This window comes from Lutjanus erythropterus, chromosome 8 (genome assembly GCF_056507025.1).
Source record: "Lutjanus erythropterus isolate fLutEry1 chromosome 8, fLutEry1.hap2, whole genome shotgun sequence".
NCBI classification, from domain to species: domain Eukaryota; kingdom Metazoa; phylum Chordata; class Actinopteri; order Lutjaniformes; family Lutjanidae; genus Lutjanus; species Lutjanus erythropterus.
Genome location: NC_139324.1, coordinates 24,134,027 through 24,206,115, shown reverse-complemented (window position 1 = coordinate 24,206,115; position 72,089 = coordinate 24,134,027). Strand labels below are relative to the sequence as shown.

Here is a 72,089-nt window from a genome sequence, read left to right as displayed (position 1 = left end):
GTAAGTTCTTTCTGTCAGAAGTGAGGCTAGGCACCCATGGTGAGGTCCCTTCACTTTTGCATGAGAGTAAATGCACTAGACTGCACCATTTTTGTTGTGAGGATTGCTGTGATGTTTGCCGTGTGCACCTGTGGTGTGGTTGCATCCCTGGATACTCAGTGTAGTCTGCCTCTCCACAGGTGACCCCTGCTTAGTTTCTTTAGTTTTGGGTTACTTTATGTTGGACTGAGTTTCATATTGTACTATTCACTGATTTTAGAATTTATATTGAGGCTTTTTTTCTTTTTTTTAGAGTGAATTGTAATAATAAATAATCTTAATTACCTTCATTTTCAGTTATTTTTGTCTATTAATCTTTTCTCCTTTGCAGCTGTTCCAGTCCCTGCTTGTTTGCTTTAATTGTTTTGCTCATTACAAATAAAATATTTGCTTTAATCGTGAAAACACATCTCTGCCTCCTCAGAAATGACCCTGTGTGCTTTACTATCTGCTTTCTAAATCGTATTCAAGGTTCTTTAAAGGATTTCCTGGTCCTGTGGGAAATTCCCCACATGGTGGTGTTCGACGTTTTCTATATTCTCCCCTTAATGACACAATCCTCTTGCCACACTAACATTAGCTGTTGTTTCATGGTACCTTATGAGCTATTACACATTTTAACCTGATATATGACCCAGTGTGCCTGCAGATTTTCATTATCCATTGTCTTTTCTGTCACTGACATTTAAGCTTCCCAGCCTGAGTGACATCAGAAGAAAATGGCTGCCATGTGAATGTGAAGTTTCCTGAACAAATACTTTGATATGGGGAAGGACATGTAACTTTATATGGTATTGTTGGTGTTAATTATGTTAGTTAAATCTTATGAATGTGGGCTGAAGTATACACAGCATTCATCACACCACACGTCAACTACATTATCTGTGCCTGTGTGTGAAGCAAAGTGGCTTTTCAGGCCTCCATCAGGTTAGTTCAATTCAACTTTAATTTGTATAGTGCCAAATTATAACAAAGTTATCTCGGGGCACTCTTCAAATAGAGCAGGTCTAGACTGTACAAAAAGTCAGTTGTTCCCATTAAGGGCAAGCACTATGGTGAGAAAAAAAATCCTTTTAACAGGCAGAAACCTCAAGTGGAGGTTCTTGAAGATATGCGTCAAGTAAGTATTTACTAAGCTGGCTTCCTGAAACTGTGTGGCATAATAAACTGACAATAAACATAAAAACTAATAAACCAGCAGCAGATGACTGTGGTGTTGTTAAAGGCAAGTAGTGAACAAGGGAATTAGCAAAGAAGCTTATTCTGAGCTCAGCAAGGGCTTGGTATAGAAGGAGGAAGACCTTAAAATAAATTTGACAGAAAGCCAGTGCAGACCAGCTAAAACTAGACATATGTGTTCTTTCCTCTTGTCTCTGGGTAGTAGCTGACTTGCAGAGTTTTGAATGAGTGGAGGTTGTTTTACAGTGAATAACTTTAACACTGGTCTAAACAGTGGGCCCAGAGGCAAACAGAAGTTTATGACAACACTGAGCAATGCTCGCCCTTTGCACATGAAGTGCGGTGGTGGCTTCCTGGGGGCGCCACCTTCACAGCGGTCAAACTGAAAAAGGGGCAGAGGCTGCTTAAAGAGGGGTTGAACATAGTAAAGAAGCAATGGTCAAATTAAAGTAATTAAACTACTTGGATCAATATGCAAATATGAATGAGGTTAAACTACTCCACAACACTGGACTTACACAATCCCACAATCTATATTCTCAAAGTGTGTAACCGTTTTGTTGAAATACCTGAAAGTCTGACAACAACAGTATAACTGTGGCATCCCCCTTTGACATTTTTATTCCGGGCTGTAATAACTGTTTTTGTTTGCCACTTTCACGTTAAGTCGACTTAATATTATGTATATATGATGCAGAACGTTCATTGAATGAGTAGGTGTCTGTTTATGAGTTGTAAGAGTGAGTGTGTATTTTCGGAGCAGTGGGCTTTTGTTTTCTTGATAACGGGCTTGGCTTTACATTGACAGACAACTGGCATTTATAAACCGCTGACCAACTTAGTGTAGGATGGATTTCATCTTTGTCTCATCTTTTATTCCTGCAGCCTGCATGAGCTTTCCAGAGTCTGGGGAGGAGGGGGGAAACAACTTGCTTTAACCATAGACACTAAACATAGACACTAAATAGGATTTCAATATATTTAATATACAGTGTATGGCTTGAACTCACTATCTGAATTGAAGTACTAATTTTTGCACATGCAATTGCTACGTATTGCTCCTTTGATTTAAAAACATACTTAAACTATGAGAATCACCAAAATGTAATTTAAAATAAGTTGTCTTTCCTGTGATATTTTTGTTTTGACGTCATCCTGCTTTGCACATACATCACTCTTTCCTTACTGTGTAGGCTGTGTGATTGTTACTGATAAAGGTGAACAAAAAATTATCTTCTTATTAGGAAAAACAGCCAAGTGTTACTTGGTGTAATAGAGACAAACATTCTACAACATCCTCTACAATGTCAAAGACACACACACACACACACACACACACACACACACACACACACACACACACACACACACACACACACACAGCACATACTGACGTGCGTACAGGCAACATTCAGTTCCTGTATGGAACCATACGTGGGTGTATGGGGTGTCTGACCAAGTTCAATCTTCATACTTCACATGCATGTCAGCAACAGGGTCATACACAGAAATGCAAGTTGTGATTATTGTGTTTATCATATAATTCGGCTGTAGTTAAGAAGTGAGGAGTTTAAATCAAGAGACAGCGACAAAACAGATGCATGATGATACTCACTACCGGTAAGTGTGGCTACTATATTGATCATACTGTATATAGGTCACCAATATTAATCAGACTGCGGGTTTACCAAAGGATGTGAGCTTTTTTTTTATGATGCTTATTACAACCGCATGTTTGTTTAATTTGGAGCTTGTGACATATTTTGAGTAACCTCATTTTGTTGGTCTGTGACTTATATTTATTGCTGCCCATCTTTGCCAGGAAAAAAAATATCTCAGTGAGGCTTTCCTAATAAGATAAAGTGTAAATTAATGGGGAAAAATACCAATTACAAATGCCGTACATTTACATTCTGAGCTAACCACATTATATACACACATAAACATGATGTTTACAATAAAATTATCTTTGATTCAAGGTGTAATGGATGTGCTTTCAAAGTATTTGGAAACCTTGAGGACCTTTTGTCTGATATGTTGCACGTTCTGCATTTTCTCACCAGCAGGTAAAATTAATCTACGCCTTCACTCTGACAATGACTGTGAAATACATTTGAAATTTTAGGAAATGTGTTTACTCACTTTCTTCTCAAGAGTTAGATGATGATGATGCTGATACTACTACTACTACTACTACCACTACTACTGCTACTACTACTACCACTACTGCTACTACTACTACTACTACTAATACTAATAATAATAATCTTTATTTATAGAAGAAGCTGTAAAAACATGTTGTAAAAGAAACAAAAAAACAATTTGGTGTATAAAAACCAATATAGTACAAAAAGCAAGAGGAAAATAAAAAAATAAAAAAATAAAAAAATAAAAAAAGTTCAAATACTCTGTCCCCCTTAGTTTTCGGCCGGCCCTGCGGAACAGACAACGAGGGAGCAAGGTCATGAAGACCCTAAAGGTCACCACTAAAATCTTGTTATTGTATTCAACATCAAAGTTTCTCAAAATGCCCTCCTCGGCTGATGTGTCAAACTGCGTCCTCCTAACAAGCATCTGTCAGGTTAGGAATGAAAACGTATAGAAAGCTGCTGGTTGCATGGCAGCTTGTGAGTGTCACGGGTTAAAGTTAGCAATATAAAACCGTTTAACTTTAAATTATGTTGCACTAAAATTTTAAACCAGCTTAAAATTTTAAAGGATTTCATTTAAACCTCTCTTTAAAAATCAGTTTAGTTTTCACTCTAAAGCTGGTTTAAATTTATTTCTGTTGCAGCAAAACTTTAAACTCCAATCTAAGATGTGATCCAGTATTATCTTACACTAACAGGTTTAACTTATAAAATAGCTGCCCTTTTGATATGGATCAATAAAAATAATTCTCTGCTGAGCCATCATGAGGAGGTTAACCACTGTAGGCTAATCATCTGTTAGGCTAACCATGCAACGCAATGTTGTTGTTTTTTTAATTTGTTTTTTTTTTTACCTTTTAGCTAGCTATCTAGCTAGCAAACAATATAACACTTTTTTTCTTTTTGAGATAGCTAACAAATGATATAACTTTTTAAACTTTTAAGTGAGTTGGCAAATATAATGTTTTTCTTTATAGGTAGTGAGCAAATAATGTAACTTTTTTCTGTTTTAGTTAGCTAGCTAATGGTATAACTTTTTAAACTTTTAAGTTAGTTAGCAAGCAATATAATGTTTTTGTTTTTTTATAGGTAGTGAGCAAATAATGTAAGTAAATAATTCCTTTTAGCTAACAAAGACAATGTAACATTATGTGAAGAAAAACAAATCAGCTTGAAGTATGCCCCCCCCCCCCTTATGCTTACAGTTGCCAACAGCACTCAGACTTAATATTTAAATATAAATATTTATTAATTAATTTAAATAACTAAACTTGGATTTACTAAATAGGGATTAGCTTCAAATTGTGCAACAGAGCTCTGCTTAACTTTAAATTTAGATCCACACATTTTAAACCCAGTTTTGTTCTTATTAGAACTAATTTTAGATAAAAATGAATCTCTGTGGGCGGCACGGTGGTGCAGTGGTTAGCACTGCCACCCCACAGCAATAAGGTCCTGAGTTCATGTTCTCCCCGTGTCTGCGTGGGTTCTCTACGGGTTCTCCGGCTTCCTCCCACAGTCCAAAGACATGCATGCTAGGTTAATTGGTGACTCTAAATTGCCCGTAGGTGTGAATGTGAGCATGAGTGGTTGTCTATGTGTCAGCCCTGCAATGAACTGGCGACTTGTCCAGGGTGAACTCCGCCTCTCGCCCAATGTCAGCTGGGATAGGCTCCAGCAGCCCGTGACCCTTACGGAATAAGCGGTTACAGAAAATGAATGAATAAATGAATGAATGAAAAATGGATCACCTCGTCAGACCTAGGGGAGCAGATAAGGTGATCTCACTTATCTGTGAATAGGTGAATTCAAGGAATTTAACCGCCGTTATAAGATAAAATATAAATCTTAATCAAGTTAATTTTCCTGATGATCATTTGCAGGCTGGCTCCATAAATTTGCACTCAGTCATCAAAACCTTTAGAAACCCTGTTCAAAATACATGACATGAGAGTGCCATAAAACTTCTCATCTAACGCTCACCAAGAAAATGCATCAACACATTTCCTGAATGTGTTTAGGAGCCTATGTTTAATTGTGGTGTTGTGTAATGGTGACAGCATGGTTACAGTGGAAATCTAATCAATTTAATCTGATATTTCTACCACAGAAGGAAACATTTCAGAGGCGGTGGGCAGCAGAGTGGTCCTGCCCTGTGTTAACAAGTCAGTCAGCAATCTCACTCAGCTGACATGGAAAAAGGACGGGGTCACGCAGCTCACTTTACTTGTGCCGACACTCTTATACATCAGTCTGGAAGCTCACCAGCTCAACATAAATATGTCGCTGTCAGAGAGCCAACAGTATGCACTGATCATAAAGAGAGCCCAGACAAATCATACAGGGAACTACACCTGTGAGATCAGCAGAACCAATGGAAATCTAGCACAGAAGTGGGAACTCATAATTACAGGTGAGCTTCTGAGTCCTAAATTATAAGATCAGACAGAACTTAACTAATCCCTGTGGCAAATGAAAAGGAAATAGGATGTTAAAAAAGAACAGAGTAAATGTAATTAAAGATAAGAACCAACAATTACTGTGCTATTGTTACCACTGTATATAATACTTGCATGACTAGTGCACACACTGGATTATCAACACAGGTGAAATTCAAACACACTCACTCATCCATAGACAGAAAAGAGCTCGACCACACAACTACAGCTGCACAGGCACTGATGTTACACTGTAAAAAAATCATACAGGACTGAGTGGAATCAACTAATCTTTTCTCATTAACTTAGCATAAATGTTTTAAAAAGTTAAAAGTTTTAAAGTTTTTAAAGTTTTAAAGGTGATATCTGTGATGTATTTTCTAGAATAAATCATAAAATGACCACGATACATCATCAGAGGTCAGGGAAACATGTTCAATTGAAATATTCACTTTTCTGACTTTTGACCTTTGAAATCTCTATTCTGGGCTGGAACAGCTTTTTGTTTGCCTGTTTCGAGTTAATTAAAGCTCAAATTAATGCTGAATGTTTACCAAATGAGTTAGTACAAAAAACAACAAGTGCAACATTGTAAACTAACAATAACAACAAATGCTGTCAGATTGGTTTAACAAAGCAGTTCTGAATTAAGTATCAACTCGCTGAGAATAAATAGCCTTAATGTTGATCTCAGGAAACAACGGGAAATTAATTGGTGTGTGGCATTATTTTTTTAAAGCTTCTACAAGGAACTTTTAGATTTTGTTGAATTTCCAGCGCTCCTGTGTACAAAAGCAGTAGTGTTTCCATCACCATAACCACAAAATATAAAGTTAAAAATAAAATTATCTAAATAAAAATCCCCTTTTGCTTTTTAAAGCCCCTTTCTTTTCTTTTCTTTTTAACTGGCTAACCTACCACTCAGTGTATCTTTGCCTGGGGAAATGTAAACACAGGCTAGTTTAATTTGATTTCAAGGAGAATGCGACCCAGTGGCAGCCAGGAAGAATAAGTGTAATGAAACAGACAGTGTTGTCACAGATGGCCTTGTTTGCTCACATAGGTCATATAAAAGCATCAGTATTAAACTGAGACTGTTTAAGGAAGGATTTATTACTCTCTTCACTAGAATTTCTAAAAAGTCTCAAAAATGTGGAACTTGCACAGTGTAACTACTCGTCATGATGGTTTGTGCTCAGACTTTTTTGAGAGACCACAGGCAACAACACCACAACTTCCTTTTTGAAACATGCAATCACACTTGGAGCTTAACTGCATGTTAGACTCATCATAAGTTTAATACTCTTTTTTTTTCTTTTTCCAGATCATGTGTCAGGTGAAAACTGGCATATGATAGCGATTGGTGTGGCAGTGCCTTGTGTATGTTTCCTGATCCTTATAATTGCTTTGGCCACGATGCACAGAGTCTGCAAAGGGTGTGCAGAGTAAGTTGCATTTGCCTCCAGTCATTCTTTAACACGATTGTATGCTCATGAAGATGTATGACTGTCATTAAACTGCTAGGAAATAATCAAAATTCCACTCTCTTTTACAGAAATAGGGGTCATTCTCCAACAGCAGAAATGGTAAATATAATTATCAACTCAATTCAGAACTTTTATGCGGGCTGTGGATTTAGAAGGACAGTAGTTCAGTGAATTCTGTTAACATGTTTTGCAAAGACGCTAAGATCAAACTAAGCTGCAGCAACTGTAAGCCAAAATCTTAACTTTTTTGATTTTTGTTCTATTTCTTTTTCTTTCCAACTGCAGGAGCAAACTGAACATATTTATGATAACTGCCTGGAAATAAATGCTCGTCAACAACATGGCTATACTCAACGTAACAAACCCACGGCTTCATAAGAAGTGCAGTCACAAAATTTAGGTCGGGAAAGGTGTGAAACTGCCAACAACACTTCCTAGGAACAAAATCCCCATGTTTTTTTCACATCCTCTGTTGAAATTTCTTTAACTGCTCTGTTCTTTATGTAATGCAGAGCATCTTTGCTCAAGGGTCCAGTGTGTAAGATTTATGGGGATCAATTGGCACAATATGACAGAAACGGAGTATAATATTCATACGTATATATATTCATTAGTGTATAATCACCTGAAAATACTTTTTTCATTAACTCAGAATGAGCTGCTTATGGATCTGAGCTTGCACTGAAACAACGACCTCCTGGCATTTGTGGTCTGTTGGCCTCCCACTCACTGTTCCTTCCTTCCTCCACTGTTCATCAACAAACAGTGACAGACAGAGTACATTGTGTAGACGCACAAACAGAGTAGCAAGTGGAGGCGTCTTCATTTTGAATGAAAGATAAAAGCAATGTGCACTCTCCATCTAATTTTAACTATTTATTTAAAAGTATTTGGCCTGATAGCGATTTATTTAAGAAAGATTTAAGAAATACAATTACAGTTTCAAGCACTTTCCAAGCACTTGTCAGACCTTGAAAATTTTTAATTAAAATTCTAATGTTTTCAAAAGACCTGTGTCAGGTCCTCAGGAGTGTTCAATGAAACCCCTTTCAATGCATGTGCCTGTGCTTTTCCACGCCAATGTTTCCATGTTTTCATTGTAAAGGAGTTGTTGCCACAGCTGGATTTTATAACAGAGGATATAAAGTGGGAAAATCAAACACAGGAAGCAGCAGTCTCGATCAGGGCAATACATGTGACCTGTCATAGATGTTCAAGATTAAAAACTGCTAACCTAAAAATGAACTAAAAATAACCATCACACAACTGCATTTTTTTTTCATTAAGTGAGAAACACCTTCTGAATAAATGGCAGTTACGCAGCTGGCAGTCATGAGTGTGGAATATGTTTATCATCATTTTACCTTCAGTTGAGTTTTTCACCATAGACCGATTTTGGATATAATCATATGTGAAATGACATTTGCTCGACCTCAGTCATTAAGATTTGGAATGAAATTCAACGATGAAATATCAAAACAGCAAAAAGTAAACTGCTGCTTTAAAAGTAACTCACTGTCAGTCAGGAAAGTGAATATCAACTGTGATAAAATTAACGACGAGGAGGCTTCAAAGGCAAAGAGAACAGACGACCAGTGAAGATTCAAGATTCAAAAGTGGTTATATCCAGCAGAGCTCAGAGGCAAGCAGTCAGAGCAGCTCCAGAGAGTGTATTTTCATAGGAGTGGAGTCAGTGAACTCCTACTTCCTATTTGGACCTCAGTACTCCTTTATGAACTCATCTGACCCTTCGCTAAGCCCTGCCCTCCTTAGTTACTGCTATGTCTGCAAAACTTTCCATTTTCACACTGCATAAATGCAGTACAGTGATAACGGTGGCAGATATAACATCGAAATTGGGGGTAATTATCGAAACACGAGGTCTTTGAATCCTTAGAGACGTAAACAAAAGCAGATTCTCATTTCTAGCATATATACATATGTGTATGTGTGTATGTATATATATATATATATATATATATATGTATATATATATATATATATATATATGTATGTATATCTGACAGTTAAGACACAAGTACAGATAGTGATTTAAAGTATCAAAGCCTTTATGGAGATCATAATGTTGATTAATGTTGAAATGGCAATCTTCGGTCTCAGTAATTATTAATACCAACAGATAATACACTGAAGTGTTTTTTGCCCCCCTCAGTTGTTAAAATCAAGTTAGCGCCCATGGTAACGGCCCTTGTAACGAGCAAACTGAACTTCATAGGTAAATGCCCCTTTAAAGGACAGGGTCAGATTGTTTATCTAAATACAGGAGCCAGATTCTTCCTGTTTCTTGTTTTCTTTGAGATGAGAGACTTTTTCCATTCCCATAACTCATAGAGCTGTCTTTAAAAACAGTGCATATTTCTGTTTCCATGTGACCAGGCTTGTGACCAGGCTTGTGACCAGGCTTGTGACAGCTGCTTCTAACATCCACTTGGTCATGAAGTCTGCTCTGCTACACACTTACTGTTGGTGCATATTTGTTGAGTCCATACAAAACATACTAGGCCTATATAAGTCCTGAATCCTTGGAATATTGTGTGTGAAACGAGGCAAAACTATATTAGCACTACTGTCAAAACAAAACTTCAGATAAAGTATCAAGGGTTATGTGTTTAGTATACAATCTGTTAATATATTTAAATACTTGAGGCATTTGTACTTTTTATCCAACTTTAATTAAAATCCAGTTGAAAAGGCAAACAAGAGGCTCAAGATTGGAGATATAAATAAAACAACTGAAATGTTTAACATCAAAAGGCACATAACAAACAAAAAGCAGTGTAGTAGTTTTCAAAACAAAAAATGACTTTTATGAAAAATTACAACAAATATGAAAACAACCGAGGCACTATAGGCAAAAGAGAAAAGAAGAGAAGAAGAAGAAACGTTGACTATAAACAGTTACAGTAATCACACAATAGAGTGTAATAATTATTTAAAATAAATTATTTAAATGTTGTGATGTAAAAGAGAAGCTGCCATATATATACTTTTTTTCTGATTGGCTGGCAGGTGTCTATTATTATTGTCAAAATTGAGCCTGATTATATTAATTTTATGCACATTTAGTTGCTCATTCTTGTATCTGTATAAATAAATTGGCATTGCCTTGCTTTATTTACAGTAGGTGAACAGAAACCAGCTGTAGACGTCATGTTACTGTTGAACCGACAAACTGACCATTTCATTAGAGAAGCACAGATTGTGTTGTGTTTTGTTATCAAAATAAACATCTTCTATAAGGATATGTTGTCAAATGAATGGAGATTTTAATTTTTACAACAACATTTGTGCTAATTGTGTGTGCACAAAGCAAGACAGTAAAACAGTGCGTGAGATAGACAGAGGACTGATGAGGCACTTTCCTCTTAATGATTTTGGGGAGATTATATTGTTTTTGTTTTGTTTCAAACAGGGCAGGGACATGCAACATGCAGGAAACAGCTATGGGCTGGAATGCAATGCAGTAAGGGCTGAAGCTTTAGCAAATAGTGCGCATGTTTTTCTTTCTTTTTTTTTTTTTTTAAGATTTTTTTTTTTTTGGCTTTATTTTTGATAGTGACAGGTGAAGATTTGACAGACAACCAGGCGGAGACAGAAGATAACACACAGCAGATGGGCTGCAGGCAGGAATCAAAAACAGTGGCCGCTGCAGAAGACTAACAGCCTCAGAACATGGGGCTCACGCTCTACTAACTGAGCTATAGGGACACCCCATATGGTGTGCACGTTCTACTAGGTAGCTACAAATCTGCTTAGATAAGGCAAATTTCTCAGTCTTTGCACCCTGAAGTTTATTTAGCACATTTGAACTGTGGGATTCAAGAGTCCCTGTGGGGATTTTGACCACAAATAGTGCTTGAATGAGTCAGACAGCACTGTGCTTAGCTGTGGTGAGAGTAGTGAGGAAAATGCCTTAAAAAATTCCTCAAGAAACCCATCGGGCCCTGGGGATTTTCCTGACTGTGGAAATAGCAACATCTATCTCCTCTTTTGTTATGGATGCATCTAATCTCATTTTACTGTCTGGGGAGAGTGTGGGAATAATTAGTTGGTTCAAAAAATTATCCATTAATTTAGTATTATTCGAGAATTCAGAGGTGTAGAGTTGAGAATAGTAATTCCTGAATGTTTCAAAGCATTAAGCACATACTAAATGTAGATTGTCAGTTTAAATGGCAGTATAAAATACATTGGCATGTATTTGTCATAAAATCTGGTTTTGTGTATACACAGCCAAAAAAATGGTTATCTCTTTGAGAATATACTACAGAAAGCTAACTGCTGAAAGCTATTACTTAAGTGCATGTAAACAAACTGATGGACAGGAAGAAAAAGAAACATATTTCACAACCTATATATATATATATATATTTTTTTTTTTTTTATATATATACATATGTATATATATATGTGTGTGTGTGTGTGTGTGTGTGTGTGTGTGTGTGTTTCCTCTACATGGTACAGGTTGTTAAATAGGTTTCTTCCTGTCCTGCTGTGCTGATGAAAGTATCATCAGCACAGCAGGTTTTTAAAAAAGGAAGGATCATTAATTTACATTCTCAAAATAAATCAAGTTAAAGTCTAACTAAAACTGAAGTTGACATCAAGTAATAAAGAAAAACTAAAATCCAAAACACAGTGAAGGGGCCAAATTTGATTACTGACATGCTGCAGGCTGACTTCAGTAGATTTACATGCTGTGACCACATCAATACAGCATGTGTAAACTTGTCTCCAATTTTTGCATTCCTGATTTCTCAGAGTAACTTGGTTTCTTGTGTGCATGTAAACATGCCTCATAATCCACTGCAGTTATCAGTACTTTGCACCGTTGACTGAAACGCGCTGACTGCTGCAGTCAAAACGGCTGTTGATATATCAGTCACAAACAGTTACAAGCCACATCCTACAAATAACTGACACCGGTTGAAATTCAGTCAGTGACTTCCTATTTGACCACAAATTCTTCCTTCTTGGCTTGAAATCACTTTTTAGAGTATCACTACTTTTCTGTTGTATTAGCATTTGATAGATTTGTTGACAAATGAACCAACTGTTATTGCTAAGAGCAGTAAACATGACCAATGTAATGACATTTGATGGTGGAAAAAAGTTGTTTAAAACCACTGAAACTAATATGAATTCGGTAATACAACACCTGTCCTGCTGCACCTTTTTGACTAACCAGTTGAGCCAGGAATGACACATGTTAGCAGCAGAGCTTGCAAATCACCAGTAGCTCAATGATTGGTTTTCTTCCATGGAAGTCAAAGAGATTCCTAAGGCAGAGAATAACAAACATATTAATCATTTCAAATAAAACCGAAAGGAGTTTCAAGGTATCTGCAGATTTCTGTGAGAACATTTAAAAAAGAAACAAAACTGACACCTAAAGCAAGAAAAAACATCATACTGTCCAGTTGTTTCCAGAAACGAGTATGAAATGGATTGTAGTCTACTGCTACAAAAATAAAACTACAGCTGAAATATGCAGCATACAGCTAATAACTAAGTCATTAATGCAAAGAAAACCCTTTGAGATTTAACTTTGAGAGAGGGATGGAAATTAAAAAGACCCAGAATGCATAGTAGGTTCTACCTCTCCATATAGTCAAGTCATTTCTTCTTCTTCCTGGTTCTGGTCTCCCTGAGCCGCTCTAGGTGAGGTAGGATTTGTTGAGACCGCCTGTCTCTGCATTATGAGACTTACTAACCTGGATAATGAAACAATACAAAATATATGCTTATACACTTAGTAGCAGTAGTAGTACTGTATTTTTTTCACTCAAGTATATGCACTACTACTGTACTCGGGACCTTTTAAATATCCCAGCTTTGTAAAGGTACCATCCTGCAGAAGCAACATTCAGGAGAAGCAGAAAGCAGAATAAAACCCAACAAGTGGTGCAGCTTCCTTTTGGGACACAGGACACAAGAAAGAAGAATACTGTGTTAGGAAATACTGATATAAACAGCCAGTTTATTAGAAGGGGTGTGAATCACAAGCTTCATGATACAATATTATGTCTTTACTCTGGACAACAATACAATATTTGCTGATATAACAAAGTCTGCCATGATGTGATTTTGATTGATGATGATACAGATTAATACTTTTATTTTTCAATGATAATATTGGATTGTTGACTCACCTCACTACTTTGTTACACACTGTACACTGATTCATTTTATTTGCAGTCAACCACATCCCAAACAATTCATACCCAAATTCAAGTCCACACTACACTTTACTGCCATGTCAGAGGGGAGCTTTGGGTCTACTTAGTTTTTCCTTTGTATTAGTTTTAGTTGACGTCCATTTTGTTTTCCCCTCTTGTGTTATTTGGTTTGGCCAGTATATATGTTCCCTCTTGTTTAATTATCTTAGGTCAGTTTGGTCAGTTAACACCCTGTTTTGTTGCTGTTATTTTGAGTATAGTTCTATTTTGTTGACCTCTCTCCTGTTCTCCTCATTGCCTCACTGCTTGGTCCTTGACATATACACTTATTCTGAATTTGATGCCTGTAACATGCTTCAAAAAAGTTGGGACAGGAGCAACAAAAGACTGAGGAAGTTGTGGAATGATCAAAAAACACCTGTTTGGAACATTCGAGGGGTTAACAGGTTACATGGTATCAGGCGACAGCATAATTACATATTAAAAGGACTCTTTGACAGGTTTGTTCAAGCATCAGGCAACAGTTGAACAGTTTTCTGCTGCAATCTTTCCTTTTTTTTTAAATTAAGACACAAAAAAATGACAAAAGAATCAAACAGCATCCACAACAGACTGAAATTTTTTTGACAGAAAATGGACCTCACCTGCAGCCACATGCACATAGAGGTAACCAGTTTTATTTCCATGTTTGTTAGATGCTTCACACTGGTAGAGGCCATTCAGGTCAGCGGTCATGCTCAGAAAATGCAGCGTTGCACCATCCAGTCTGACAGCAGACTGAGGCCATGTGTTGTAAGATCTGAAACAGGCGAACAAAGACAAGCATTGAACTGTACAGCTAAATAAAGACTTACAGCAACAGGCCAGAAAATCTTTCAGAGCCTAATGGATTCATTGAGCCAAATTGCCACAGGGGTCTATCCTTTGGTCCATTGTTGTTTATTTTGCATGTAAATAACATAATTCATCCAAATCAGTCTTTTTATGTCCATTTCATTGGTGATGATGCAATTTTATATGCTCTAGGTGCAACCCCAGTCCCTGACCCGTCTTCAGTCTGCTTTTGATTTCTTCCAGTTATCACTCATTAATTATAGATTAGTTTTATTTGCTATCGGTCCCACATACTCACCTGGAGACCCGCGGTGATTGAGACTTTGAGGTCGTAGCACCTAAACTATGGAACTCTTTTCCTGCACTTACAGTCGGCTGATTCTGTGGACTCATTTAAAAGTTCAGACAGGCGTTTGGGTGACCTGTATTCACCAGATCTTATGTTTTTAGTGTGCAGTCACATTGTATATTGTGTCTTTTTCATTGTGATTCAGTTTTAATCTTTACTCCTTGTAGATTTCTCTTTTGTATTTGTTTTTAAATGTTGTGTAAAGCACTTTGTGACTCATGTCTGTGAAAAGCGCTATATATAGTTTTGAGTAGTTGCTTCTTAAATGCAGAAACAACAAAGTACATGCTATTCTCCACCACCACCCATGAGTCTGACTATCCTGCTATTAAAACTTCAAACAGCACCCATATTGCTCTGGTTGAGTTTTACAAATAGCTCATGCTTTGTCTTCTGGCTTAATCAATAGATTATGCTTTAATTTTACTGGTTTGACCCACTTGAGATCAAATTGGGCTGTATGTGGCCCCTGAACCAAAATGAGTCTGACACCCCTGATAGATGTTGATACAACTACTACACTACTTCAGTATATATCACTCTCATAACACAAGTTAGACATTATGATGTTCCGGACGTTTGCTTTAGGAAATTTTCTCCTACTGGACCTCTTTGAATTTTAGTTGAATACCCCTGGTTTACACAGAGAGAGGTTTGTTCAACGTACTGCACCTGGTCCATGTGAAGTCTGCAGTTGGATTGGCTTCAGTCACACATTCAAATGAGTCTTTGGCTTGTTCTCGTATTTTCACTTCCAATGGTGGAACTGCAAGGAACAGGCAGAAAGAAAAGGTTGTGTTATTGTTGAGAAAATACTATTCACAGTAAATCAGAATAACACTGATCACCCAAGTTTGGATCCCCTCTATACTGATCATTGACATATATAAAGATGGAGGGGCGCCCCTATAGCTCAGTTGGTAGGGCGTGCGCACCATGTACTGAGGCTGTTAGTCCTCTGCAGCGGCCGCCGGTTCGAATCCCGCCTGCGGCCCATTTGCTGCATGTCATCCCCTGTCTCTTCACCCCCCTTTCCTGTCATACCTTCAGCTGTCACTATCATTAAAAGGCAAAAAAAAATGCCCCCCCCCAAAAAAATATATAAAGATGGACAACATGAGAGCTTCCCAAAAGTGAAGCCAAAACATTTTGATCGGCCCACTGGCGGCTGGCGAAAGTACAGGCCATAAATCCACGTCAGCAAACGTAACATGAGCCAAAGGAAAAATAGTGCATGTAAAATAAGTTTTTGCCCATGGTTTCTGTCACTTAAAGTAGTTCTTTTCACACTGATGTTTGTTCAAGTGCTCATTGTTCTAGTATGTTTGTTTTTAATTAGCTATTGGATGCTATACACAGCGCACATCATGATTGACAGCTCAATCCTGCTCACAAGGCGGTCGAGTCCTCAACACTGCAGCTCCAACCCTGATTACTACACGGGCTCCAAATGGTGTCACTAGCACAAAATGGCAGCACTTTCCTGAATATTTTGGCTTCATTTTTGTTTAAAGTGAGAAAGAGGATCTGCATTATTCATCTGTATTTTATAGCCAGTCGGGTACCTACACTTGGTTTCAAGGCTATTTTGGATTGAGGAAGTTGAAGTACTGGTTTTTAAGTTACCTCTCAACACGCTCTGCATTGGATATTACAGAGGTCTTATTTATTACTTGAAATCTTGTTAATCTAACTTCAATGGTTTCTTAACTGCTGCTACAGACATACAGAAAAAACAACTGATAAATGTACAGATCTATTCATATAAATAAAGTATTTTAAAGCTCATGTTCCTTAAATTTAAAAACATTACCAACACACCTAGCAGGAGTCCACATGTTTACCCTGAATTTGTGTTTTCAGGATACTGGAATTTCTCATTCAGTACAATACCTTGAAAGATATACTATATTAGATACCACAGGGAAAAACTGATTCAACATTGAGGGCAGACAAGTTTAGGAAAATGACGAGACTATGTAGGCACCGAAACGGTGTGTGTCAACTCGCTGTCGGAGAGAAGAGAGCACAAGAAAGTGCAGCTGGTACCACAATGAAAGCGTTTCAAATATTCAGTATTGATATTTATCAATATTTTTGACAACACTACACTGAATTAGCTTGATTTTAAAAACTGTGGGACCACAGCATTTAACCTTAGTTAATTTGAAGGATGTGTTAATTAGGCTGCTCTTATTAAAATCCAGGGTGTCTGAAATTTGCTTGTGTATTTCTTTCTCTTAATGTTCTCCATATTACTGTCCATCTCTCACTCACTGAGGAAGATGGGGCACAAGCATGGATGCAAAGAGGAGTCGATACAGCTGGAATGAGCAGCTGTCCTCCATGTCACATGCAACTCTACTGTTGCACAGCACTAGCACTTATGACAGAATGAAAATGACTCTTCACATAGAGTGGCAACTGTAACTACAGATCTGTCACGCTTTGCATATCTCTACATGTTGAAGCAGCATGAAGCTGAAGAGTGATATTCTGTGTCTCATGAGTTTGGAGGGTGGAGTCTTTTTTCAAAAACCTAAAACACATGAGCAAAGGGGTGGGAAATGGATTTAGCCAGTCACGGTCCACTGCAATAAATCTAATCCCTGCGCTTCCTTTCCCCATGTTAATGACTGTATTTATGTCATTTATCATAAACATGTGTATCATATGTCATACCTGACCAATGTTTGCTGAGATGTAAGTTAGCTTTAGCCTCAGTCTTTTAGCATTAACACTATATCATGTATACACCCATAAAGTAACTTAACATATTTAAGACTCGTTCGGAGGGTTTTTTTAAAATGTGTCAGATCTAAACATTAAAAAGTCAGCTCACTTGAGGAGTTTAAGCATTAGAATTAGCTTACATTATCTTGTTATGCTATACTATGCTATGCTATGCTATGCTATGCTATGCTATGCGTTCATCAGCAAGAAATGAGATGCTGTGTTGTGTTTTCCTCTTATGTTTCTAAAAAATACTCCCAATTTCAGTGTTAAATTCACCACCATCAGTGTAAACAGAATATGTGTAGTGTGAGAATGGAAAGTTTCATAGCAACAGTAACTAAGGACAGCAGTGAGGACACTCTCAAAGTACCATTAGTTAATAGACAGCCAGCAGCTATTTCACAAGGTGTCAACCCCAAGAAAATTCCAAAAAAGAAGAAAGAAAGCAGAAGAAAAGTCTGAAAAAGTTCAAATATAATAGTGAAAACGTCTCCCTGACTCTCATGTTAGCTGCATAAGTAACTGATGTATGGAAGTGTTTTGTATACCCACATTCAACTTGTATGATGAAGTCCAGGGTTTCTTCTTTTGGCAGGGCTGCACTGGTTACAACACACTTGACTGAATGATTGTTGATTTCTCTGGTTGGGACTCCAAACAATGAACTGACTGTGGTGGTTGTACCGTTGGCGTGCGTAATAGAGTTGGGTTCTGGCCTCACTTTTTCTCCCAGAGTACCAGTGTCCCACCTCAACTCCGCAGGAGGCCTGGACCCAGCAGCCGTGCAGGTAACAAGGGAAACTTCTTCATTACCCAAAACAGGATGATGATCTTGCAGGCTTGAGACGGGAGGCACTAGGAGAATTACAGAACACAAGAAAAGTCAACATGCAAACTTGAACAGGCATTACAAAACATGATCACACACAAATTGCAACACAAACTCTTTCAACTGTTATTATTTCATAAATAAGTCACAATCAACCAGAAATTATGTCATATGAGACATGAAGTTGGATGCAGCACAATGCGTATGCATAAAGACCTGCAAAATCTTTGGAATGAAAAGTTTTTTTACCATTTCATATTCCATTTCTTACAATACTTTTTTAAAAAATGTAAGTTTTTGTATTACTACCCCAAGCTTCTATAAGGGGGTATCTCATAATAACCTTTTACCCTCAGGAAGATATTGCAGATTACCGATGACAAATATAAATATCGACAAGAAATCCCTTGTCCCAAGTGTCTTCAAGGTAATTAATGAATTTGGGATCTGGTACACTAAGATAAAGGGTAACACTGCTGAGTTTGCAGCAGTACACTAATGTGGTATTGCAATCAGTGAATAGAATATAAAATGTCTGATTTCACTGTAGCTTTTCTAAAACACTGTGATGCATATTGAAATGTAAACAAGTGAAATTGTGAGAAAAAAGCATTTTTTAAAAAAATAATTAATAAAAAAAAAAATCAAACACAATTTGTTCCAAGCAGAATAAAACTGAAGTCTGTTCTAAATGTTTTAAATAAGATTACCAAAAAAGCTTAGGATTTCAAAAGTTTTTGACATAAAACTATAAATATAATATAAAAAATATAAAAGAGTGCAAAGTGAAAGCTTGAAGTGATTGGACAAAAGCTTGTGCAGAAATAATTTAGATTGGTTGAATTTATATGAACTGTTGCGATTGCAGCTTCCTGGAGGGACTGATATATGGGTTGTGATGTTGAATTGTTTGACATGGAGAGACTCTTACTATGATATTTCTAGTTCACTTGTACTACTACTACTACTACTACTACTACTATCATAGAAATGTTTTAAAAAAGGTAAAAAAAAAAAAAAAAACATAATTCAAACATGAAATTATTCTTGTGTGGACCAAAATATAATACAAATCATTATTCTTGACCAAGTGTATGGAAATCAAATGCCTTTACTTAGTGTGTGAATTACCTGGTTGCAATCATGGCTGCCCCAAAGTTTTAGTTGTTAAGACTCAATATGCAGTGTACAAGACTTAAGTTTGTATTTTTATCCATGCATAACCATGATGTTTACACAGAAAAAAAAACACTGCTTTTCAGGTTTTAGAGGGTAATAGTACATTTTCTAAACTACACAACATTTTGATTGCTGGCACTTTGCAGCAATCATAATTAGTCACCTTTTTAGTGACAATTGTTTTATTGATTTCTCCCAAAAGTTTTGCTGTTGACTTTCACTGTGTCTCATGTGTCAAACAAGGCGTCAACAGATTTGAAAACAGATTTGAATACAGGTCTTTTTGACCAACTTATGGAGGAGTGTAGGTTTCAAGGCAGTTGTCGTGTTCAACAGTTGCCAGTACCAACTTTTGTTGCTTTGTACGCAATTATACTGATATAAAGGTGTTGATTTCAATTATTATGTTATGAAGCAAAAAGTGGTACCAGGATATGGTGAAGAAACACTTTTGAACCATCACTTTGACCTATTAGTGTACTTTATACGTTAATAAACCTTTGTCAAATCATCCAGAACATATTTAATGCAAAGCATAATACCAAGCACGTTTAGAGGTATCTGTGTCTGGTGGTTTCCACTGGGGAACAACGTGAAGATGCATGTGTAAATCCCTTCATCCATCAGTGTGACATCAGGCAACTTGAGTGATCCATTTTTGTCAGTAATGCTCCCAAAAAATTCAAATCGAGTGTCCTGTGTTTGGACATGCTGTCCATTTGTAGCCACAATCGTAAAGAAATGTTCATTTTGAGGTTTTCCTCTGGTCCTCCTCTCCCATGTAATCTGAGTGATGGGCTCGGAGGTCTCAACAAGTTTGCAAGGTAAGACAACGGTCTGTCCTTGGACCACGGTCATGTTTCCTCCAATCACCTGGAGAGCTATGAGGGGCATAAAAAAAACATGTCAAGATTTTAGATCAGAAGGCAGAAAGACAAATAAAAACACACAGGGTGAAAATGAGAACTCAGTCATTATCTACCGCCCCCCCCACAACTTGATCCCAACTAACGTGTTTCACACGGAAGAAAAAGAATGTCAACGCCTGGGAGGAAGAGGGGAGAAGATATATGGACAAATTTTACATTTGACGTGAAGGAAAACAAGACGCTGTGTAAACTCACTGGACGTTATCCCGTTTATTACACGGCGTACGGATGAAATATTAAATTTGAGACGTGATGTTCGTCAAAATACGACTTTTATCGATTATTTAGCGTAGCTATATAAATCTGCTAGTCTGGATTTTTCCGCTGTTTTGCTAACATTCCTTAACATATTCATAGAGGTTTCATTTCCTTTCAGAAACTGAAGGGAAGGTTTACATATTACCCTTTACGCACTTTTTAGTCGACTAAATCTACTGTAGTTTTCGTCGACTATATATTTCGGCAACTAAAACTAGACTAAAACCAAAACAATTTAGATGACAAAATTATGACTAAAACTAAATTGCATTTTAGTCAAAAGACTGACTAAAACAGGGAAGTTTTCAGCCCACTTACCGTCTACAGCTGTGATCAGGATTAATGCTGACACCGCGAAAAGCATAATGATGTTCTTGGAGGAATACGGGGTCCATAGTTTATCGTGGAAATGGCAAAAATAAACTCCGTCCATCCATGACCAAGCTTGATTCAGACTGCAGTCACGACAGTCTTCACTTCAGGCCTGGGCATGCGGCCCAGATACGTCCCGCGATGTCGAAGACATACCACGCCTTTCATTTTGAAATTCTTGTGAGTGCGCTTCTTCTTGGCACAGTTGATCGACGTGAGCGATGTTTGCAGTCGCGGCATCGTCTGCTGACCCCCCAAGAGTACCCGTCTGCAGGGAAGATGGCGGACAAGGGTGCCGCCATAGCTCTAGTCCATACCGGAAGTCACAACCGGAAGTTGGCCTTCTTTCGTGTATATTATTCGCTATTCGCCGCTCCATACTACATAATTTAATAGTTAATCGAATCTAAGTCTTTTCACGATTTTATACAGTATGTAAAACTGAGATGTTAGCACATATCACACATATCATTCATGCTAGAACTGAAAAATAACAATCACCTTCATATTAGCATGGTTAATTGTAATTTATGTTGAGTGTAAAAAAGGAGGCCAGCACTGGTGGTAATACAGGGTTATTCAAAAAGAATGAACTGATTTCATGACGCATTGCTTCAGTTCTTAAGCATTGTCATGGAATGAGTCAGTGACCATTTGAAAGAGGAGTTTTCTAAGTTTTGAATGGCTGCCACAGGGGCGCTGTAGCTGCGTCGTTCCTCCAGCAACGTTCAGTTGTTTGTTTACCCCCGGAATGGCCAGTCCTCAGCAAAAGGCGTTCTGCGTTCTCAAGTTCGCGAAAACAAATTCAGTTGTCACGGTGCAGTGTGCTTTTCGAAGGTGATTCAACTCCGCCCTCTCGATGAACCTGGATGACCTTAAACATCGAATAACAACAGCGATCAACTCAGTGGATCGTGATATGCTGATACGCGTCTGGGAGGACTTCTCTTATCGCATTGATGTTGTCCATGCTGCAGGTGGTGGCCACATTGAACACTTGTAAGACAGGAAATAAAAGTTGATTGTGAGTAGAATACTTGTGACTTGGCTGGAGTTTTCTATTGCTTTTCCTCAATAAAATATTGCGTAATGAAATCGGTTCATTCTTTTTGAATAACCCTGTACAGTGTAAGGACTGTATTGCACAGATATTATGCAGGATCTTTTTTTTTTCTTTAACCTTTATTAGTGAATTTACAAAACAAATTGGCATAGTACAGTGTGGTACATAATTAATTAATAATTAAAGTCATAGTAATAAGAAAATAAAGTTGTATAAAATAACAAAAAAGATCCATAAATAATTAAAAGATTTTCAGTAGGGAATAAGAGCTAGGGGTTCTCTGTAAGTAAGATCTGCTAACATGCAGTTTCAGTGCATTCTTTTTCTCCATATATTTCAGTGAAGAAAAGTAATGTCGCATTTCCTTGTGAAAAACAGAAATATTATGCAGGATGTTGTTTGCAGGAAGGTGGCATGCTCTCCCTGCCTTTCCTGTATATAAGCCCAGCCTGCCCACCTGAAGATTCCTTCATTAAACACAGTACAGACTCCCCACACATTGTTTGCTAAAAAGCATACTAGAAAAGCTTAATGATCTACCGTCTGGACGTACCTTTTTTTTTTTTTTTTCCTGTTGTGCGATCTTACATACAGACACAAACCAATACAAACTTACAAGCACACAGGGGGTACTGTGCATAACAAACAGCAAACTAACAACCAAAGGAAAAGGATTTTACAGATCACTTCCACAAAATTTCTCCATGATAGCGTATGTTTTGGCAGCTTTCTTATTTCTGTTTTTTTTTCCTGGAAACTGATCGTTCTTCCTGTTTTTTCTTGTACAAAATGCTGGACATCTTTCCAAAAACTTCTACTGTACGTGCATCGATAGAATAAGTGAGCGATGGTTTCATCCTCCAGTCCACAGAAATCACACAAATATTCAATGTCTGGACGTACCGTAAAGATGGAGCGCTGAATAAGTAACAAGATACACGAAGAAGACCAACTTTGTATTAGTAATGTTATACTTGATTATAATTGATGTAGCTCAAGTAAATAACATGGGCAGCTTGTATCTAAGTCAGCACCATTGTTCCTGGTTAATCATTTATTACACACATCGTTTGTTAGATTCAGTGTCAGTGATGGTGATGCAACCAGCTGCATGAATGTCGGTGATAACAGTAAACGTAAAATAAAACCACAGATTGCTAATTATCTCATGTGTTTCTGTTGAAGAGCTGATGTGTGAAACCACGAGAGACTGACTGTGATGACCGAGCGAGGCAGATATTTACAAAAGAGAACAACAAGGTGTGTAACTGTCAGAAACAGTTTTCTGTATCCTCCAAAATAATCTAGACCGCCAGACAGTCTTCACAGTGATGGACCCATAAAATGATGCATGAATTGTTTCTATTTTGTTACTTTTGTTATTAGGGAGATGTATGTCTCCAGACTCGTCCACATGGTGTCGTCCAGCAGTGGTGACGCTTAGAGGGACCTGCTGAAATGATGACAGGGATTAACCCCTGATCCTGGATGTAAGGAACACACCCCATGTCTACAAAGTCTGGATCCATGTGACTGTAGGAAGGAGAAGTTTAGGTGTTGGTCCCGCCTACAGGTGTAAGTTTGGTCGGTCAACATGTATTTGGAGTATCACAAAATCTGGTTATTTTTATTCTGTCCTTCAGCACATTGGATAGAAAATGAAACAATGTTTCAGAGTTTATAGTGCAGATATTCAGCTTTAGTATGAGGGTATTTATTATCTGGTCATCAACTAAAAAAATCTGTAACCAGGTAATAAATGTGACCATTTTAATCAGGTTGATAAGAATAACTTAACTACTATAATTTTTGTTAACTTTTAAAGATTTTATTTAGCTGAAATAGGAGAGTTCAGTTTTTCACAAATATTCAACATCAACACATCTGGGAACAAACCTACATGATTTTCACAGGACAGGAAGGATATGAAAAATTGTAATTTTTAAAGTAACTAATGCCACAGAGAAATATACTGGAGTAAAAAGTACAATGTGTGAAATGTGGTGGGATAGAAGTATAAAGTTGCAAAACATGGAAATACTCAATTAGTACCTTGAATTTGTGTTTAAGTATGGTAACTGAGTAAAAGGTTTGGATGGTTTTGCCATCACTGTATGGATACACATTTGAAGAATATTTAGTCTGAAGTAATACTGATGTCTCCTGGATAATCTGGTTCCAGTCTTTTGGGACAGATCAGCAAAGACAGGAGGTCCAGTCCAATCTTTTAATATGGAATAGTTTAAACTGGTTTATTTATTTATGATTATGATTTTAGAAATAATTCATAAACTCAATAATTGATTATCAAACCAAGATATGTTAATGTGTAGAGTGTAAAGTGTAAAGCTGCTATGAATGCACATTAAACCAAATGGAGTTTAGATACAGACACATAAAACTATTGGAAGGTTTTCTGCCATCTTTCTCTCCCTGCAGAAAGTTCAGATGGCTTTCTTTGAAAACTGTTAATTCAAAGAACATTGAATTCTCTCCGTGGATATAAATAATAATAATTATAATAAAATGTTTTGTTGGATGCAGCTGCTTGCCTTGTGTATCAATATTGACCAAACTTCTTGGCTTAAGCTGAGCAGTTTCTTGCATTTATTGATATTCACTTGTACATGTTTATGTGAATTTATTAACATAAGACAACAAAAGGAAAGCAGCACGAGAAAAATGTTAATGCAAACATATATGATGAACATATTTTACATTATAAGAACTCTTCCCAGAAAAAGTGATTGGTATGTCTCCATCACAACAAAGAAAAAAAACACTATTATATGTATACGAGTATAGTCAACATATCAGCTTAATTAATGCTTAATATGTAATTATATTTACCGATAACTGCTGCCAATATGGCCGCTCCCATATGGATTTTATGTTATGGGAGCAGCTCCAAAATCCATCAGAAAAACTGATAAATGATGCCTCTCTGCTGCTCCGGAAGAGAAAAACAAAACACTATTATCTGTATTAAATAAAAGTGTAGTCAACGTAGTAACTTAATCATTGCTCAGTATATGTTAATATTTATAGAAAACAGTGGGGAATAGGGAAGGAAAGGGAATAGGGAGTTGGGGAATCGGCATGGGCAGAAGTCAAGTCAAAGGCCACTGCAGAGGGCTCACAATTATGCCTTTGAATAGTATTATGACTGATTCTTGGAGAATGATGACGGTTTGAGAGATTTATCATTGAATCACCACTAGAGAGCAGTATTGTCAAATTTATTCTTATTCCTAGTTCCAGCCTCTGTGTTGACACAAGGCATGAAATTATTTTTTGTAGACTGCACTACCAGCTAGCAGATTTGAACAGAATTAACAGATTTGACAGATTACAACAGAAACTAAATTGTATTATTACTCACTGTTAGACCTTCATTACATTTTATTTGATTTATTCATTACCTGGTAAGTCTGGTTCACATATTGTTTATTAATGGGAAAAAAGCAGATATGTGATTTCATTTTAGTTTACAGGACAGTTCTGTTATAATGTGTCCATAATTACTCTCTAATAAAGTCTAAAATTATCTAATAAAGAACATTTTATTTCTTGTTGTAATAATTTGATACAAAGTACAGCTTGTTACACTTTAATTGTGTACTGTAAATGTTTGTGTAAGCGCCACCCATTTTATCACTATACTTCCTTCACTGTCATGGCAGCAGTAACATCCCAGTGAAGCTATGTCTCCATGGCAACAAATGTCAATCTAATAGTTGCTGCTGTTTTATTTCGCTCTCATTGTGCCAAAATTTTAGCTCCATGTATGGTGAGGTGTGTGTGAGAAGCCACTTAAGAATGTCAAGAGTTTTAGATGATTTTGGCTCACTGCATCAGCTACACAGAGGAACAGGAATTTGAAAAGTTAAATTAAGACAATTATAACATCTGTGGTCTAGAATGCATGCTGTTATTAAGGGGCAGAAGTTTAGTTTAATAAGCTGGGTGGAGGACAGGATTAATAACACAAACATAACATGTTGAGCCTTCCATTATGAAGAGTTTACATATTAATTAATTCCTCTGACTCATCGAAGCTAAAATGTAACACCCATCTTTTCTTGTCCATTAAAGCAGCTAGCTGGTCAGTGACAAGTGAAGTGTGACAGCTGTTGTCTTGGATACAGGCAGTCTTGCGTACACTCTATACAAAGGCAGGAGCATGACAGGACGAGTACCAACTGAAGAATCAAGTGTAAAAGCCCTAAGCTAGGTGTAGTGGCTATCTTTAGTCTAAACATTTCTTCACTTTTATGTCTACTTATTTCTACATATAACCACACTTCTGGATGACACTGACGACAGGAGACTGCTTTACGCGTTGAGTCGGGTCGGTGCCAACGCCAACGCCAACGGTAAAACAACCGTGTGGCTCCGCCATCCTCATTTATTTACAGAACAGATCTTTCACAATAAAATTCCACTTCCTATTAATTCAACACAAATCAACGGAAACTGCAGAGACTAACAAAATAAAACTCAGAAGTCAAACAAACAGGAATTAAGTCCTACAAAATATTCAGCATTATTGCCTGACTTTAAATCTAAATAGTATGTCATTGTACTCAACAAATAATACAATTTAACAGTTAATACACTTCCTAAATGATAAATGGCGCTTACACTAGGATTTGCCAAGTTAAAATAAGGTATGAGGTCTGAGATATGATAAGACACAGCCACAAGTTTATGAACTGCTTCTGTAATAGGAAGACAGGATTTTTACTATTGTGGAAACTTTCTTTCAAGAATTCTTTCTGTTATGAGGTCCCAGGTTGAAAATACCAAAGTTACCCTTTAAGCGCATTGCTCTCAGCACAGGATAATAATAATAAAGGCAACTCAGGACGCCTGCTCTTTTCAATTCACTTCATTTCAATCGCACTTTTTTGCAAAACACTACACACCTTTTTCTATATTAGACACATTTAAAATTAAACTCCTTTGGAAGGCAACACCAGTCACAATGCCAAGCATGTTTAATAAGTGGCAGCACCCACTCCTCACACTAGTTAATTGTTAACTTAGAAATCTGACCTTTAGCTCTGCAAAGGGGCCACCGATTCGCCAAAGATTGAGAGTGAGAGTGAGTGTATAAACAATTGGGGAAAACTGATATTTTGTCTGAAGTCCCATCTTCTCTTATCAGGACTTTTGCAGCTAGACAGAAGTTTTCAAAAGTGAGGTACATGCTCCCGTCTCCCACATCCTCAGGGGAAATTACACCTTTGCTCATTATCACTGATGGTACAAAAAAGATCACAGAGCTTTAAATGCATCAAGGCTGAATCACATGAGCTACATGACCCCTAGGCAGTATTGGGAAGTTACTCAGGAAGTGTAATAGTTACTTTTTACTTATTACTCATTTATGAATGAATAATCTGACCTTACTTATCACTTGGTATCAAAAGTAATAAGTTACTTGTTATGTTACTGTGTTACATTGTTGGTGGACTTGTTGTGCTCCACAGTTGAACTGCTGATCCATTTAACTGTCAACACAGAGAAAGCTTATGCTGTCCAGATGTGGGTTGTGGTGTATCTGAAACAGTTCAAGTCGGGTGTGTCACATGCCATTGAAGAAATAGATTGCATGTTTGTGTTCATCACTGGCTGTCTCACTGTTGAATCAGACTGTCTGAAACCCCAATCAGTGGCAGAATCTGGACCAGCATGTATTATGTAGTTTTCTACTCTGAAACATGTGAAATCAATGTTTTTTTCCCAATTGCTAACAAGCACTGGTTAGTACTGAAGGCACTTTATCAGAACTTTTGATATGGTCTGCATTATCAACATGCTTCATGGTCAAAAAATTAATCCCACCTCCAAAAGTCATTCAAACCACCGACACTTTTCATACATGTGTTCGACCAAGACACTGGCAGCAACAGGGAGCATTACATAAATGATGATTTTTTTTATCTTTGAAGTTTGAATGATTTATCACATAAATTAGTATTTCACTGTAGAGTAAGAATAATCTTTATCAACTGTGCTCAAGTATATGAAACAAGAATTAATCTGAAATGCAGTAATTTGCCTCAGTGTCTTTTGTTTTTTTTTCTGTATCTTTGCAGAGAGTGCTTGCAAAAAATAGAAAATTCAGACGAATTCCTGAAATTCCAGTACTGCGATAAAAAAATAATTCCAAAACAATACCTCACTTATACTGTATAGTACTATGCATCATCCCCGTTTGTATGTTTGGTAACAACTCTACTACAAACTATCATTAGTGACTCCTGTGAAAGAGATGCTTCAAGTATACAAGACTGACAGACTGTGGAAAGAATGACAGCAGGTACATGGGAGTGGCTATAGAAAAATCCCCACAGCTGTTTTATTTGTTGTTACTGCAATCCTGCTTGACATAGGGTGTGTGCTTGTGAATGTTGTTATGTAGTCTTGGGAGATCTGATCTGCCATTCGTCTGGAGATTTCTAAATGCAAGGCCAGATGCTTGTATGGCTGTGAGAATGCGCTCTACCAAACCTTCATTTCTTATATTTCTTCAAGGACATACCTCACCAGACATGATGTCACCACCCCAATACAGAGGGCTGCCTTTAGGATCATGGATAGTGTCTGAATTTTAGAGTAATTGTTGTCCTCAGTCTCCATTAAGTGACATGTTTGAGACTGACTCTGTGCTATGACTCTTAGCATTACAGCTACATTTGGGCCTCTGTGTTTGACTGGGGATTCACATAAACTCAAGATAAACCAGCCAAAATTCCAGACATGCTGACTTTGGACCAGCAGATATATTCTGCACTCCAGGAGTGGTGGACTCAGAACACCCCAGGTCCTTTGCAAAATGAGGTACTTCATTCAAAACTATACAATAATTAGTAAAAACCAAACATTGTTACCATATGGCACACACACACGGTTCATATGATCTGATTTTGTCTGAAGCAGTTACACACTAATGTCTAAAACACGTTTAACATTTTGTAAAAACATAAAATAGTCTAGGATTTTTAGAGATGTTATGAGGATTAAACACATGAATATGTGGATCAAACGCAACACAAAAACAGTGCTGCACACTGAAAATCAAAACAGAGCATATTTTAAATATCACATAGACACAGTAACAACATCTGTAGTCAAAAAGGAAAGCATGAATCACACTCAGGCTCTGGGCTACACTGTACTATTTTTAGAGGGAAATTGTTTTTTCACCTGTGCTCATGTTGGAATGTCCAAATTACTGTTGAAACATCTGCTGAGGTTGGCTTGAACTTTCTGTTCTCTCCACTGTCGATCCACAGTTTAAATAGATAAAACAGATAAATTCTGTCCTCATCTTTATTCACATCCTCCATTTGTGTTGAAGACAGGTACACTCACCTGTTCCCTTTTTATACTTCTCATGTCTGACTGTTGAGTTTACAGTTAAGCACCTGAGTGTCTGTACACCTGATGGCCATGTTTGACTCATCATTTTAGTTGTGTGGTATTTTGAAAGGCGTGGCTTTGAAAGGGCAGAGAAGTGTTTGGTCTTTTGCAAAAGGTGCGAGGCTGAAAATGTGCAGATCTTGGCTGAGGTTTTGCTGCTTGCGTGTCAGGTTTCACTTGTTAGGGAATTTTCCAATGTTAGGTATCATATGAAGGCCCTGGAGTCATCCAGAGGCCTGCATCAACTTCCAACAGATAATGGGTGCTTTTCATTACGTTGAATTTTGCCTCCTCGTCTCCTCTTTCCTTCATCAACCCGCAAGTCGTTTCCCCTTCGCCATGATGAGGGATTTTCCAGTTGCTTAAATGCACCTGGAGGAGACGAGGAGCTAGGAGCGAGGAGAGAGGAGGCTTCTGGAGGAGCTCACAGCAAGGATACACCGGTGTATCCTACGCGGAAGTCTTTTATCAATGAAAGGGTGTGCCGTGTAAATGATGCACTCCACGCTATCCTGAACACAATGAAATCATTTTAATTACGCAGTTCATTCTCACAGTTACATGATGAAACGCAATATCATGCACCGTCAGCCTGTGCGTGATGTGTCTGGCACTTTAAGATATAAAAGTGACTAACTTTTTTTTTTTTTTGAGTTATCGTCAAACAACACAAACCCATGCATATATATGATGATTTAAAAGAAAGTTTAAATGATCCACATATTTAAAACAAATTACAAAATTAAAGACTACTGTGAGTTTTTAGAAATTGTTCATAGGTAAAAGCTTCTATGGGCATTCAGCTGCAGTCCCTTTGACAGCTAATACAGCTGTGCAACACGTCATCAGTAATCGACGTCGCTTCGGACTGACGCTGTGGAAGGAGGAGACGAGGAGACCAGTTTACCGAATGAAAAGCACCCATACTCTTTCTCTTCTAGACAGCAGACACAGCTTTCCTCTCCTTTCAGATAAAGAAAGGAACAACCTGATAGTCTAACTATGGTGATGATAACACTGACCCTAAGCTTATGGGAGTTAACGCTGTGGTCAGATGTTTTGTCTTCATACTTCTCATATTTGGATTTGCAGAGCAATAGTCTAACTTCAGTTGCTGTAGATGTGTTGTGATATGTTGTGCTTATTTGGGCATAGGTTCATCATGACCTTATCTGTGAATGTTTGAAGACTATCCAGTAGGACTGAAACTCCAGAACTGAACAGAAGATGAGGACAGAGTGTGTACTGATTATTTCTTCATTATCCTTGGCCAAGTATTATTAAATCAGTTTCAGCATAAGACATACTCCTCCTTTTGATGTACGGGGAAAAAGATTAAATCCATGACATCATTAACTGTGTGCTATTTTTAATTTTAGCATGAAAGCCATTGTAAAAAACTAATCACTTAGCCTGTAGAGTACTGCATTGTGCTTTGTCCACTGGAAGGGCACCATGCCAAGTTTCGCCCCCCAGAAAGGCACGCAGGAGACAGTTTGCCAGATTTTGTCCACTGGAAGGGCACCCCAGAGGAAACTTTACCAGGTTTCTTCCACCGAAAGGGACATTTTGGAATTCACCCCCCTGGCCACCCCAACCTACTTCCCTCTCCTTGAGTCCACCAGTGCCCTCCACTATGATGGTTGACTTCAGCAAACAAGCTTTTGAGAATGCTGCCATTATCTACATGAAACTGCAAACTGTTATTTCATTTTCATTTGATATGAGCTGACATAAGAGTATCTCAAATTCAAAAGACTCAGTTTGCATTTTCATTTTTAAGGTGTACAGTGTCTGCCAAAATGTTAATGCAAGGCCCATTTTACATTCAATTTCAGGATTATACTTGTCAGTACACTGAAAATGCACAAAAGTCCACTGACAAATATTTTTCAAACACAAAAAAGAAAATGAAAACATTTAATGCCTCTCACAAACAGTGCAGTGAGCAAAGTCGAGCAATATAATGGGCCTCATAAAGAAACAAGAACAAATTTATTGTTAAGTGGTTTATTTTCTTTTATGCTATGCTATATTGTTTATGATCAAGTTTGTCTGTGCGTTTTGAGTCCTAAATTTATTCATGTAGTCTAACGATATCAATTTAAATGGTCAAGCCTGTCTCCAGGGGAACATCAATAACAGGTGTGGTCTGGTCCCAAATGTCCCACACTGTTTGACAGGCATTGTTGTAATGACCTTTATTTTAGGCTTACAAAAAAATATGGTGGGCGGCACAGTGGTTAGCACTCACAGCAAGAAGGTCCTGAGTTCTCCCCAGCTGGGGCAGGGCCTTTCTGTGTGGAGTTTGCATGTTCTCCCGTGTCTGCGTGGGTTCTCTCTGGGTTCTCCGGCTTCCTCCCACAGTCCAAAGACATGCATGCTAGGTTAATTGGCCGTAGGTGTGAATGTGAGTGTGAGTGGTTGTCTGTCTATGTGTCAGCCCTCCGATGAACTGGCGACTTGTCCGGGGTGAACCCTGCCTCTCAGTCCAGTATTGTGGTCTTGGGCTTGCTGTCTTGAGGAAGGCCCACAGGCTCAAGATGAGTGAGCCAAACCAGGGAGCAGGAAAGGTCATAATGAATGCAGTGCAGACATACACATACAGCAGGCAGAAGTGTTGCAGAGAATACATGGATCAAAAACCAGGTAAGTAAACAGGCCAAGCAAACAAACCAGCAGGAAGCAGACAGAAGGTGAATCAAGGCCAGGCAGAGAGTCAGGTATCCAGTGGAGAGGTGAGTAGATTCACAGGAACACAGAGGCAGGGAAACTGGAAAACTCAACATCATCAGAGTGAAACACTAAACAGTCACAGTGACAGGCAGACAGAAACCAGGACCAAGGCAGAGCTCATGATAAGGGACAGAAGGCCAGATTTCAGATGAGGTGGGTGAGTCAGAAACAGGCAGGGTTAGCAACAGGGAAACAGCCTGAGAGTGAGTGCTGGTACTTAAGAGCAATCTGGCCATGTGTGACCTGATGAGCTGCAGCTGTGTGCACAGGTGAGTGGCGTTGGGCTGAAGAGGCGTTAGTGGCCTGCAGGCAGAGTGGAGCACACGTGGGGTGAATGGAAAAGTACTGAGAGAGCTGGGGAACTGAGCAATGCAGAGCTGTGACAACCAGTGTAGAATCTGGTTGATCTCCTGCCCACCTGAGTTCAGTTAAAGCCCCATGCCAGTTTGCCCATTATTTTGCTATAGTTTGCTCTCATCCTTATGGTCCATTTTCATTAATTAAGATTTGGTAGTTCAGTTAAAAGCAACTGGGGTACTTTTTGTTTTTTTCTGATTATTTTGTGTAAGTTCTTTCTGTCAGAAGTGAGGCTAGGCACCCATGGTGAGGTCCCTTCACTTTTGCATGAGAGTAAATGCACTAGACTGCACCATTTTTGTTGTGAGGATTGCTGTGATGTTTGCCGTGTGCACCTGTGGTGTGGTTGCATCCCTGGATACTCAGTGTAGTCTGCCTCTCCACAGGTGACCCCTGCTTAGTTTCTTTAGTTTTGGGTTACTTTATGTTGGACTGAGTTTCATATTGTACTATTCACTGATTTTAGAATTTATATTGAGGCTTTTTTTCTTTTTTTTAGAGTGAATTGTAATAATAAATAATCTTAATTACCTTCATTTTCAGTTATTTTTGTCTATTAATCTTTTCTCCTTTGCAGCTGTTCCAGTCCCTGCTTGTTTGCTTTAATTGTTTTGCTCATTACAAATAAAATATTTGCTTTAATCGTGAAAACACATCTCTGCCTCCTCAGAAATGACCCTGTGTGCTTTACTATCTGCTTTCTAAATCGTATTCAAGGTTCTTTAAAGGATTTCCTGGTCCTGTGGGAAATTCCCCACATGGTGGTGTTCGACGTTTTCTATATTCTCCCCTTAATGACACAATCCTCTTGCCACACTAACATTAGCTGTTGTTTCATGGTACCTTATGAGCTATTACACATTTTAACCTGATATATGACCCAGTGTGCCTGCAGATTTTCATTATCCATTGTCTTTTCTGTCACTGACATTTAAGCTTCCCAGCCTGAGTGACATCAGAAGAAAATGGCTGCCATGTGAATGTGAAGTTTCCTGAACAAATACTTTGATATGGGGAAGGACATGTAACTTTATATGGTATTGTTGGTGTTAATTATGTTAGTTAAATCTTATGAATGTGGGCTGAAGTATACACAGCATTCATCACACCACACGTCAACTACATTATCTGTGCCTGTGTGTGAAGCAAAGTGGCTTTTCAGGCCTCCATCAGGTTAGTTCAATTCAACTTTAATTTGTATAGTGCCAAATTATAACAAAGTTATCTCGGGGCACTCTTCAAATAGAGCAGGTCTAGACTGTACAAAAAGTCAGTTGTTCCCATTAAGGGCAAGCACTATGGTGAGAAAAAAAATCCTTTTAACAGGCAGAAACCTCAAGTGGAGGTTCTTGAAGATATGCGTCAAGTAAGTATTTACTAAGCTGGCTTCCTGAAACTGTGTGGCATAATAAACTGACAATAAACATAAAAACTAATAAACCAGCAGCAGATGACTGTGGTGTTGTTAAAGGCAAGTAGTGAACAAGGGAATTAGCAAAGAAGCTTATTCTGAGCTCAGCAAGGGCTTGGTATAGAAGGAGGAAGACCTTAAAATAAATTTGACAGAAAGCCAGTGCAGACCAGCTAAAACTAGACATATGTGTTCTTTCCTCTTGTCTCTGGGTAGTAGCTGACTTGCAGAGTTTTGAATGAGTGGAGGTTGTTTTACAGTGAATAACTTTAACACTGGTCTAAACAGTGGGCCCAGAGGCAAACAGAAGTTTATGACAACACTGAGCAATGCTCGCCCTTTGCACATGAAGTGCGGTGGTGGCTTCCTGGGGGCGCCACCTTCACAGCGGTCAAACTGAAAAAGGGGCAGAGGCTGCTTAAAGAGGGGTTGAACATAGTAAAGAAGCAATGGTCAAATTAAAGTAATTAAACTACTTGGATCAATATGCAAATATGAATGAGGTTAAACTACTCCACAACACTGGACTTACACAATCCCACAATCTATATTCTCAAAGTGTGTAACCGTTTTGTTGAAATACCTGAAAGTCTGACAACAACAGTATAACTGTGGCATCCCCCTTTGACATTTTTATTCCGGGCTGTAATAACTGTTTTTGTGTGCCACTTTCACGTTAAGTTGACTTAATATTATGTATATATGATGCAGAACGTTCATTGAATGAGTAGGTGTCTGTTTATGAGTTGTAAGAGTGAGTGTGTATTTTCGGAGCAGTGGGCTTTTGTTTTCTTGATAACGGGCTTGGCTTTACATTGACAGACAACTGGCATTTATAAACCGCTGACCAACTTAGTGTAGGATGGATTTCATCTTTGTCTCATCTTTTATTCCTGCAGCCTGCATGAGCTTTCCAGAGTCTGGGGAGGAGGGGGGAAACAACTTGCTTTAACCATAGACACTAAACATAGACACTAAATAGGATTTCAATATATTTAATATACAGTGTATGGCTTGAACTCACTATCTGAATTGAAGTACTAATTTTTGCACATGCAATTGCTATGTATTGCTCCTTTGATTTAAAAACATACTTAAACTATGAGAATCACCAAAATGAAATTTAAAATAAGTTGTCTTTCCTGTGATATTTTTGTTTTGACGTCATCCTGCTTTGCACATACATCACTCTTTCCTTACTGTGTAGGCTGTGTGATTGTTACTGATAAAGGTGAACAAAAAATTATCTTCTTATTAGGAAAAACAGCCAAGTGTTACTTGGTGTAATAGAGACAAACATTCTACAACATCCTCTACAATGTCAAAGACACACACACACACACACACACACACACACACACACACACACACACACACACACACACACACACACAGCACATACTGACGTGCGTACAGGCAACATTCAGTTCCTGTATGGAACCATACGTGGGTGTATGGGGTGTCTGACCAAGTTCAATCTTCATACTTCACATGCATGTCAGCAACAGGGTCATACACAGAAATGCAAGTTGTGATTATTGTGTTTATCATATAATTCGGCTGTAGTTAAGAAGTGAGGAGTTTAAATCAAGAGACAGCGACAAAACAGATGCATGATGATACTCACTTCCGGTAAGTGTGGCTACTATATTGATCATACTGTATATAGGTCACCAATATTAATCAGACTGCGGGTTTACCAAAGGATGTGAGCTTTTTTTTTATGATGCTTATTACAACCGCATGTTTGTTTAATTTGGAGCTTGTGACATATTTTGAGTAACCTCATTTTGTTGGTCTGTGACTTATATTTATTGCTGCCCATCTTTGCCAGGAAAAAAAATATCTCAGTGAGGCTTTCCTAATAAGATAAAGTGTAAATTAATGGGGAAAAATACCAATTACAAATGCCGTACATTTACATTCTGAGCTAACCACATTATATACACACATAAACATGATGTTTACAATAAAATTATCTTTGATTCAAGGTGTAATGGATGTGCTTTCAAAGTATTTGGAAACCTTGAGGACCTTTTGTCTGATATGTTGCACGTTCTGCATTTTCTCACCAGCAGGTAAAATTAATCTACGCCTTCACTCTGACAATGACTGTGAAATACATTTGAAATTTTAGGAAATGTGTTTACTCACTTTCTTCTCAAGAGTTAGATGATGATGATGCTGATACTACTACTACTACTACTACCACTACTACTGCTACTACTACTACCACTACTACTACTACTACTACTACTACTAATACTAATAATAATAATCTTTATTTATAGAAGAAGCTGTAAAAACATGTTGTAAAAGAAACAAAAAAACAATTTGGTGTATAAAAACCAATACAGTACAAAAAGCAAGAGGAAAATAAAAACAAAAACAAAAAAAAATAAATAAAAAAAGTTCAAATACTCTGTCCCCCTTAGTTTTCGGCCGGCCCTGTGGAACAGACAACGAGGGAGCAAGGTCATGAAGACCCTAAAGGTCACCACTAAAATCTTAAAATCTAAAATCTAAAGACAGGTGTTACCTAGTGAGTTTAAGAAGTGCTTGCAGGGGGATTTTGTTTCCTCTGGATAGAGCTGAACAAGCAGTTTCCCACTGTTTACGGTCTTTATGCCAAGCTAAGCAAACCCCATGCTGGCTGTAGCTTTGTATTCAACATCAAAGTTTCTCAAAATGCCCTCCTCGGCTGATGTGTCAAACTGCGTCCTCCTAACAAGCATCTGTCAGGTTAGGAATGAAAACGTATAGAAAGCTGCTGGTTGCATGGCAGCTTGTGAGTGTCATGGGTTAAAGTTAGCAATATAAAACCGTTTAACTTTAAATTATGTTGCACTAAAATTTTAAACCAGCTTAAAATTTTAAAGGATTTCATTTAAACCTCTCTTTAAAAATCAGTTTAGTTTTCACTCTAAAGCTGGTTTAAATTTATTTCTGTTGCAGCAAAACTTTAAACTCCAATCTAAGATGTGATCCAGTATTATCTTACACTAACAGGTTTAACTTATAAAATAGCTGCCCTTTTGATATGGATCAATAAAAATAATTCTCTGCTGAGCCATCATGAGGAGGTTAACCACTGTAGGCTAATCATCTGTTAGGCTAACCATGCAACGCAATGTTGTTGTTTTTTTAATTTGTTTTTTTTTTTTTTTACCTTTTAGCTAGCTATCTAGCTAGCAAACAATATAACACTTTTTTTTCTTTTTGAGATAGCTAACAAATGATATAACTTTTTAAACTTTTAAGTGAGTTGGCAAATATAATGTTTTTCTTTATAGGTAGTGAGCAAATAATGTAACTTTTTTCTGTTTTAGTTAGCTAGCTAATGGTATAACTTTTTAAACTTTTAAGTTAGTTAGCAAGCAATATAATGTTTTTGTTTTTTTATAGGTAGTGAGCAAATAATGTAAGTAAATAATTCCTTTTAGCTAACAAAGACAATGTAACATTATGTGAAGAAAAACAAATCAGCTTGAAGTATGCCCCCCCCCCCTTATGCTTACAGTTGCCAACAGCACTCAGACTTAATATTTAAATATAAATATTTATTAATTAATTTAAATAACTAAACTTGGATTTACTAAATAGGGATTAGCTTCAAATTGTGCAACAGAGCTCTGCTTAACTTTAAATTTAGATCCACACATTTTAAACCCAGTTTTGTTCTTATTAGAACTAATTTTAGATAAAAATGAATCTCTGTGGGCGGCACGGTGGTGCAGTGGTTAGCACTGCCACCCCACAGCAATAAGGTCCTGAGTTCATGTTCTCCCCGTGTCTGCGTGGGTTCTCTACGGGTTCTCCGGCTTCCTCCCACAATCCAAAGACATGCATGCATTAATTGGTGACTCTAAATTGCCCGTAGGTGTGAATGTGAGCATGAGTGGTTGTCTATGTGTCAGCCCTGCAATGAACTGGCGACTTGTCCAGGGTGAACTCCGCCTCTCGCCCAATGTCAGCTGGGATAGGCTCCAGCAGCCCGTGACCCTTACGGAATAAGCGGTTACAGAAAATGAATGAATAAATGAATGAATGAAAAATGGATCACCTCGTCAGACCTAGGGGAGCAGATAAGGTGATCTCACTTATCTGTGAATAGGTGAATTCAAGGAATTTAACCGCCGTTATAAGATAAAATATAAATCTTAATCAAGTTAATTTTCCTGATGATCATTTGCAGGCTGGCTCCATAAATTTGCACTCAGTCATCAAAACCTTTAGAAACCCTGTTCAAAATACATGACATGAGAGTGCCATAAAACTTCTCATCTAACTCTCACCAAGAAAATGCATCAACACATTTCCTGAATGTGTTTAGGAGCCTATGTTTAATTGTGGTGTTGTGTAATGGTGACAGCATGGTTACAGTGGAAATCTAATCAATTTAATCTGATATTTCTACCACAGAAGGAAACATTTCAGAGGCGGTGGGCAGCAGAGTGGTCCTGCCCTGTGTTAACAAGTCAGTCAGCAATCTCACTCAGCTGACATGGAAAAAGGACGGGGTCACGCAGCTCACTTTACTTGTGCCGACACTCTTATACATCAGTCTGGAAGCTCACCAGCTCAACATAAATATGTCGCTGTCAGAGAGCCAACAGTATGCACTGATCATAAAGAGAGCCCAGACAAATCATACAGGGAACTACACCTGTGAGATCAGCAGAACCAATGGAAATCTAGCACAGAAGTGGGAACTCATAATTACAGGTGAGCTTCTGAGTCCTAAATTATAAGATCAGACAGAACTTAACTAATCCCTGTGGCAAATGAAAAGGAAATAGGATGTTAAAAAAGAACAGAGTAAATGTAATTAAAGATAAGAACCAACAATTACTGTGCTATTGTTACCACTGTATATAATACCTGCATGACTAGTGCACACATTGGATTATCAACACAGGTGAAATTCAAACACACTCACTCATCCATAGACAGAAAAGAGCTCGACCACACAACTACAGCTGCACAGGCACTGATGTTACACTGTAAAAAAAATGGAATCAACTAATCTTTTCTCATTAACTTAGCATAAATGTTTTAAAAAGTTAAAAGTTTTAAAGTTTTTTAAGTTTTAAATGTGATATCTGTGATATATTTACTAGAATAAATCATAAAATGACCACGATACATCATCAGAGGTCAGGGAAACATGTTCAATTGAAATATTCACTTTTCTGACTTTTGACCTTTGAAATCTCTATTCTAGGCTGGAACAGCTTTTTGTTTGCCTGTTTCGAGTTAATTAAAGCTCAAATTAATGCTGAATGTTTACCAAATGAGTTAGTACAAAAAACAACAAGTGCAACATTGCAAACTAACAATAACAACAAATGCTGTCAGATTGGTTTAACAAAGCAGTTCTGAATTAAGTATCAACTCGCTGAGAATAAATAGCCTTAATGTTGATCTCAGGAAACAACGGGAAATTAATTGGTGTGTGGCATTATTTTTTTAAAGCTTCTACAAGGAACTTTTAGATTTTGTTGAATTTCCAGCGCTCCTGTGTACAAAAGCAATAGTGTTTCCATCACCATAACCACAAAATATAAAGTTAAAAATAAAATTATCTAAATAAAAATCCCCTTTTGCTTTTTAAAGCCCCTTTCTTTTCTTTTCTTTTTAACTGGCTAACCTACCACTCAGTGTATCTTTGCCTGGGGAAATGTAAACACAGGCTAGTTTAATTTGATTTCAAGGAGAATGCGACCCAGTGGCAGCCAGGAAGAATAAGTGTAATGAAACAGACAGTGTTGTCACAGATGGCCTTGTTTGCTCACATAGGTCATATAAAAGCATCAGTATTAAACTGAGACTGTTTAAGGAAGGATTTATTACTCTCTTCACTAGAATTTCTAAAAAGTCTCAAAAATGTGGAACTTGCACAGTGTAACTACTCGTCATGATGGTTTGTGCTCAGACTTTTTTGAGAGACCACAGGCAACAACACCACAACTTCCTTTTTGAAACATGCAATCACACTTGGAGCTTAACTGCATGTTAGACTCATCATAAGTTTAATACTCTTTTTTTTTTCTTTTTCCAGATCATGTGTCAGGTGAAAACTGGCATATGATAGCGATTGGTGTGGCAGTGCCTTGTGTATGTTTCCTGATCCTTATAATTGCTTTGGCCACGATGCACAGAGTCTGCAAAGGGTGTGCAGAGTAAGTTGCATTTGCCTCCAGTCATTCTTTAACACGATTGTATGCTCATGAAGATGTGTGACTGTCATTAAACTGCTAGGAAATAATCAAAATTCCACTCTCTTTTACAGAAATAGGGGTCATTCTCCAACAGCAGAAATGGTAAATATAATTATCAACTCAATTCAGAACTTTTATGCGGGCTGTGGATTTAGAAGGACAGTAGTTCAGTGAATTCTGTTAACATGTTTTGCAAAGACGCTAAGATCAAACTAAGCTGCAGCAACTGTAAGCCAAAATCTTAACTTTTTTGATTTTTGTTCTATTTCTTTTTCTTTCCAACTGCAGGAGCAAACTGAACATATTTATGATAACTGCCTGGAAATAAATGCTCGTCAACAACATGGCTATACTCAACGTAACAAACCCACGGCTTCATAAGAAGTGCAGTCACAAAATTTAGGTCGGGAAAGGTGTGAAACTGCCAACAACACTTCCTAGGAACAAAATCCCCATGTTTTTTTCACATCCTCTGTTGAAATTTCTTTAACTGCTCTGTTCTTTATGTAATGCAGAGCATCTTTGCTCAAGGGTCCAGTGTGTAAGATTTATGGGGATCTATTGGCACAATATGACAGAAACGGAGTATAATATTCATACGTATATATATTCATTAGTGTATAATCACCTGAAAATACTTTTTTCATTAACTCAGAATGAGCTGCTTATATCTACAGAGGGAGGAGGTGACTGTTGGATCGGAGCATGCACTGAAACAATGACCTCCTAGCATTTGTGGTCTGTTGGCCTCCCACTCACTGTTCCTTCCTTTCTCCACTGTTCATCAACAAACAGTGACAGACAGAGTACATCGTGTAGACAGACACACACAAACGTAGCAAGTGGAGGCGTCTTCATTTTGAATGAAAGATAAAAGCAATGTGCACTCTCCATCTAGTTTTAACTATTTATTTAAAAAGTGAAGTATTTGGGCTGATAGAGATGTATTATGAAAGAAATACAATTACAGTTTCAAGCACTTTCCAAGCACCTGTCAGACCTTGAAAATATTAAATTAAAATTCTAATGTTTTCAAAAGACCTGTGTCAGGTCCTCAGGAGTGTTCAATGAAACCACTTTCAATGCCTGTGCCTGTGCTTTTCCATGCCAATGTTTCCATGCTTTCAGTTCAGGTTTTGTTTTATATGCCAAGTTTTATTTTTGATTAAAAAAATTAATCATATATCTATATACTGTATGCATAGATATACAGTATATATCTACTAAACACAGGAAGCAGCAGTCTCGATCAGGGCGATACATGTGACCTGTCAGATGTTCAAGATTAAAAACTGCTAACCTAAAAATGCAGTTGTTTTTTTTTCCATTTAGTGAGAAACGCCTTCTGAATAAATGGCAGTTACGCAGCTAGCAGTCATGAGGGTGGAATATGTTTATCATCATTTTACCTTCAGTTGAGTTTTTCACCATAGACCTACTGATTTTGGATATAATCATATGTGAAATGACATTTGCTCCACATCAGTCATTAAGATTTGGAATGAAATTCAACTATGAAATATCAAAACAGCAAAAAGTAAACTGCTGCTTTAAAAGTAACTCACTGTCAGTCAGGAAACTGAATATCAACTGTGATAAAATTAACAATGAGGAGGCTTCAAAGGCAAAGAGAACAGACGACCAGTGAAGATTCAAGATTCAAAAGTGGTTATATCCAGCAGAGCTCAGAGGCAAGCAGTCAGAGCAGCTCCAGAGAGTGTATTTTCATAGGAGTGGAGTCAGTGAACTCCTACTTTCTATTTGAACCCAGTACTCCTTTATGAACTCACCTGACCCTTCGCTAAGCCCTGCCCTCCTTAGTTACTGCTATGTCTGCAAAACTTTCCATTTTCACACTGCATAAATGCAGCACAGTGATAACGGTGGCAGATATAACATCGAAACTGGGGGTAATTATCAAAACACGAGGCCTTTGAATCCTTAGAGACGTAAACAAAAGCAGATTCTCATTTCTAGCTGATGACAATGGATTTTGTCGGCTAAACTAATGACTCACGAGCAGATTTTATTAGTGTAGCTGGCTGATTGTAAGCTACTACTAACTCCTCGACCGAAAAGTCAGTTTTAATGTTAAAATCTGAAACGTTTTAAAACAAGAACTCTGTGAAAGTGTCAAAGCTGACGCCGTAAGTTGAAATGTCTCTAAACATTAAAGGGGTAGTTCACTCCAAAATGAAAATTTAGTCATTATCTAATCACCCTCATAATAACTGTAGGTCGGGTTTAGTTTTTTAGCCAAGAATACACTGCTGAGGTTTCACAGAAAAACAGCATTGCAGAATTGAAGTGAATGGTGACCAGTTTTCAAATACATGTATATATAATGATAATAATAATAATAATAATAATAATAATAATAATGATGATGATGAGGCTGTTCAGTCAGACGGTGACAGATCATACGCTGAACTTGGCATCTCATCTGCTGCAGTGAAGGTCAAGCTACATGCAGCATGCGCTGATTCTATTAGTTTATTCAAGTTTATTTTGTTTATTCAAGGACAGCGTGCAATGACATTGATTATTTATATGAAAAGAAAACATGATTGCATCAGAATTAGTGAAATTTCATTTCTATCTGTAGTTCCACACATAACAAGCAGACGCAATAAATAAAATATGAAATGCAATACAGTATGCAGTAAATGCAGGTGCCTTACATAGTAAAAACAGCAAGTTAACACTGCGCAGCGCAAGTACAACATGAAATACATAATCACTACATTTGTTAAGTGTCTGAGTTACCAATATCAAGCAGTCTTGTTAGGCTGATACCAAGATGATATACAATACAGAATATGAGACAAGATCACGGCATTCAGATATAGCTGAGTGTCTAAGGTCAACAACAAGTTTCTGATGTGAAGAAAGTTGGCAGTGTTATGCTTCAGGTCATCACATGTCTTTTTTTTTTAAATGTTTACAGATATTTGAACTCTTCAACATATTTTGTCAGAGATATTGGGATGTTCATTTTGATTTTGTTTGTTTGAGAGGTACAAAGAGCAGCGGTCCCAGGTCCATTTCAGAACACTGGAAGAGAGTTTAAAATCTGACAGCTAAGACACAAGTACAGAGTGATTTAAAGTATCAAAGCCTTTATGGAGGTCCAAGAAAACAGCAGCTAACACCCCTCAGTTGTCAAGACTAGCTTTGCATCATAACGTTGATTAATGTTGAAATGGCAATCTTCGGTCTCAGTAATTATTAATACCAACAGATAATACACTGAACTGTTTTTTGCCCCCCTCAGTTGTTAAAATCAAGTTAGCGCCCATGGTAACGAGCAAACTGAACTTCATAGGTAAATGCCCCTTTAAAGGACAGGGTCAGATTGTTTATCTAAATACAGGAGCCAGATTCTTCCTGTTTCTTGTTTTCTTTGAGATGAGAGACTTTTTCCATTCCCATAACTCATAGAGCTGTCTTTAAAAACAGTGCATATTTCTGTTTCCATGTGACCAGGCTTGTGACCAGGCTTGTGACCAGGCTTGTGACAGCTGCTTCTAACATCCACTTGGTCATGAAGTCTGCTCTGCTACACACTTACTGTTGGTGCATATTTGTTGAGTCCATACAAAACATACTAGGCCTATATAAGTCCTGAATCCTTGGAATATTGTGTGTGAAACGAGGCAAAACTATATTAGCACTACTGACAAAACAAAACTTCAGATAAAGTATCAAGGGTTATGTGTTTAGTATGCAGTCTGTTAATATATTTAAATACTTGAGGCATTTGTACTTTTTATCCAACTTTAATTAAAATACAGTTGAAAAGGCAAACCAGAAGCTCAAGATTGCAGATATAAATATAACTAAAACAACTGAAATGTTTAACATCAAAAGGCACATAATACACACATGTAGTAGTTTTCAAAACAAAAACTTTTATGAAAAATTACAACAAATATGAAAACAACCGAGGCACTATAGGCAAAAGAGAAAAGAAGAGAAGAAGAAGAAATGTGTACTATAAACAGCTACTGTAATCACACAATAGAGTGTAATAATTATTTAAAATAAATTATTTAAATGTTACGATGTAAAAGAGACGCTGCCACATATTAACCCCATGAACCTCAATACTTTTTTTCTGACTGGTTTGATTCTTGTATCTGTATAAATAAATTGTCCTTGCCTTGCTTTATTTACAGTAGGTGAACAGAAACCAGCTGTAGACGTCATGTTACTGTTGAACCGACAAACTGACCATTTCAGTAGAGAAGCACAGATTGTGTTGTGTTTTGTTATCAAAATAAACATCTTCTATAATGATATGTTGTCAAATGAATGGAGATTTTAATTTTTACAACAACATTTGTGCTACTTGTGTGTGTGCAAAGCAAGACAGTAAAACAGTGCGTGAGATAGACAGAGGACTGATGAGGCACTTTCTTCTTAATGATTTTGGGGAGATTATATTGTTTTTGTTTTGTTTCAAACAGGGCAGGGACATGCAACATGCAGGAAACAGCTATGGGCTGGAATGCAATGCAATGAAGCTTTAGCAAATAGTGCGCATGTTTTTCTTTTTTTTTTTTTTTTAAGATTTTTTTTTTTTTGGCTTTATTTTTGATAGTGACAGGTGAAGATTTGACAGACAACCAGGCGGAGACAGAAGATAACACACAGCAGATGGGCTGCAGGCAGGAATTGAAAACAGCGGCCGCTGCAGAAGACTGACAGCCTCAGAACATGGGGCTCACGCTCTACTAACTGAGCTATAGGGACACCCCATATGGTGTGCATGTTCTACTAGGTAGCTACAAATCTGCTTAGATAAGGCAGATTTCTCAGTCTTTGCGCCCTGAAGTTTAATTAGCATATTTGAACTGTGGGATTCAAGAGTCCCTGTGGGGATTTTGACCACAAGTAGTGCTACACTGTAATGTTTTGATGAGGTTTGTTAAGGAAATCAAGGATAAGAATATTCGTCACTTTCTTTCTTTAGTTTTATGTGTACATGTGTACAGTTGTGAATACAACAAGAACAAATGCAACAGATGTCTATGAATTAAGCCCTAAGAGAGTTAGTGTGCTGGCTTGAGGTTTGTATTAGAGCTCAACTGATATAATGGCCAACCGATATTATTGGCCCAATATTATTGGCCCGATACTGGGTAACATAGCTATACTGGTCTATATCTGTGTCAGTATACATACAATAGGTATGCATATCCATTTATGTTTGTCTGTTGGTTTTACAAACATTTAAATGACTTTTAACAGTTTTGGAGATAGAGGGTTTCATCAAAACCACATCAACAACAACAGAGTCTCTTTCCAGAAATCATGACCTGGTTACTCAAGATAATCCACAGAACACGTTGTGAGAAGTTTTCATGGATGAATTACTTTTTTTCTACTAGAAAGAAACATGAAATCTAAATCAAATTTTTCACAAAAGGTCTATGGATTATGTTGAGTAACCGGGTCATGATTTCTCGAAAGAAACACTGCTGTTGAATTTTTCAAATGTATTTTTTGGTGCAAGCAGAATGACATCTAGTCCCATTATATTCAAACGAAGGAAGACATCTCTACAGCCAATGTCTCTAAAACTCTGCAACTCTTACCAAAATAATCTAGATGGGTAAATAGCACTATAAGACAGAGTGTACTGTCCCTTTAAAAATACTGATGAAAGTTAATCGTTTCAATTATTTAATGTCACTTTGGACAATAAAGTTTATTGTTAAACTGTAAGGAATTATGGCTCTGTTACATAAATGTTTAATAAGCGCCTTGTTATATCACTGCAAAAACGTGTTTTTCTATGTTTATTCTGTATAAAGAATATCAGCTGATATCTCAATATTGATATTTTTTTACTCCCTAATTTTAGGATCAGCTTTGGCTGAAAATCTGGATTAGTCACACTCTGGGTTGTATTCACTGTCTCACCAGGTTGAAGATGATTAAAGAAGATTGTTCCAGGAGAATCAGTATCTACCTTTTACCAATCGCTCAGAATGGGACGAAGAACACTTAACATACAGATTTCAGGTTTACTTTTGTAAAAATCAAACAAACAAGTGTGACTACATCTAAGTAGGATGAATTTGACTAAATACGAGTAAAACATCTAATCTCTGGACTAAGACTAATCTAATCTAAAAATTAAAATAGATAAAAAAATATATGTAGGAATGATGGAAACAGATCAGTCCACCACTTTAATTGCTATGACATTTTGTACACACATTTATGGTCCCCAGAGGATAAACTTTAATGCCTCTAGTGATCCTCAGATTTTCCTCTAGCGTCCCCATTAGATTAGCAGTTTTGGTCCTGTGTGAAATGTCTTGACTATTTTGTTACATATTGGATGGATTGCAGCAATTCAAGATCATATGATAACTTTTCAGCAAGGACTACCAGGATGTCCAAGTTTCAATAAAGCAGTGAAAAACTGCTCTTCACCTTCATATCAATCTTCTGCACCATGGATCAACACAAGTTTTAGTGTAGACATTCATGGTCCCCAGATGATGTATCCTACCAAGTTTAGTGGTCCCCTAGTTTCCTGTAGTGCTGCTGCTCCTGTAGCAGGATTACATTTTATCTTCAGAATGTCTTGACAATAATTAGATTGGTTTATATATAAAGACTTAGGGCCCTATCTTACACACATCGCAAAAGTTTTGCTATCATACCACCATTGCAAGTGCTATTTTTGCCACGTCTGCAAGATAGCAAATGCACTTGTGCCTGGTCTGTGCAGCTGTGGACGGGAGGTCTAAACATTGAAGGCAACACGAAGCTGTGGCCTGGCACGTTTGCTATCATGTGCTTGGCGCACTGGCGTAAAAACCACTTGTGCTTTAGACCAGCCAAAAGCTGGCTGAAGCACAAAGTCTGTGGTCTTTCAGCACAAGCTAGCACCCAGCGGGTTTGGCTGAAACACACACGTCTTCACAATCACAAAACACCTTCATTTATGGTCATTCTCTTCCTCACACGGGAGTGTGGATTAGTAAAGTGTCATATTTTCCTTCACCAATAAACTGTATATATTGAAGTTAAAAGCGTGTGCATGTCTCTCGCACTTGGCTGAGGTGCACAGAAATCTCCACAATCACAGAAAACTTTTCATTGATGTTAAATGGCTGTGCGCACGTGTGGGATGAGGAAGAAGAATGAATACACTTTAGAATAACCAGTGGTGGACAGTAACGAAGTACATTTACTTGAATATTGTATATTTTTGGAGCATCTGTATTTTACTTGAGTATTTGTTTTTTGGAAATTTATGACTTTCACTCTATCTATATTGTAGTTTTGACTCCACTACATTTCTAGGAATTTTGTCGTTACTTGTTACTTTAGGCTGAGCACAGCTTTGAAGTCAGCTGTTGCTGTTTTTTCTTTTCTAAAATGCAACTGGCCACACGCCGTGTTCCTCACAGAAGGAAACCAATCAGTACACGGTGTAAAAGTGGACATATGTCATCCAAGCGTGCTCTGTAACAAGTGCAAGCAAGCTTTCCCTCTTTCATTCAAACAAAACTCGGTAATGGTGATGGCAGGAGACAAAGCTAAATTAAATCTCAAGATATTATTATAATTAGAAAAAGAGAAATATTTCCAGGTAGGCTTTTAATGATGGATTGTTTTTTTATCAGGGTGAAAAATACAGCATAATTCATGTATATACTGCCCCTGAAGCCAGAAAGAAATCTCAGTTATTTAACAGACTGTTTGTTGGCTTCAATCTAATTATATGCAGCGATTTTAATATTTATGTCAGAAAATGACAATAGCCGTCTTTTTTGTTTTTGATTGCATTTCTGTGCTGAGGTTTTTATAGGTGTTTCTACAGGCTTTGTGTAGCATCATGGTTCCACAACCAAGTCAGTGCATCACCAGGTGGATTCAGAGAGTAACAAGGTTCTGTAAAAGCATCGTGAAAACAATACAGCATATTAGAAAATGTACTTTGGAATTTGTACTTTTGAATACCTAAGTATTTTTAAAAGCATGTACTCTAGTAATTTTAACTCAAGTAAAATTTTTACTGAGCAATTTTCACTTGTAGTTGAGTAATATTTGATCAGGAGTATCTATATTTTGACTTAAATACTGGGGTTGAGTAGTTTGTCCACCACTGGAAATAACATCATGAAAACCAAAAACATTCAACATGTTGAACATTGTGACTGATTCTGTTATATATGAAGACTAGTAGGATCATACAGGAACAAGACTTTATATCCATTATAGAATCTTTTTCTGCAGCACTTGTAGCTTGAACTTCATTTTGACCTTCAATGAACTTGCACATCATTAAACCCTATTTTTGCTGACTCAGTCAGGTTACCCATATACTGAAGAATTTACAACACAACAAGTGAGTAACACTGGTGTTGGAAAGATAAAAGCCTTCTCCACGCGACTTCACTGATATTGTCTTCACAATAAATAACTTCATCAAGGAACCAAAATAAAGAAGTACATATGATAAGTAATCCGGCAGGGCTATGGAAAGAATTATTATATTTTCCCTGCCATTTTTGCCTTCATGTGACGTACAAGATGACCTAGTAGTAACAGAATAAGTAATGCTCAATGGTTTCAGAAGTTCAGTAGTGAATGTGCATGTTTGTACCTTCAAAGCATTGAGCATAGTATCACATGCTAAATGCAGACTGTCGATTTAAATGGACGTATAAATGAAATCAGCTGGGGAGTTTAAAGTATACATATATATGTATATGTATATGTGTATATATATATATGTATGTATACACACACAAACACACACTGTATACATATATTTATATACATTTGTACATGTGTTTCCTCTACATGTTAGAGGTTGTCAAATATGTTTCTTTCTTCTTGTCCATCAGTGTGTTTACATGCACTTAAGTAACAAACAAAACCAGATTTTATGACAAATACATGCCAATGAAAGTATCTCTGCAACAGCACAGCAGGTTTTTTTAAAAAAAGGAAGGATCATTAATTTACATTCTCAAAATAAATCAAGTTAAAGTCTAACTAAAACTGAAGTTGACATCAAGTAATAAAGAAAAACTAAAATCCAAAACACAGTGAAGGGGCCAAATTTGATTACTGACATGCTGCAGGCTGACTTCAGTAGATTTACATGCTGTGACCACATCAATACAGCATGTGTAAACTTGTCTCCAATTTTTGCATTCCTGATTTCTCAGAGTAACTTGGTTTCTTGTGTGCATGTAAACATGCCTCATAATCCACTGCAGTTATCAGTACTTTGCACCGTTGACTGAAACGCGCTGACTGCTGCAGTCAAAACGGCTGTTGATATATCAGTCACAAACAGTTACAAGCCACATCCTACAAATAACTGACACCTGTTGAAATTCAGTCAGTGACTTCCTATTTGACCACAAATTCTTCCTTCTTGGCTTGAAATCACTTTTTAGAGTGTCACTACTTTTCTGTTGCATTAGCATTTGATAGATTTGTTGACAAATGAACCAACTGTTATTGCTAAGAGCAGTAAACATGACCAATGTAACGACATTTGAAGGTGGAAAAAAGTTGTTTAAAACCACTGAAACTAATATGAATTCGGTAATACAACACCTGTCCTGCTGCACCTTTTTGACTATCCAGTTGAGCCAGGAATGACACATGTTGGCAGCAGAGCTTGCAAATCACCAGTAGCATGATTGGGTTTCTTGTGGCTTCCATGGCAGTCAAACAGATTCCTAAGGCAGAGAATAACAAACATATTAATAATTTCAAATAAAACCAAAAGGAGTTTCAAGGTATCTGCAGATTTCTGTGAGAACATTTAAAAAAGAAACAAAACTGACACCTAAAGCAAGAGAAAACATCATACCGTCCAGCTGTTTCCAGAAACGAATATGAAATGGATTGTAGTCTACTGCTACAAAAATAAAACTACAGCTGAAATATGCAGCATACAGCTAATAACTAAGTCATTAATGCAAAGAAAACCCTTTGAGATTTAACTTTGAGAGAGGGATGGAAATTAAAAAGACCCAGAATGCATAGTAACAAATATTATGCACTTGCTTCTACCTCTCTATATAGTCAAGTCATTTCTTCTTCTTCCTGGTTCTGGTCTCCCTGAGCCACTCGAGGTGAGGTGGGATCTGTTGGGACAGCCTGTCTCTGCATTATGAGACTTACTAACCTGGATAATGAAACAACAATACAAAATATATGCTTATACACTTAGTAGAAGTAGTAGTACTGTATTTTTTTCACTCAAGTGTATGCACTACTACTGTACTCGGTACCATTGAAATATCCCAGCTTTGTAAAGGTACCATCCTGCAGCAGCAACATTCAGGAGAAGCAGAAAGAAGAATAAAACCCAACAAGGGGTGCAGCTTCCTTTTGGGACACAGGACACAAGAAAGAAGAATTCTGTGTTAGGAAATACTGATATAAACGGCCAGTTTGTTAGAAGGGTGTGAATCACAAGCTTCATGATACAATATTATGTCTTTACTCTGGAAAACAATACAATATTTGCCGATATAACAAAGTCTGCCATGATATGATTTTGATCGATGATGATACAAATTAATACTTTTATTTTGCAATGATAATATTGGATTGTTGACTCACCTCACTACTTTGTTATACACTGTACACTGATTAATTTTATTTGCAGTCAACCACATCCCAAACAATTCATATCCAAATTCAAGTCCACACTACACTTCACTGCCATGTCAGAGGGGAGCTTTGGGCCTACTTAGTTTTTCCTTTGCATTAGTTTTAGTTGACGTCCATTTTGTTTTCCCCTCTTGTGTTATTTGGTTTGGCCAGTATATATGTTCCCTCATGTTTAATTATCTTAGGTCAGTTTGGTCAGTTAACAGGAGCAACAAAAGACTGGGGAAGATGTGGAATGATCAAAAGACACCTGTTTGAAACATTCGAGGGGTTAACAGTATCAGGCAACAACATAATTACATATTAAAAGGACTCTTTGACAGGCTTGTTCAAGCATCAGGCAACAGTAAATAACAGTTTTCTTAACGCACAATTGTGAGGAATTTAGGGATTTCACCACATCCAATCCCTAGTAACATTAAAAGATTCTGAGAAATCTGAGAAATCATTTCACATAAGGGGAAAGGCTGAAAAACAACACTGAATGCCCTGACCTCTGACCCCTCACGTGGCACTACATTAAAAACTGACATGATTCTATAACAGACATTACTACATGGGCTCGGGAAACACTTTGGAAAACCTTTGTCAGTAAACAAAGTTTGTCTTTGCATCTACAAATGCAAGTTTGCAAAGCAAAAGCCATATATCCACATCGCTCAGAACCACTGTTAACTTCTCTAGAGCCTGAGCTCATCTGAGATGGACACTGAATGTGAGAAATTGTGCTGCGTCCTGACAACCAACCAAGACACATTTTGCATGTGTTCAATCAATGTTTTGAAATGAAGGAGTTCAGGTACCAGTCTGGCCTTCCTGCAGCCCAGAACTGTCTGTTATTGAAAATGCGTGATGAATTATAAACCACAAAGTACGACAACAGAGAAAGAATTTCACTTCAAAACTAAGTTGCTCAGTTCCCAAATGCTAACCATGTGTCTCTGTACTGTATTAAGTTAAAAATAGGTCAAAAAGGTTTTGCCAATCATTGCATTCTGTTTTTATTCATGTTTTACCCAGTGTACAAACTTTTTTGGAATTGGGGTTGTAGTTTCCTTGTTTATTGTGTGCAAGAATCAAATGTGTTTTTGGCTTTAAGCCTTCATCAACATGATACAGAACAGCAGAAATAAACAGGTGAGATCAGCAGAGAGAATAGAGAACTGCATGATAGGAAACATCTGTGAAGGAAGCTTCACATTTAAATTTCTCAGGGCAAAATATTTAAAGTTGTGCAAGTTTTCATACTGCCCGGCAGCCTTTTCCATTTTTAAATGGCGTTAAAAGAAAAAGCTGATTGTTTAAAGGCAGAGCCTCGTTTAGGGATGCTACAATCTGCCCCTGAAGCAGACCTGTCTGTCAGCCAGTTTGAAAGGATGTTACACTAGATGTACTTCTCTCTATCTATCTAGGGCTGAAACGAGTTAACCTATGGGAATACAGTCAGTTTCAATGTTTCCAATCTCATCTGTGCTTTTCCTGCTACAACGTGCCAAAAATATCTGCTGTGAAAAAGGTAAAAGGTCCCTTAGCATCATCTAATGCTACTACTTCACAAGATAAGACATGCTTTAAGTTTCAAATCGCTGTACCCATGAACTTAAATCATTTCCTGTACTGCACTTGAGCATGGGCAGTAAGTCATCCATTCACTGGTTTTCTTTTATGCATCTGGGTTTGGTGGCAAATTGCTGAGCAGTCACGCCTTTCAGCTGTCAGCCAAATGGGACACATGATGTATATCACATGTCACATATATCTGAGTTTGTGCTGGGTTGTCCTTTCAGCTGGACAAAGCCAGAATACTTTCACAGGGAGGTATTTGAGAGGAATCTTAATCACATTCAGCGATTTAAAGCCAGAGCTTGTCCTCATGTCCTCAACAATGAGTCCATTGATTTGTTACAGAAATTCATTCTGCTGCAATCTTTCCTTTTTTTCACAAAAGTCACAAAAAAATGACAAAAGAATCAAACAGCATCCACAACAGACTGAAATCTAAGCACACAGAGCAGGAACAAATGCAGAAAAACACCAAAACACTTGACAAAAAATGGACCTCACCTGTAGCCACATGCACATAGAGGTAACCAATTTTATTTCCATGTTTGTTAGATGCTTCACACTGGTAGAGGCCATTCAGGTCAGCGGTCATGCTCAGGAAATCCAGCGTTGCACCACCCAGTCTGACAGCAGACTGAGGCCATGTGTTGTCAGATCTGAAACAGGCGAACAAAGACAAGCATTGAACTGTACAGCTAAATAAAGACTTACAGCAACAGGCCAGAAAATCTTTCAGAGCCTAATGGATTCATTGATGTAAATGACTCTTTTAAGGGTCTGTTGATTTTTTCATCACCTTTTTGCAAGACGTTGTTTTTCTAATGTTAAAATAACTGTTCCCTCCATGCTTTTATTTTGAAGGTGTGTTTAAATGTTATGGGCTTTTGTTTTGGCGCCCTTCTGGCAGCACAGGAAGTGTATATGTAAGAAGCGAGGGAGGCACTTCAGGTCCGAAAGTTTATGTAAAGGACAAGGAACAATGGGTTACACGCTCTTGCTGTCCACTGCGAAGGATTTATACAAACTTACAAGCACCTAGCTGGAATGGGAACAAAGTATTTATCTGTGACATGTTTATTTAATTTAGCTAACTGTGAAAGGGTGTTTTATGTGAACTGCTGCCGTAGCATTATTGTTTATTTATTTTTTGTTTCATGTTTATCTTTCCTGTAGCCCTTACGGTGTTTCCTGAGGAAAGGAAAAAAGGACAAGAAATGAATTTATGTTCAGAATAAATGCCTTGCGAAACATCAGTACGCTTCACCGTTGTCTGGCTGGGGTTTTCTACAATTGAGCCAAATTGCCACAGGGGTCTATCCTTTGGTCTATTGTTGTTTATTTTGTATGTAAATAACATAATTCATCCAAATCAGTCTTTTTATGTCCATTTCATTGGTGATGATGCAATTTTATATGCTCTAGGTGCAACCCCAGGCCCTGACCCGTCTTCAGTCTGCTTTTGATTTCTTCCAGTTATCACTCATTAATTATAGATTAGTTTTATTTACAATCGGTCCCACGTACTCACCTGGAGACCGGCGGTGATTGAGACTTTGAGGTCGTAGCAGCTAAACTATGGAACTCTTTTCCTGCACTTACAGTCGGCTGATTCTGTGGACTCATTTAAAAGTTCAGACAGGCGTTTGGGTGACCTGTATTCACCAGATCTTATGTTTTTAGTGTGCAGTCACATTGTATATTGTGTCTTTTTCATTGTGATTTAGTTTTAATCTTTACTCCTTGTAGACTTCTCTTTTGTATTTGTTTTTAAATGTTGTGTAAAGCACTTTGTGACTCATGTCTGTGAAAAGCGCTATATATGGTTTTTCTTCTGCTTCGTAAATGCAGAAACAACAAAGTACACCGAGTGGCCACCGAGTCTGACTTTCCTGCTATTAAAACTTCAAACGGCACATATATTGCTCTGGTTGAGTTTTATAAATATCTCATGTTTTGTCTTCTGGCTTGACAGAAGACTATCATTTAAGATTAATGTTAGACATCCGACTCAAATATTAAAAAACTTTAATATTTTTTAATATTTTGTATTGTTATGCTGCTCCGTCAACACCTCAACGGTTAAATGCTGTGTATCACACTGTGTTATGTTTCATTACAAATACCAAATTTTGTACTCATCATTGTTCTCTGTCTCACATGGTTGAATGGACAGTCAAGCAGAAACAGGTTTCTCATGATAATCATTTACAAACCAGACTGTACACTTTAATAAAAGCTTTGCATGCTTCCAAATAAGAAAACTTACACTGAACTATGCAAAAAATTGAAGACTTAGTTCAAAACACAGACCTTGCTGTGTTGTTTATCCATTAAACAAAACTTGCTTTTAGTGCCGTTTATGGTGATGGTATCTACATCAGCAGCTGGAGTTTGTCCAGCTCCCAAGCCATTTCTGTTTTTGGAACACTTGAACTTGAAGGACTCCTCCATGTTGCCTTGACACACTGTTCCTTTATGACCTTAAAACTGCAGTTGAGCAAATGGCCCCAGTACAATATGGTTAATTTAGTGGCTAGTACTTTCAGTTATATCACAAGATTTCTGGCTTCAGTGTGACACCGTTAGCGACAGTTGGAAGCTAACTGACCAGATTAGTTTTATGGCCCCAAGATAATGGACACTTTGATAAAGCTGAACCCTTTCAAGGTTTCTGTAAAAAACTTGTGTTGAAGTTTACAGCCCAATACAACTTTACCAACAGAGGAAAATTAAAGTGGCTAAAATCAAAATTTTTATATCAACAACAGATCAAATGACTATTTGTAATGAAAAAGGGGTCACTTGTAGCGACTGTCACTCGACTTTCCAGTTCCCCTTGTGTCTAAGGAGCATGTTTTTTACTTAAAATACATATCAAAAACTTGACTCATTAATATTTCAATATTTTATTCAATCATAATCCTGAAAAATATACACATAAAGCATATTGATAATGGTGCCATATTTCAAAATTTGTCTAATTTCCACCCTATTTAATTGACGTCATGTCAGATGCCTGATCTAAAAAAAAAATACTGGACCTCAAATTCAAAAGGAGCTATGATGTATATTAATTTAATAACTTATCACTGTCAATCCTTCACTGAACTGGACGATCAGTATTATGAGTTATTTCATCACTGGAGTCGTATGCAGGTAAGACAATTGCTGGCAGTGTATTTTTTCATCAGTATAAGCCAAAGAAAATACTTTTTGTAAGTTTTCTGTTGACTGAAATGAATTACAGACAGTCTGTAATGTTAGTTTTAGATATTTCTGTCTCATTTGTAGCTGATAAAGTGAACAGAAAGTACGAAACAGCAGAATAACACTGTCAGATGATGCATGGCAGCAGTGCAGACATCACTTCTGACACGGGAGTGATGAAGAAACTTGTAAAACATTAATTCAACTAACCAATTCCACAAGTCCATTCAATCCCAGCACATTTCAAATCTTGAAAACATTACATTAAAATTCAGGTGTTTTCAAGGATTTCCAGCATCCTTGACTGTACCACTGTACGCTAAATGTCCAGCACCAAACAGACAGAGTTAAAGACTCTGGCTGGTGAACTCAGTGGAGCATTTCTCTGTTAAAGAGCCAAATATTTCCTTCAGGAATTGATGGAGACGAAGAGCAAAATTTATGATGTAACCAGTGAAAACTACAATTGAAGTAACCAATGTTTTAAGAAAATAAAGACATGGGGGCAAGGTTAGGGTAAGGTACTCATTATCACAGTAATGCTATTAGCAGTGGTGAAATGTCAGTATATTTATTCAAATACTCTACTTAAGTACAAATTTGAGGTACTTGTACCTTACTTGAGTACTTTCATTTTATGCTACTTTACACTTTACTGTCTTGGTTCACTCTCAGCAGCAAGTGTTGTACTTTTTTCTACACTATATTTTTTTAACAGCTGGAGTCACAAGTTGAATTACAAATGAGGTATTCATGTAAAATACAGGTGACGATCTTACAAAATATAATGCCTAAAAAAACAACACATAAAATCAGCTCCACTTCAACCAGTTGCATCAATAAAATGATATTTACACATTAATGCATCAGAAATAACTATAATAGTGTATCACTGTAAGGGACATTGTTCTGTATTCTTCTACTTTTACTTCTGATACTTAAAGTACATTTAGCTAATAATACTTTCATGCTTTTACTTAACTAACATACAATGTTAATATTTTTACTTCTGTAAAGAATGTTAAATCCTTCCTCCACAACTGGACAACTGGACACAACTTTAACTGAAATCCCTTGTGGTCAGTCTTTTTTGGTCCAGCACACTGAGCTCCAGTTGACCATAAAATCCTCCAAGCTCCCAGGCAACCACCACAATGGTAAGTACTGATTAACATATCCTGAGCTTTTATCCCCAAATGACCTTTTAAAGCCACTGTACCATTTATCTTTCTTGGTTTCCTGGGGAATAACCACTGTGAGAGTAAATGGCTATTCTGGTTATTTTAGGATTTAGCATTGTTGAGTAACTACACAACAATCATAAAAGTGCATGCATGCTGGTTTTTGAGACACAAATAACTGACCTTGACTGTGTCTAAGTTCAGTGAGGCTGCAGCAGAGAGCGATTCTTACAGTTTCTGCCTGTCTGTGTGTGTCTACTTAGTGCATGCAGCCCTGTGTCAGCACTGTAAAAAGTGTTCACTCATCTCAATTTCACAAAATAATTTCAGAACACACGTTTCAAAGAATTTAAGTCAATTTGGCTAATGGCACAATTCTGTTCCCAATGTACAGCTTTTGTGAAAACAAAGTAAAAGATAAACATAATATTGTTTACACAGAGAGAGGTTTGTTCAACGTACTGCACCTGGTCCATGTGAAGTCTGCAGTTGGATTGGCTTCAGTCACACATTCAAATGAGTCTTTGGCTTGTTCTCGTATTTTCACTTCCAATGGTGGAACTGCAAGAAACAGGCAGAAAGAAAAGGTTGTGTTATTGTTGAGAGAATACTATTCACAGTAAATCAGAATAACACTGATCACCCAAGTTTGGATCCCTTCTGTACTGATCATTGACATATATAAAGATGGACAACATGAGAGCTTCGCAAAAGTGAAGCCAAAACATTTTGATCAGCCCCTCTGGCGGCTGGCGAAAGTACAGGCCATAAATCCATGTCAGCAAACGCAACATGAGCCAAAGGAAAAATAGAGCATGTAAAATAAGTTTTTGCCCATGGTTTCTGTCACTTAAAGTAGTTCTTTTCACACTGATGTTTGTTAAGTGCTCATTGTTCTAGTATGTTTGTTTTTAATTAGCTATTGGATGCTATACACAGCGCACATCATGATTGACAGCTCAATCCTGCTCACAAGGCGGTCGAGTCCTCAACACTGCAGCTCCAACCCTGATTACTACACGGGCTCCAAATGGTGTCACTAGCACAAAATGGCAGCACTTTCCTGAATATTTTGGCTTCATTTTTGTTTAGAGTGAGAAAGAGGATCTGCATTATTTATCTGTATTTTATAGTCAGTCGGGTACCTACACTTGGAGTTGTTGTTGGAGTACTAGTTTTTAAGTTACCTCTCAACACTGCTCTGCATTGGATATTATTATTATTATTATCTTGTTAAATCTAACTTCAATGATTTCTTAACTGCTGCTACAGACATACAGAAAAAAACAACTGATAAATGTACAGATCTATTCATATAAATAAAGTATTTTAAAGCTTATGTTCCTTAAATTCAAAAACATTACCAACACACCTAGCAGGAGTCCACATGTTTACCCTGAGTTTGTGTTGTCAGGATACTGGAATTTCTCATTCAGTACAATACCTTGAAAGATATACTATATTAGATACCACAGGGAAAAATTGATTCAACATTGAGGGCAGACAAGTTTAGGAAAATGACGAGACTATGTAGGCACTGAAATGGTGTGTGTCAACTCGCTGTCGGAGAGAAGAGAGCACGAGAAAGTGCAGCTGGTACCACAATGAAAGCGTTTCAAATATATATATATTTAGGCTGTGTTTTCTTAGCACTATGACACAGTAGATAACTAAAGGTCAAAGATAAACATCACAGCAATGTTTGAACAGATGGTGACACAGTTGAAACTGTATCCTACATTCTTTCAAGTCTGGGTGGCAAACAATGTCAACAGTGTCTATTTTTTCAGTCTGATAGAAAAAAGTTGGACAAAACAATGGAGAAGTGTTCAGTTCAAGGTGAAAGCAGGACGGGGAATTCCACCAGAAACAGTAGCCCATGTAAACTGGGAGTATAAAAAAAACAGTTTCTTTTCACCTCTTCTTCTTCAGCTACTAAACTACACCAAGCACTGTTTTCTCTTTTTATTGATCACTATCTTCATCCACCCTTTGTCCCTGCCAGTATAGACCCTTTTAGTGCTGACATAACGCTGATGTCACAGTTTTAGCTTGAAAGGAACGTAAACACAAATCACTAGCAGTTGTGGCAGTAGACCAAGTAACCAAGCGAAAATGTCATCTTGCTGTGTTGTTGGGTCCCAGAATTGTAATGATAATAACGATGGCTCAGAATTTAAGTGTTATTTCACATCATGCCACTGTCAGTAAAAAAACGCAAAGGTGACTTAACATGTTAAGACAAAAGCTTCAGAAAATCTTTGTATGAAGAGTTTTAAGCCTGGAATAAAGCCAACCAACTACAAGATGAGCAGTAACCATACAACGTCTGACTCAGAGCAAAAAACAGGATGGAAAAACAAAAAAAGGTACAAGACTGTGAACATAATTAGAGGAGGAACTACTCATTCCATGAACCACTGCAATTTATAGCACTTTTCTTAAATTTAGCTTGTCATATTGTAGTGTTTATATTATTAATAACTGTTGTAATATATCATACTTTATGTTGTATCTGTATATAAATTATATTCATAACATCATTATTCGTATGACTGATGTTAGCTAATGTTAGCTAGCTAGCTAGCCAGCCTGCTAGTGGAACTGCCCGTTCACGGGTGCAGAAAACATTTCTATGGTAACAGTGAGCTAATCAGAGTCATTGCTATTACATTTTAGGACTGTGGGTAGTTTTGTCTTTCTTACAAGAAGGTTGACATCATAAAAACTTCTGCATTTACCATCGTTTCACAGTCTCGCGGCTCGTAGCCTACCTTGAATGGTTATGACATTATGGCTAATAATCTAAATTCTATATGCAGAATATGAATGAGATTTTCACTTCCAAAATGTCACTGTTGAGCTCTACAGGACACCAAAATGTGTCCAGAAAGAGCCCTGGGCCTTTTGATCTTTTTCTGGCCATCCGTTGAGTCTTGGTTGATGACTATGACCCCTTCCCAGCTGAAGAAGTGACCTGTTACTTTCTGTGACGTGGCTTCGCTGCTGAATATATGGGATGACAACTTGCCTCAGTTGTATTCTTGTTGTTGTATTAGGGCGTATTCAGATTTGGTGGTTTTGAGAGGATTCTGCCATTTGTTTTTGCCCAAATATTTAGGTGTGGCCTAGAAAAATTATCTTAGTGCAACTCCAATTAGTGGTTTTGGATTTAGGCTTCTTCCAGTGAGTTCAGTACACTCGTCTGCAACCATGGCCACATGTCAAAGTGAAGCAAATACTGCAGATTACAGATGTGATTGGTTGAAAAAATACAGAAAACATTATCAGCCAGTATACAGTTTGTATAAGTTTGAGTTTTCCATGATAAAAATACACTACAGGTGAATTGCAATGACTAATATGAGCCCCTTCAATTCAGAAATGCCATATCACTCTCCTATGCGGAGTTTATCACCATTTATACAGTTAAAGAAGTTTCTCCATTTAAAAAGAAATGTGAAAGCATGCTATGAAACTGACTCTGCATTCTCATTTCTGGAAACACCAGCAGTTTATTTTCTCAGAAGTGTCAAGGGTGCTACTTGGGTTCAGACAAGCCCTGGTATATTAAAAAGCTCAGCATCAAAACCCTGTAGGAATGTCTGGTCGGAGCACTAGCTAGTTTCTCAAACTGTCAACGGCAATGATCTGGAAGAGAATTTGTCTCTCTTTCTCTGTCGGGGATTGATCATGTTGTTCGGCTTTGTCTTGTCTCTATTCTAGTTTTTGCCAGTCTGGTCTTTCACAGGCTGTTTTCAGAAACATAAGGCAGCTACAGAACAGCTGGGCACAACAGCATGGTTGTTTTCCCACTGACAAAAGTAATCCGCAACTGCAGCTGTTAGCCTTAAAGGGATAGTTCAGGGTAAAAGAAATATAATGAAAACTTGGTTTGACATTAGTATGTTGTCCCTGAATTTAAATGTAATTAAAAATGTGTAGTTCACATTCCTAACTTAAAAACATGTATAAAACCAAAGTAATATAAATCAGGTATGAAGAAGAGTAATAATGAAAATACTGAAACTTTTTGGTTGTGTTTGCTTGTATTATTGTTATGGCACTTTATTTATTTATTTATTTATTTATTTCTGTAACATGTCTGAAAGTTTGATTTTTTCATTTTCTGAAGACTTATGGTGTAACTACGACCATGTACTTAAAGAGTTGCCTTGCTAAAGTTGCGTTGTAAAAAGGGTAGACGTAGTAAGAATGAGCTTCGGCCTACACCTTTTCGATTAGCTTCATCCCTTGTATTATGTTTGTTGTTGAGGCAAATTTTCTATGTATTCGCTGGGGGTGGATTTTGAATGCTAATCTAATAAATAAATAAATAAATAATAATAAAGAACATTTTCACTTGCAAACTGGTCACGTTTGTTGTCATAGCAATATATCATGAGATTGTGCTGTTTCCTGTTTCGGAATATCGCAGCCTTATCTTTGAGACACAGCTCTGCTCTCTGTCCAGTACAGCACAGTAGCTGTCAGTGACGATAAGCCATTACACGTAATATGTAAGCAATCAGTTAGTGCTGTGGATACAACATTGACGAGACTGCAGACTACACACAGAGGGAGGCAGCCACATCAGAGCCAAGATAGCACATTTTTTAATAAATTTAATTGGCAGTTTGATTTTTTTAAAACTATAATGATTCTGATAATTATAAAAATGCTGAATGTTGGAGCTAACAATCAGCCAGGCCCGTAATTATTTATTCAGACATCACCTGCAAGTTTTAAAATCCAGTTATAAAAACAGCTATACCTCGATGTTGCTCTCTCTATCTGCTTCCTCTCACACCAGCTGTCACTAGTCATGGAAATATTGTGGCTGCAAATGCATATGACCAGCATATGACTGATAAGCACATAGGAAAACTCATCTTGTCATGAGTTGTTCCTTCAGCAACACCATACTTGCCAACCCCTTAACACCTAAAAAAAACAAGGAGAATTTGTTTCGTGCATTCTGGTGATCTTTACAGTGAAAATAACAAAATAATAACTGGACATTTTTTTGCAAACAGTTCCCTGCAGATGATCTATAACTGGCACTTATTAGCTGGAAAACACAATGGGACCACAGCATTTAACCTTAGCTAATTTGAAGGATGTGTTAATTTAGGCTGCTCTTATTGTCTGAAATTTGCTTGTGTATTTCTTTCTCTTAATGTTCTCCATATGTTCTCACTCACTGAGGAAGATGGGGCACAAGCATGGATGCAAAGAGCAGTCGATACAGCTGGAATGAGCAGCTGTCCTCCATGTCACATGCAACTCTACTGTTGCACAGCACTAGCACTTATGACAGAATGAAAATGACTCTTCACATAGAGTGGCAACTGTAACTACAGATCTGTCATGCTTTACATATCTCTACATGTTGAAGCAGTTTGCATGAAGCTGAACAGTGATATTCTGTGTCTGAGTTTGGAGTGTGGAGTCTTTTTTCAAAAACCTAAAACACATGAGCAAAGGGGTGGAAAATGGATTTAGCCAGTCACAGTCCACTGCAATAAATCTAATCCCTGTGCTTCCTTTCCCCATGTTAATGACTGTATTTATGCCATTTATCATAAACATGTGTATCATATGTCATACCTGACCAATATTTGCTGAGATGTAAGTTAGCTTTAGCCTCAGTCTTTTAACATTAACACTATATCATGTATACACCCATAAAGTAACTTAACATATTTAAGATATTATCTCTTAATTATTTATTCAGTGTGTCACATCTAAACATTAAAAAGTCAGCTCACTTGAGGAGTTTAAGCATTAGAATTAGCTTACATTATCTTGTTATGCTATACTATGCTATGCTATGCTATGCTACACTATGCTAATGCTGAAGACCTTATGTTTCTAAAAATACTCCCAATTTCAGTGTTAAATTCACCACCATCAGTGTAAACAGAATATGTGTAGTGTGAGAACGGAAAGTTTCATAGCAACAGTAACTAAGGACAGCAGTGAGGACACTCTCAAAGTGCCATTAGTTAATAGCCAGCCAGCAGCTATTTCACAAGGTGTCATTCCCAAGAAAATTCCAAAAAAGAAGAAAGAAAGCAGAAGAAAAGTCTGAAAAAGTCAAAATATAATAGTGAAAACGTCTCCCTGACTCTCATGTTAGCTGCATAAGTAACTGATGTATGGAAGTGTTTTGTATACCCACATTCAACTTGTATGATGAAGTCCAGGGTTTCTTCTTTTGGCAGGGCTGCACTGGTTACAACACACTTGACTGAATGATTGTGGATTTCTCTGGTTGGGACTCCAAACAATGAACTGACTGTGGTGGTTGTACCGTTGGCGTGCGTAATAGAGTTGGTTTCTGGCCTCACTTTTTCTCCCAGAGTACCAGTGTCCCACCTCAACTCCGCAGGAGGCCTGGACCCAGCAGCCGTGCAGGTAACAAGGGAAACTTCATCATTACCCAAAACAGGATGATGATCTTGCAGACTTGAGATGGGAGGCACTAGGAGAATTACAGAACACAAGAAAAGTCAACATGCAAACTTGAACAGGCATTACAAAACATGACCCCACACAAAATTGCAACACAAACTCTTTCATCTGTTATTATTTCATAAATATGTCACAATCAACCAGAAATTGTGTTTGATATGAGACATGAAGTTGGATGCAGCACAATGTGTATGCATAAAGACCTGCAAAATCTTTGGAATGAAAAGTTTTTACCAATTCATATTCCATTTCTTACAATACTTTTTTAAAAAATGTAAGTTTTTGTATTACTACCCCAAGCTTCTATAAGGGGGTATCTCATAATAACCTTTTACCCTCAGGAAGATGTTGCAGATTACCAATGACAAATATCAATATCGACAAGAAATCCCTTGTCCCAAGTGTCTTCAAGGTAATTAATGAATTTGGGATCTGGTACACTAAGATAAAGGGTAACACTGCTGAGTTTGCAGCAGTACACTAATGTGGTATTGCAATCAGTGAATAGAATATAAATGTCTGATTTCACTGTAGCTTTTCTAAAACACTGTGATGCAAGTTGAAATGTAAGCAAGTGAAACTGTGAGAAAAAAGCATTTTTTAAAAAATAATTAATAAAAAAAAAAATCAAACACAATTTGTTCCAGGCAGAATAAAACTGAAATCTGTTCTAAATGTTTATAAATATAATATAAAAAATATAAAAGAGTACAAAGTGGGAAAGCTCGAAGTGATTGGACAAAAGCTTGTGCAGAATTAATTTAGATTGGTTGAATTTATATGAACTGTTGCGACTGCAGCTTCCTGGAGGGACTGATATATGGGTTGTGGTGTTGAATTGTTTGATGTGTATAACATGGGGAGACTTACTATGATATTTCTAGTTCACTTGTACTACTACTACTACTACTACTACTACTATTCTTACTACTATCATAGTAATGTTTTAAAAAAGGTAAAAAAAAAAAAAAAACAATAATAATAATAATTCAAACATGAAATTATTCTTGCGTGGACCAAAATATAATACAAATCATTATTCTCGACTGATGTATGGAAATCAAATGCCTTTATTTAGTGTGTGAATTACCTGGTTGCAATCATGGCTGCCCCAAAGTTTTAGTTGTTAAGACTCAATATGCAGTGTACAAGACTTAAGTTTGTATTTTTATCCATGCATATCCATGATGTTTACACAGAAAAAAAACACTGCTTTTCAGGTTTTAGAGGGTAATAGTACATTTTCTAAACTACACAACATTTTGATTGCTGGCACTTTGCAGCAATCATAATTAGTCACCTTTTTAGTGACAAATGTTTCATTGATTTCTCCCAAAAGTTTTGCCGTTGACTTTCACTGTGTCTCATGTTTCAAACAAGGCGTCAACAGATTTGAAAACAGATTTGAATACAGGTCTTTTTGACCAACTTATGGAGGAGTGAAGGTTTCAAGGCAGCTGTCATGTTCAACAGTTACCAGTACCAACTTTTGTTGCTTTGTACGCAATTATACTGATATAAAGGTGTTGATTTCAATTATTATGTTATGAAGCAAAAAGTGGTACCAGGATATGGTTAAGAAACACTTTTGAACCATCACTTTGACCTATTAGTGTACTTTATACGTTAATAAACCTTTATCAAATCATCCAGAACATATTTAATGCAAAGCATAATACCAAGCACGTTTAGAGGTATCTGTGTCTGGTGGTTTCCACTGGGGAACAACGTGAAGATGCATGTGTAAATCCCTTCATCCATCAGTGTGACATCAGACAACTTGAGTGATCCAATTTTGTCAGTAATGCTCCCAAAAAATTCAAATCGAGTGTCCTGTGTTTGGACATGCTGTCCATTTTTAGCCACAATCGTAAAGAAATGTTCATTTTGAGGTTTTCCTCTGGTCCTCCTCTCCCATGAAATCTGAGTGATAGTCTCGGAGGTCTCAACAAGTTTGCACGGTAAGACAACGGTCTGTCCTTGGACCACGGTCATGTTTCCTCCAATCACCTGGAGAGCTATGAGGGGCATAAAAAAAAATCTTGTCAGAATTTTAGATCAGAAGGCAGAAAGACAAATAAAAACACACAGGGTGAAAATTAGAACTCAGTCATTATCTATCCTCCCTCATGGTGACTGGAGGTTGGGTTTAGTTTTTGATTCCACAAAACACTGCTGAAGTTTCACAGGAAAACCTTGTTGTAGAATCTCCAAAACAACAACAACAACAACAACAACAACAACAACAACAAAGTTTCCTAAAGTTCCAACATGCCAAGTTACCTTGAAAGACTTCATTTACACCATGTTTTTAGCCTAAATCTTCACTGTAGAACCTTCTTTAAAATTAAGTCTATTTATATTTATAAATCAATTATAGATCATCGTGAACAAATGTATTAATTCCTCTTTATTGTTACTATTCAAGTAGTTATTAATTAATGACATGCTCATTCCTGTTTCCGTGACACGTATACTATGAGACTGGTTTGGGCAAACAAAGACCTTTAGTTGGCTTAACTACACACTGCAACTCATCCACACCTTACAAACTGTACTATGCGGTTCATTTAATTCCTTTTGCAGTCAGTTAACTAGTGATGGGAATTCCGGCTCTTTTTAGTGAGCTGGTTCTTTTGGCTCGGCTCCCTAAAAAGAGCCGGCTCTTTCAGCTCCCAAGTGGCTCCTCAGATTTTTTGTTGCCCAAATTAATTTATTACCCAAAATAATGTAAAATTAATTACTAATGTAAAAAACATACATTATATCAAATGTTTATTATTTATATGGCTTTATTTATACACTCAATATACTCAACATGGAGGAGAGTACTACAATATAAAGCAGAGTGCTAAATTTTGACAACAAACACCACATATTATATTAATTACTAATTTTCTGTGTAATTGTAATATTTAACACTGGATATATTAGTCTTCTGTTGTGCAATGAAGTTTTAATCTGTCAACAAGCAGATAATTTGGTCTGATAATAATAAAGATTATATATATATGACTTATATATGACTTGGTTTTACAAGGCAGATAAAAGAACAGATGTTACATGTATCAGAAGGGGGATCTCTTCTATTTTAACTTCAATCAGCGATCAAGAACGCACTGTATTTCTTCAGCTATGATCGTGGTCTGCAGACTACAGGTAACCTATTCTCTCTTAACTCTGTTGAAAACTGTTCAACTTGACTGTCCGCAGGTTGATTCGTCCGTTGTCTGTCTCTCGGGGGAAAGCTCAGCACTGCCCCTAGAGGCCTGGAGCACTTCCGTTGTGTGACTGTATATGCGGCGTTTTCATTTTGCATTTGTTTTCTCATTTGCAGCGCGTTTCTGTATTTGCAGCGTTTTCGTTTTGCATCTGTTTTCCTATATGCAGCGCGTTTCTGTATTTGCAGCACGTTTCTGTTTATGCAGCGCGTTTCTGTATTTGCAGCGTTTTCCTTTTGCATCTGTTTTCTTATATGCAGCGCGTTTCTGTATTTGCAGCGCCTGTCTGTATATGCAGCGCGTTTGCACTTGTCGGCCACCGTAATAACCCCTCCCCTCCCCCTTCTACTCAGTGTGGACACACACACACACACACACACACACACACACACACACACACACCACCAATCATGTGCGACTTTAACAGAAAAAAAGAGGAGAAAAAAACAAATCGGCTAAATAAATTACTATTACTATAAATTATTTTTTTTTATTTTCTGGCAAATCCTATTGTGGCAGCTGGTAACATATGTTCACTTAGTTATTCTTAAATAAACGGCTGAAAATGTATCATCTTCGTTGTATACGTTGTATATTCAACATTGTGGTACCAATATTTGTAATGTGTGACGCTGACCGTAGAGGCTAGACAAAGCTGTTTACAGGGAAGGATTCAGCCCACTTACCGTCTACAGCTGTGATCAGGATTAATGCTGACACCGGGAAAAGCATAATGATGTTCTTGGAGGAATACGGGGTCCATAGTTTATCGTGGAAATGGCAAAAATAAACTCCGTCCATCCATGCCCAAGCTTGATTCAGACTGCAGTCACGACAGCCTCCACTTCAGGACTGGGCATTCGGCCCAGATACAAACCACGCCTTTCGGTTTTTATTTTTAAATTCTTGTGAGTGCGTTTCTTCATGTCACAGTTGATCGACGTGAGCGATGTTTGCAGTCGCGGCGTCTTCTGCTGAGGTGAGCGAGACACGCCCACAGCAATGAGCGAATGGGGATTTTCATTTTGTTCGTGGAGGAAAACACTGGAGTCACCAAGTGAGCACTAAAGAGCGTGAGGTTGATGCTGAATGTCGAGCGTTTAATAAGTCATGGACTGTTTGGTATTTTTTTTCACGGAGGTCAGCAACAAGGCTGTGTGCTTAGTTTGCAACGAACATGTTGCTGTGTAGAAAACAGTATTATTTTTTGTCAAGATTGTTTTTTGGCATTGACAGTCCACACTGAATTATCCAAAAAAACAAAACAAAAGTACTCCTGTTCTCATAAATCGAAAAAAGTAACCTACACGTGTGTTTATAGGTCAGGACAGGAGATTTTGGATTTTTCCCATCAGGTTTGTTTTGTTGCTCAACAGTTCTTATCAAAGAAGCAAACACATGATGATTCTGTTGATGATGTTTGTTCTGTGTGTACAAAACAGTATTATTTTGTCATGCTATTTGTTTTGGGCACTGAGAATCCAGTGGATTATTAAAAACAAACTAATGTTCTCATCTGAAAACAGTAATTTCTGCATTTCTTTATTTTTATTTTTTATTTTATTATTATTATTTTTTTGTATATTTTATACCTGGCTGTTGTGCAGCTAACAGTTCTTGCCAAAGATAAAACAGGTATACAGGATGGGTTGTGTCCATAGCATTCCTGGTGTGCTACTTTAGATTATCTGTACAGTATTTTCAAAGACTCCTGCATAATTTAATATTCTTAATAAGATGCTGTTTGGAATGATTTAATAAATGCTGAGGACTAAGAGTAAGTGTACAGTGTGTTTTCTATATTTAATCTTAGCGATAAAAGTGAGGTACAGTGTGACAAAAATTTGTGCGGCCCCCTGGCAACAACCAGGACTTCTCATGTGGCCCCAATCAGTCAGTCTGTTTGTCAGTGTGTCTATGAATCAGTTAATAAATTATTTGATCAACTAATCTATTAATTATTTAAACAAAACAGCAGAAATGAATACAATCGTGCAATTTATATAAAAGTATTTCCGCTGTTCATTAGATTTGATATGAAAAAGGAACTACCTGATTCCACAGGCAAGTTTCAATGCAGAATGACAGTGTCACAGGGTGATGGTGTGTGTGTGAGGCTGGTCCTGGTGGCGGCACTATCTTTAGGTGAAGCTCTTTCGGCTTGGGCAGCGTTTCTTACATGACCCGGAAAGACACTGTGGGTGAGCGTGGAGTGATTGGTGGGCTCGGCTTCCTGTGGGTGTCTCCTAATTAGGTGATGCAGGGCAGATGCGCGAAAAGCGGAGCCGACAGAGCCGCGCGAACAAGACTGGTGTGCAGAAAGGTGACCTACACGGAGAAGGATCTCCAGCCTACGACCTGGTCCGAACGAGTGCCGCGGTTGGGAAGACAGCACGCCGCCGCGAGAGTCACCCGCAAGACGGCGAGGGAAGCAGGATCCGGCGCACACGCTGTGCCGCTGCAGTGCGGGGGAGAGAGAGACACGCTTCCTGGGAAAGCGGAGGGGATGAACGTGCGCTTCACCCCTCCTTCAGGTAAGTCTCACTAACATACTTTACCCCCTTGAATTGTTGGATGTGAGAAGCAGCATTAGTTCATGCAGTGGCTCCGAGACATCCGCAGTTAAAGCAGCTATAAGCTCTTTTATTTCCCGCCTGCTTTTATCTGTTTGCTCTTTTTAAACTCGAACGTGTGCTTTATTTGGATTGTAGTGTTTTTAGGACGTGTAACTTTTATAGCTTGATTTCATCCTTTTCATGAACTCTTGATGCACAGAGAGAGAGGCAAATCTGTTGATGTCTGTCTTCCTCTGATTTCCACTTCTTGTAGGAGCCTCCGAACAGCAAGGGACTGGAGACCGGCGTGGGCTGCAGCGGGAGGCTAGAAAAGGACTGCTTTTACCTGGGCTAGGCTCTGCATGGACCCTTTTAGAGGTAGACTGGGACTTGGTGACACTTTATTCTTGCTTAAGCACTCTTTTTTTTTTTTTTTTTTTACCCCTTTTTAAAGAAACTGCTTTTAACTGGTGTTCTTAATAAATTATTTTATGATTCACGTTAAAAGTCGTTGTCATTTATTGAAATTTATTTTTGACTGTGTATTTTTCCTTGATGTCAGTGCAATCAAAAACATAAAACTATAGAGAATGCTGCCCTTTCCCATGATGCAGGAGGAACATGGTGCAGTTCAGAGAGGTGATTCATCAGCATGGAAAATCCTGGGGTATTTTGATAAGTCTTGCTAATTTAAGTGAGAGATTCGTTCCATGACCCCTGAACTGGCCCGGGCAGAAACAGAACCACCAGACACCGTCCCTTCAAACGTCTTTTTGTGCTCCTGCCACTTCTGTCCATGTGGAAACACAAGTTCATAGCTTTTTCCATGTGACCAAACATGAATATACATGCTAAGGTTCAAAGAACGTATTAATTTTAAAAAGTACAAAATATCATGTCTTACAACTTAAACAGGTTATTTGACATGGAGTGAAGTGGACCTGCTTATTTATTGTTTTTTGTCTTGACAGCTGGAACAAATGAGTGAATGAGTAAAAATAACTAACAAAACAACTTTGGCACATTTTTTTCTTAAATTATAAATGATATGCTTTTAAAGTCTAAACCACAATGTCTTACCAAGTGATACTGGGGCAAAGCAATGCACTGCTGCATCATTTTATCTTCACATTTACTTTGTTTGTGTTTTTTTTGCAAAGATATCTCTTTTGTTTTGTTAATTGTGGCAGTATTGTCCTTTTTTCATGATGAAGCCTTTACATTCGGTGAAGGTCAAGAGGTGGAAGCTGCTGTCAGCTATAATAACTTTAGTTCAGTCCTTGACAACAGGCTCACTTCTGATTGTAATACAGTTATGGTGTGTAGGAGAGGTCAACAATGGCTCTTCTGTCTGTGGAAACTTGCTAAATTTCATGTAGACAGGTCCCTAATGACTCTCTGTTCAAATGATCAGCTCATCATCAAGCCTCTGCAGAAGCCTGACAACAACCTGATCATTTGAAGCAGGGAGCTTCAAATGATTGTTGGAGCAGGGAAAGATCTAAAACATGCAGGACAGGGGTCCCTGAGGACCAGGGTTGGGCAAAACAGCTCTAAACAGACTGTGCTAAAAATAGCATCAGAAGTGACATTGTACCGCGTTGCACCACCAAACTTTCACAACGTGGAAGTGTGGAATAGGTTTTGGGTTTCATAAGAAAGATGAGAAACACTGCTGTGAATCAGTTTTGCAAAACATGTCAGACAGCAGAGTACAGAGACGAGTCTAACCACAGAGACATCATGTCACTGTGTGAGCAGGTAACACAGCATCACTGTTCCTCCACACTAAAAAGACTAAACTACAGTATCTCATGAGACTCATAATAAGATGTTAACACCACCATGATGTCTCCTCTATCTCTCATCTTACTATATTCAGTAAAACTATCAGGATTTCTTTTTGCAGCTAATAGCACTCTACAAATGTAGCATTAACTGAATCAAAATGTAAAGATTCACTCATTGCATTATCTTGTATTGCATCATGTCATGACAGAGTTGAATTGTATTAAACCAAACATTGACCATTTAAAAATTTCTAAGATATATCGTATCGTTGAACATGTTTCGAGATATGTATCAAATCAGTCTCAATCAGAGAGATACACACCCCTAATATAGACGTTTGCCGTTTACCTTTCAAAACGCAACCATTGAGATAACAGCTGTATGTGACGATGCAGGCAGAAGAGACCACAGATGTGTGCAAGTGACACAGGTAGAGGAGGGAGAAACTGATGGTCAAATCTTTAAGGGAACACCAGACCCGAAAGTAATCATTTTAAGGTCTCAGTGACGGAACAGCATCCAAAAATCAAGCGAGAGTTTCACAGATCAAGGATTCTCTTCCAGACAAGACCGAAGGAAAGTGTTTCAGGGTTCCCCAAAGTCTATAACACAACATTAGAAACAGACTACGGTCTTGCCGGTAAACATAATGCTTGGCGAAAGGTGATCAGTCAGGTCGGGCTATAAGATTTGTGAATCCTATAGTTTATGAACTTAGCTACATCCAGAGCCAAAGTTAGCTCAGCTGTTTGTATACCAGGCAGACAGGATGTAGCTGTTGTAGTGCTTTGTCTTGCCTACCTCGCGGTGAGTCTTGAACAAATTTCTTATCATGTGAAGGCCATTCATATGTACGTTGCTTTGAAAAAAAGCGTCTGCTAAATGAGATTGTAAGACTGTAAGATTGTGGTGAAACGGCTTCAGCGAGTGAGTGAAGTTGGACAAAGTACGAAAACAATTCCCCTGATAAACACACTTCTGTCTGCATCATGCCCTGCTCAGTTTGGCTGAACCAGTTTCTGCAGTCTTAATTTTAAGCATTGAATTCTTTCTTTGCATTACAACCAACAATCATAAGTAGCACAACTCTACTTGACTTCTACAACAAACACTACTGCTTTACTTCAGAACTCATTAGAGCGGCATGAATGGAGGTTGAAGTTAATTCTGGCCAAGCTTTTTCATGTAAACGCAGACTTATTTATCAGCCTTGATGCAATACGACACA

At 37.6% G+C, this 72,089-nt stretch overlaps 4 protein-coding genes and 1 long non-coding RNA gene across 6 annotated transcripts; 3 read left to right on the top strand and 2 right to left on the bottom strand.

The window, feature by feature from the left end:
* Nucleotides 1-1,669: 1,669 nt before the first annotated feature.
* LOC146322867 (uncharacterized) lies at nt 1,670-7,503 on the top strand. The gene is made up of 4 exons (XM_084724978.1): nt 1,670-2,838; nt 3,198-3,284; nt 5,479-5,781; nt 7,131-7,503. Exons 1-4 carry the CDS (start codon nt 2,820-2,822, stop codon nt 7,253-7,255), a joined length of 534 nt encoding a protein of 177 aa, XP_084581104.1. The 5' UTR covers nt 1,670-2,819; the 3' UTR covers nt 7,256-7,503.
* A 4,342-nt stretch (nt 7,504-11,845) lies between these two features.
* On the bottom strand, nt 11,846-21,106 carry LOC146322866 (nectin-1-like). Of its 2 annotated transcripts, XM_084724974.1 has the most exons (8): nt 20,926-21,106; nt 19,963-20,301; nt 17,965-18,267; nt 15,349-15,442; nt 14,138-14,292; nt 13,132-13,228; nt 12,914-13,028; nt 11,846-12,593 (listed from the first exon to the last, which is right to left on the bottom strand). In XM_084724974.1, the coding sequence occupies exons 1-7, from the start codon at nt 21,038-21,040 to the stop codon at nt 12,926-12,928; spliced, it is 1,206 nt and encodes a 401-aa protein (XP_084581100.1). In that variant the 5' UTR covers nt 21,041-21,106; the 3' UTR covers nt 11,846-12,593; nt 12,914-12,925. The 2 variants fall into 2 exon arrangements, with proteins under 2 accessions (XP_084581100.1, XP_084581101.1); XM_084724975.1 differs by lacking the exon at nt 19,963-20,301.
* A 410-nt stretch (nt 21,107-21,516) lies between these two features.
* Nucleotides 21,517-26,957, top strand: LOC146322865 (uncharacterized). Its single transcript, XR_014771315.1, has 4 exons — nt 21,517-22,003; nt 23,228-23,302; nt 23,429-26,276; nt 26,692-26,957. It is a non-coding gene; the product is annotated as an uncharacterized LOC146322865 (long non-coding RNA).
* An 8,759-nt stretch (nt 26,958-35,716) lies between these two features.
* On the top strand, nt 35,717-40,398 carry LOC146322864 (uncharacterized). The gene is made up of 3 exons (XM_084724976.1): nt 35,717-36,055; nt 38,400-38,702; nt 40,039-40,398. The coding sequence occupies exons 1-3, from the start codon at nt 35,935-35,937 to the stop codon at nt 40,161-40,163; spliced, it is 549 nt and encodes a 182-aa protein (XP_084581102.1). The 5' UTR covers nt 35,717-35,934; the 3' UTR covers nt 40,164-40,398.
* Nucleotides 40,399-50,272: 9,874 nt separating this feature from the next.
* LOC146322863 (nectin-1-like) lies at nt 50,273-65,884 on the bottom strand. Its single transcript, XM_084725540.1, has 6 exons — nt 64,974-65,884; nt 63,002-63,304; nt 57,285-57,378; nt 52,931-53,085; nt 50,482-50,578; nt 50,273-50,375 (listed from the first exon to the last, which is right to left on the bottom strand). Exons 1-6 carry the CDS (start codon nt 65,323-65,325, stop codon nt 50,273-50,275), a joined length of 1,104 nt encoding a protein of 367 aa, XP_084581666.1. The 5' UTR covers nt 65,326-65,884.
* Nucleotides 65,885-72,089: the final 6,205 nt, after the last annotated feature.

Coding starts and splice junctions, on each gene's coding strand:
- LOC146322864 (XM_084724976.1), top strand. CDS start 35,935: ATGATGTTTACAATAAAATTATCTTTGATTCAAGGTGTAATGGATGTG. Junction 36,056..38,399: donor CTGCATTTTCTCACCAGCAG/GTAAAATTAATC, acceptor TTTCTACCACAG/AAGGAAACATTTCAGAGGCG. Junction 38,703..40,038: donor GTGGGAACTCATAATTACAG/GTGAGCTTCTGA, acceptor TTCTTTTTCCAG/ATCATGTGTCAGGTGAAAAC.
- LOC146322863 (XM_084725540.1), bottom strand. CDS start 65,325: ATGCCCCTCATAGCTCTCCAGGTGATTGGAGGAAACATGACCGTGGTC. Junction 50,579..52,930: donor CTATGTGCATGTGGCTACAG/GTGAGGTCCATT, acceptor GTGTCCCAAAAG/GAAGCTGCACCCCTTGTTGG. Junction 50,376..50,481: donor AAAGCTGGGATATTTCAATG/GTACCGAGTACA, acceptor TTCATTATCCAG/GTTAGTAAGTCTCATAATGC.
- LOC146322866 (XM_084724974.1), bottom strand. CDS start 21,040: ATGGACGGAGTTTATTTTTGCCATTTCCACGATAAACTATGGACCCCG. Junction 15,443..17,964: donor CTTCATCATACAAGTTGAAT/GTGGGTATACAA, acceptor TGTTCCTTGCAG/TTCCACCATTGGAAGTGAAA. Junction 14,293..15,348: donor GCAGACTTCACATGGACCAG/GTGCAGTACGTT, acceptor CGCCTGTTTCAG/ATCTTACAACACATGGCCTC.
- LOC146322867 (XM_084724978.1), top strand. Junction 3,285..5,478: donor CTGCATTTTCTCACCAGCAG/GTAAAATTAATC, acceptor TTTCTACCACAG/AAGGAAACATTTCAGAGGCG. Junction 5,782..7,130: donor GTGGGAACTCATAATTACAG/GTGAGCTTCTGA, acceptor TTCTTTTTCCAG/ATCATGTGTCAGGTGAAAAC.